The sequence below is a fragment of the Oryza brachyantha genome, chromosome 2 (genome assembly GCF_000231095.2).
Source record: "Oryza brachyantha chromosome 2, ObraRS2, whole genome shotgun sequence".
NCBI classification, from domain to species: Eukaryota; Viridiplantae; Streptophyta; class Magnoliopsida; order Poales; family Poaceae; genus Oryza; species Oryza brachyantha.
In genome coordinates, this window is record NC_023164.2 from 26,051,514 (window position 1) to 26,121,018 (window position 69,505).

Consider the following 69,505-nt stretch of genomic DNA (forward strand, 5'->3'; position numbering starts at 1 on the left):
ATTGCATAATTTAGAAGGAATTTGCGAGATAGAGCTTTTGAGCCTAATTAGTCCCTAATTAGCCATAACTGGTACGGTATGTAACAACAGATTAATTAGGTTTAAAAATTGTCTTGTATTTTTCTAACACCATATATAATCAGTTTCTTTAATCGGTCACCGGAATAATCTTTCGACGTACAACGTAACATTTGATCCAACAATTTTCAGCTAAAGAAACCCTAAATCTAAAAAAAACACATCTACAAAATCACGCGCCGCCGTTAAGAAACCAACAAAACAGCGCACATAAAGGACGCGACAACCACCTCCTCCTTCCCCTCAACCTCCAATTCCAATTCCAGTTGTCTCCTTCCCCCAGCCGCGGCCAGCTCGGAGCAGCCCAACCAGCGGGAGCCCCACCCCCTATTTCTCTCTCCTCCCCGTCCTCCTCCTCCGCTTCTCCTCCCGTCCCCTCCGACCCCTCGCCTCGCCTCGCACCTCCTCCTCCTCTTCTTCTTCTCTCTCCCTCTCGCTCTCTTGTCGGCAGCAAGAGGGAAGGGCGGAGGAGGGGGGCGCGCGATGGCGGCGTCGATGGCGTCGCCGCGGGGGCGGTCGATCCGGGAGACGGTGCTGGAGACGGTGGCGGCGTACCACCACCAGCAGAGGATGAGGCGCAAGTTCAGGAAGAGCCTCTCCTACGCCGGGGAGCTCTCCTCGGCGGGGGGCGCGCGCGGGGAGGGCGGGATGATGGGCCCCTCCTCGTCGGCGTCCACCACCTCGCTCTGCGGGCCCGACGAGGACGACGAGCCCTTCTGGGAGGAGGAGGAGGGCACCGTCGAGCTCGTGCAGCTCGGGGCCAACCGGGCTAAGAACGTGCTCATCCTCATGAGCGACACCGGCGGCGGCCACCGCGCCTCCGCGGAGGCCATCAAGGACGCCTTCCGCATCGAGTTCGGCGACGACTACCGGGTGCGCCCCCCTTCTTCTCCTCGCGATTTTTGTTGCTGCCGTCTCGTGTTGCGTGAAATCGACATGGTAGCGTAGCGTAGGCTGGAATCCGCCCATTGGCACACCGGGGTTTTGATTTGTGGTTGGGGATTGGTGCTGTGGCAGGTCTTTGTCAAGGATCTGTGCAAGGATCACGCGGGGTGGCCGCTGAACAACATGGAGAGCTCGTACAAGTTCATGGTGAAGCATGTGCAGCTCTGGAAGGTGGCCTTCCACACCACGTCGCCTAGATGGGTCCATTGCTTCTACCTCGCCGCCCTCGCCTCATTCTATGCCAAGTACGCCGGATCCTTCGCTCTATTTCACGGTTCCGAATTTATTTAGTTCTTACCACGTTTCTTTGTTTCCCTGAGCTTTGGGATCATAAACGATTCAGTGCCGATTTGTGGTTTTTCGTAGTTTCGATTTACTGTTTCTTTGCTGGTCCCTTGGTTTGGTAATCGCTAATCTAATTCTAGATTTTTGTAATGGACAGCCGTTTTGTCATTATCGACTAGGCTTATATTTATAATGATAGGTATTAGCCCGTGATGTTACAGCGTTAGTTTTTATAGTGCCAATTCTTGAGTGCAATCTTCAAATTGTGATGTTTTCTTTGACTAGGGATGCTAAAATATCTGTTCTGAACCCATCATCATCACATTGTGTGAGTAGCTTGCTTGAAATGCAAACATGGTAATAGTGAGCCGAGATATTCAGCCATGTGGATCTGTTGGACCCATAGAGGGTTAAAGACAGTACCAGAATGCATTTCGAGAATTAAATTTGTGCCCTGTGCATCTACCAAACATGCGAGTCGAGAACGACCTGTATGCTTTCAGAATTGCCCGTCTGTCCTTGCATAAATTTGTTTCCAGGTCATGATCCACATATTATATTATACACCATAATAGCACATGCAAACTGCTTATTTGTTGGATCGAGTCAGCTGTCTAATTTCATGCTTTAGCAATCATTGCCAACCAATTGACAGTATAATCAATTTAATATGCACGCTCAAGTTTTGGATATATTCTGAAGCTACTATTGATTATATATTTTAATTGTGTTCTATGATCTAAATTGCTTAGCAAGGCCTCAAACTAATGTAAAGCAGTTCGTTTATAGAACTAACCTGTGGATCCACAATTTTAGCTCACCAATCCATTCTGCGTTAGACATTTTCTTTACATCAAGAGGGTACACGTAACACCTTTCCTGAATGCTGAATAGCTTATTGTTTGTGGGTGAAGGAAGGTTGAGGCTGGACTCAAGAAGTACAAGCCAGATATTATAATTAGTGTCCACCCCCTCATGCAACACATTCCTCTATGGGTACTCAAATGGCAAGGGCTACAAAATAGAGTGGTCTTCGTCACTGTCATCACAGACCTCAACACTTGCCACCCTACATGGTACGTGGAGATTATCCATAAGAATAGACCTTGTTTATCTTCTTGTGGAAAACACTTTTCTATTGAAATCTCTGAATTAATCTTCCAAAAAAATATTACAGGTTCCATGCTGATGTCAATAGATGTTACTGCCCATCAGAAGAAGTTGCGAAGAGAGCAGCACTGGATGACCTACAACCTTCTCAAATCCGTGTGTTTGGTCTTCCGATTCGACCATCATTCTGCCGGGCAGTTCTTGTTAAGGTATGCACTCCTTATTTCACTTCAGGTCTGTTATTTCTATGCCCAGCTATTTTTTTAATTCTATATTTGATCTTTCAAATGGTAGATATTCAGTAAAGGTATTTTATCTGATTTTTCAGAATGTGTAGGTTCATTTGTAATATTTATCTTTTTTATTTCACATGCTTAATGAATGCACTTACCATGGATTGTGCTCTGATTAATTACAATCACATATACGAAGAATTGCTTTAGGTTTAGGACAGGCCTCGACTATATTTTCAAGGAGAAAGGATAAATCTATGACACTATCCATGGCTGTACAAGGATAAATTTGATGCAAATGTGTATTCCTCATTTCCACTTCCCTATCCACTCAAGTGTTTCATTTTTTTTAAAACCAACTCACCAGGATGATTTGAGGAAGGAACTTGAATTGGATCCTGAACTGCCAGCAGTATTGCTGATGGGAGGTGGAGAGGGCATGGGTCCTGTCAAGAAGACTGCAAGAGCTCTTGGGGAGTCGTTATTTGACAAGGAGCTTGGAAAACCAATTGGGCAGCTGATTGTCATTTGTGGTCGGAACAAAACATTGAGCGCCTCATTGCAAGCTCTTGAATGGAAAATACCAATAAAGGTATATAATCAAAACATGCATTTATAATAATTCTTGTATATGTGTTCTACAATGCTCTTTACTTGTAGTAGAACTAATCTAGACCGTTTATTTTTTCTAATCCAATGGATCGGATCTATTTATATTACCACATAAATTACTGGTGGTAGAATATTCTTTTTCTACTGGTAATACAATTCTAAATCAATGGCCGCAATGTTTGTACCAATGATAATACTGGTAGTAGAATACTATTAGTAGAGAGCACTGCAGCCAAGCTTATTCTTGTAAGATGCAGGCTGCTTATTCTCCTATGTTGAAACACTTGGTCCTTATCCATTGTATTTTTTAACAAAAGGTTAGGGGATTTGAGACCCAGATGGAGAAATGGATGGGGGCTTGTGACTGCATTATAACAAAGGTATATCCATGATGTTCTTTGATTGTTGGGCAAGTTGTTTCCTATGAAAATCTTGCATTATTTAACCTTTTTCTCCGTTTTTATTTGTTTCAACAGGCTGGACCAGGTACCATCGCTGAAGCCTTGATTAGGGGGTTGCCTATCATCCTTAATGACTTCATACCTGGACAGGTTAGGGTCTACTGACTTTCCACAGTTGTCAGTTATTATAAAAGAACAGATCAATATGACATGAGGGGCATACCTATGTTTTATATGGTTATTGTCTTATGGACCTTTTCCCCTATTCAAAAAGGGGAGACCTTATGAAATTTTGCTGGTTTTATGCGCAAAATAAAAAATGTGTGTGTCTGTGTGTTTAAAACTTATCTTTAGCTTCAGCAAAATTAATTCTATGCAGTGCACAGAATAAATGAATTTCAATCAAGTGCAATCTACGGCATGTAGCAGTTGTATCATTATACAAAGGTTAAGGGGTTGTGTCTACATCCGGAAACATCATCTAATGTAAGTTTGTTCTGCATGGCAGGAAGTTGGCAATGTCCCTTATGTTGTGGACAACGGTGCTGGTGTCTTCTCCAAAAGTTCCAGGGAAACTGCTAAACTTGTTGCCCGCTGGTTTGGTCCAGATTCTGATGAACTGAAGAGGATGTCAGAAAATGCATTGAAATTGGCTCAGCCAGAAGCGGTGTTTGATATTGTCAGAGACATCCATGAGCTATCTCGGGAGCAAGGGGTGATCTCACAGATATCCAGTTCCTTGACATCATCCTTTTTCATACCATCGCCAGAAACCACACCTATACAACTTATGTGAAAAATCTGTGAATAGCTAGAACTGCATTCTTTGACTTGTGAAATTTGCCTTTGTCCTAAAATGTCCTGAAAAGTGTAAAAATGGTGTCAAGCGATTTAGCAGGTCTGTTTCATCTCTCCCATGGCGTTGGGATTGGATAAGCAGGATTTCCACTGCTTTCAGTGGGTGGTTGCTCATGGTAGTTATGGGCTTGTTTGACTGACAGCTGCTCCTGTGTAATATGGTGCTCATATTCAGTTTGTTGTTAAAATCATTCGTTCACATGATTCTTTATCCCTGTCGCCCATTACTAGGCGGGGCTAGTGATGCCATCAAACTACAAACAGTTTTGTGGATTGAAAGTTTAAACCTCTTGAATCTTGACTAGTGGTTATGTTGTCTATTCATGTAAGGATCCGTCGTGACTGTAAAGTGTAAGATACAATCGTGACTGTCAATTGTGCTGGTGAAAATCTTGTGTCTGCTGGAGGACAGTGAGTGATCTATATACTGGCAATTCTTACTCCTTGGAGGAGCTAATTCTGGCCTGTAACAAGCAAGGGAGTGATTATTTGGAATTTTTCAACGTTCTGTGAATGATAAATGATTTGTAAATAGAACTTTTTATAAACGTATTTTAGTTATCTAGAAACCAATGCTGGAATATAAATTTCAGTGAAAAAAACTTAAAATCAACTCTAAATTTGAGACAAGATACCAGTGGCTGTTAGGTTGATTAGTTTAGCAGTGCTAAAAAATAATTTATGGTTAAAACTTCTATATATATATACTCTATCAACTTAAATGCTGATATAAGAAATAAACTACGATAAAAATCCATATATTTAACTTTAAAGTTATATTTAAAAATTTATAAAACGATGGGGACGAGTGAGTTTTTTCAGTATATCGCTCCTGCTCAGCCGTAGGGGGCAAAAACAAAGCCAGATCCTGCGAACCAAACGGACGGGTCGTGCATCTCCATCTCCAACTCGGAGCCGAGAAACAACGACCGAGAGAGACCAAGACAAGTGCGAGGGGCCGGGACGTTGTCATTTGTCAATCACAATGATGGCGAGCCACCCTTTTTACGACAAAAAGGCCATGGTGCACGACACCTACACAAATAACACAAAGGAAAAAACCCTTTTCCTGGCACCTGATGATGACGAATGAATCATCATCGGTGATGCATTCCTCTTCTCTGCCATCTTTGTTACTGTACTAAACACTCTGCCAAGTCGCCATTCTCTTCGCCTAAATCCAAACAAAAACTACCAAAGTTGTGTTCTTTCCCATTTAAGGATGAAAGAATGATTATATGATTTTTTATATTTATTTAATGATATAAATAATGAAATGAGATACTATGGTAACATTTTATATATAAACTTAAAGCACGCACTGTCTTTATGATAAAGGATACGTGTCAAATAGTTTGAAATCATACGCGTAAAAAACAAAGAAAAGACTAAAAACATATCTTTTCGCTTCTTGCTTATACAACAAAATTTAAATTTTCAATAAGTTGATTTTAGGGTAATTTTTTTTATCAAAGTTTATTTTTCAATCCCGATTTTTAAATTACTATGAATATATATATATATATAATTTTTATTTACAAATTATTTTTTGTTTGCTAATACGCCGTTTTATTTTTTCACGCAATCACCCCAAGAAAAACTACGGAGAAGAAAACGGAAAAAAACGACCGAGCTGCTAGGAGAACACCAGATCCAGATGTTGCTGTCAGAAAAAAAACCGTGTGGGCTGCTGACTGTTTTACAGTATACAGTATGACAGCATCAGGCACCGGAAAAAATAAATTCGATTTAAGATTCGGATCTGGGGGCCAAGAGGGGGAAGCGTATCAAACACGGGATCACGTGATCAATTTGCTAGTGGCCGTAATTTCGTGCAGCTCTCTCGCATCTGACATTTGGACAATTTTTACGTGGCCCCAGCGCGCATCTGGAAACTGCCAGGCCATCACGCCAGACGACGGTGCAGCAAACTGGACCGTGCCAGATTAGTTTCGCCCTATCGCACGATTACAACTACGACCGACCGCTCTACCAATCATTAATCAGGCTACAACTAGTAATTACTTGCTCCGATAAAATTTATTTGTTGTTTAGAATAAAATTTGATTAATTTATAAAATCCTGAATATTAATAATATTTTTAATACTTAGGTTAAATACAAAGACAAGTCATATACATAAATTCTTCTCTAAAAATACTTTTATAAAATCGTAAACTTGTTATATAATAAAATTTATTTTAACATAAAATCATTTGTCAAAATTTTAAAAGTTTAATTAAATTTTGTTCTAAGTGATATTTTTTTGTGACCAGAGGGATAGTAAGTAATTAGGTGGTTTTTGAGATGGTTAGGATCGAATGATTATCTGAATTTGTGATACTACTATTTGAGGCTGTAGATGAATAGTTGTACTACTAATAAATTGACAATTTTCTTGAGAGATCACAGGAGCAACTTGTGTATATAATTCATCTAAGAAAAAGTAGGGAGCCTTACTAAGCTAAGATGTTTTTTTTGTCATTTTTGAAAAATATTTTGAGATAAGAAAAATTTTAGTGTAACATTCTGGTACTCTAAGATACGTTATATCTCAAATTACTAAATGATGATAAATAAATAACCCAAAAAGTTCAAAACCAGTTTAATTTTCGCAGGTTTGATTGCTAAACTGCACTTTGAATCATGTACCATCTTCCCCTATCGTTGTCATTGCATCATTTCCTACCGAATTTTTACATGCTAAATTTTGCTACAACATCATCCACACTTGGGTTGGAGACTTGGAGTCATCGTCGTCTCTAACTACTCTACACAATAAGCTCCCTCTGCAGCTCTACTATTTACAAGGAAAAAATAAGAGAAAAAATATTAAGGCAAAAAAAAAAAATGTCGCAGCCACCAAACCACGCGTAGGCTGCAAGTGGGGCCCGCGCGTCAGAGAGAGAGAGGGAGGGGGGGAGGGGGGGGGGGGGAGCTACGGCGTGGCGCCCCAGAGCACCTCGGCGAGCACGGTGGCCTCCTCCGCCGGCGACACGGCCGCCTCCCGCACGCGCCGCAGGATCTCCAGCTTGGCCGCGCGCTTCTCCCGTTGGCTCAGCCCCTCGCCGACCTCCACCTGCACGGCGAACCGCGCCACTGCGCTGACGAACGGGCGGGGCGACGAGAGCGCCGCGTCGTCGTCGTCCTCCCGCCGCCACCCGAGGATCCCGGCGAAGAAGATGGCGCCTTTGATGATCCCCTCTGATTTCTCCTGCTGGGAGGAGTAGGAGTCGTAGGTCTCCGGGAATGAGCCGCCGCTGAGGTCGGAGCGCTGGAGGCAGAGGAGGCGCTTGACGAGGCCCTCGGCGAGCAGCGCGTCGACGATCTCCTTGCGGCCGTAGTAGCCGACGCGGAGGGCGAACTCCAGCGCGAGCGCGCGGATGCGTGGGTCGGGAGAGCAGAGCAGCGCGACGAGCCTGGGGAGCTCGCCGCGCGCGTGGAGCTCGTCCACGAGCGGGCTGCGGATGGCGGCCACGAGCCCGTTCAGCGCGCGCAGCGGCGCCGGCGAGCCGGACGCGGAGGCGACGAGGGCGCCGATGGCGCGGCCCATCAGCACCGGCCCGACGAACACGTCCTTGTTGAATCGCACCAGCGCGAGCACCGCCGCCGCGCAGCCGTCGCCCACGGCCGGGTCCCCGAGCCTCGCCTCCACGGCGGCGAACACGCCGTGCTGCAGCAGCGCGCGCTGGAGCCTAGGTTCGAACCGCCCGACGGACATCAGCCGCGCCTCGAGCGCCCTGAGCCGCGCGCGCGGGCCATCCGCGGCACCGTCGGACCGCAGCGCGGCGACGAGCCGCGCCACGTTCTCCCGGTCGATCCACGCCTGGATCTCGCCGGCGACGCCGCCAGCCGCGCGCGCGATCCCTCTCCTCGCCTTGCACCGGCGACACCTCGCCCGCAAGAACCCAACAACCCCACCGCCCCCACCCTCCCCACCCCCCCTAGCAAACCGAACCGACCACGCGAGCGCTCCAACCCGAGCGAGCAGCCGCCGCAGCGTCCCAAGATCGGGGTCGCCGGCGAGGAGATCGTCGGCGCTGGCCTCCAGCGCAAGAAGCGCGTGCAGGGCGGGGCCTTCTTCGTCGTCGCCGCCGCCGCCGGCGGCCTCCACCCTCCGCGCGGCGTCGCGCAGCGCTCGAAGCACCCTGAGGAAGTCGTCCTCCTCCTCCATGGGGACGGAGGAGAAGGGAGGGAGCAGGAGACGGGGAGAGGCTTCGTTTTATCTCGTCGCTCGCGGTAAAAAAAAAAAAAAAGCGCGAAGGCGAAGAAATCACCGGGAGAGATTTTTTTACGGCGACCAGAGCAGCGGTAGAACTGCGGATCGGATCGGATCGATCGATCGGATGGTACTGTAGTGTACTTTCGACTGGGTGACGACTCGCCCACCATCACTGACCGGTCGCCGCCGCCGCCTCGGCCAGCGCGGCTAGGTACTCGCCGCAGGCCGAATGATTTCAGTTGACTCGCACCTCGGACGCGGCACGTTTCACGTTCAGGATTCAGCTAATCATAGTAGTAATGTTTTTGTTGGTGCTTAAAATTTAAACATTTTAATCTTAATTTGAAGTTAATTTTAAAGTTTTTTTTATCAAAGTTTATTTTTAAACCTTTGACTTTTAGATCGTTAAAAATACATATATAAAATTTTTATTCATAATTTGTTGTTTGTAAATATGTTAGTTAAGATTTTTTTTTCATAAAATATCTAAACAATCACCCTTGCGGACGGAGTAATGGATTGATTTTTTTCGCAAAGTTGATTTTTAGAGGTATGATTGACTATTTTATTTAAAAATTAAAGAATTTATTAATTATTTTGTTATGGCGTATTATAACATTACACAAACTTTTAGTTGGATTTACAAATTTTCTTATCTATAAAAAATTAGATAAAACAAACCATCAAACATAATAGCATAAAAAAACCGGAGTTAAACGTGTATGATACCAACTTCGTTCGTCTTAAACTAACAAACTTGTTATTGGATTAGATATAGATAAGGAGATATATCACCATAGTAGTATATATGACCTTTGACTTGTGAATTTCTGTTTCGAAAATTACGGTTTCTGTTTTAAAGTTGACTTCACGCAATGTTTATCGCGTGCCTCTCTCTACCTGCAGTGTTAAACTGTTTTATTAATGCCGGGCGTACAATTAAAATCACAGTACACCCTGGGCATTGTCCTGTCACGAGATTAAAACAAAAGATCAAGCGAACACATCAAACACATTCACTGGCGACGGCATATACGGATCTCGACGGAGGAATATTTGAATATGTCGCTCGTTTTATGCCGTTTTTTTCGCATATGCGCCGCAGCTGCTCCCCGAAAACGACGCACCGTTTATCAGAGCACGAGCCCTTGCGGAATCGTTTACCTGAGCTCATTGGCTACCGTGGTTAACTCATTTCGTGCTACGACCATGTATGCGAATCCAGTTGACCATGCTCGACTGACAAAATATAGTTTTTTGTTTTATTTTTTTAATACTTCAAAACATATTTTTATTTTGTATATTTACATATCTATAACCAACGGCCTTTATGACGGTTTTCTTTTAAATAAAGAGACACCCCTTGTTAGACATTCGCTGGGAGAGTTATAAAAGCGATGATGAATTTCGCAGATGATTCCTTTGTCACCCTCTGCTAGGATGTTTTCTGTTTAGCAAAGGGGCTGACTACAAAACTATTATAGCATGAATTTTTGCAGCTATGTCTATTTCCGTCCTTACATACAGATGCAAGGAAGCTGCCAACAAAATTAGGATGGTACAAATTTCAGAACGAATACCCTTGCCACATTTATAGAGGGTTAAGGGGACCGTGTGCAAAATTAACACCATATCATCTATCCCTGTTAAGTTACCTGAACAGACTATGAAACGTTAAAAGAACACCATCTGGGAGTTTTTTTTTTCTTTCAAAAAATGCCTTCTCAGAAGGTGTTGGTATATACCCGTACATTCATGAAATGAAAATATATTTTTGTAAATATTGAAAAAAGAAAAATACATGTCAACCAAGATGGGCTGGAAGCCAACGGGCTGCCAATAGATCATGGGGTGGGATGGGCCGCGAATGTTATTCGGGCCAATATTGGGCTGGGCTGGGCTGGTCCGGCCCAGCACGCTCTCACACTCCACCACTCGTCATCCGCTACGCTTCTCCCCCAAAACCCTATGCAGTGGAGGAGGTGATCCCCCAGTTCCCGCCGCCGCCGCCGCCGCCATGGCGCTCCGCCGCATCAACCTCAGGAAGAAGCCGCTGCTCCTCCCTTCACGCCCCTTCTCTTCCTCATCCAACCCTCCCTTCCCTCCTCCCCCGCCACCGCCCAACGACGGCGTCGACGGCGCCCCCCATCCCCGCTCCTCTCCCGCCGCCCCCAAGCCCGGGGAGGGGCACAGCAGCCCCACGGCCTCTCTCTTCCAGGACATCCGCGAGCGGCTCCGGTCCACCCCCTCGCAGCCGTCGTCGCGATGGATCCCGACCAGCCCGCCGCCCCGCCCCTCCGGGCACGCCCCGCCGACGACCTCCTTCGACGACATCCGCCGCAGGCTCGAGTCCTACCGCGACTCCATCGACACGAGGGGCGCCGCTCCTTGGGCCTCTCCCGACGGCGGCGCCCCCTCCTTGCACGACCTGATGAGGGGCAGGTCCGCCCCGACCTCTCCTCAGGCCCCCGCCGCCGGGGGGAAGACTACCAACTTCGAATCCATCGTAGAGAGCTTGAAAAATTTCACCCCTACACGGCAGCCGCAACAGCGGAGGCAGCCTCATTCGCCAACGCCGTTCATGTCCCCCGTTCCTAACAGCATCTTCGGGAAGGAGCTTGGGGAGAGAGGGAGAAAGGCGGAAGGCGAGGAGGGCTCTGTCATTGAGCTTAAGAGGGAATACAGCTACGAAGAGCTCGGGAAGAAGCTCGGCCAACTGCGACCGTCCGGCGGAGTGAAGGAATTCTCGCTTCAGGAGCTGCAGGGAAGAATCTCCAAGCTGTCGGAGTTGGACATGGAAAATGACACGCTGTTCGGCGGGGAATACGGGGAATTCCGGCAGACCCTCCGCAACCTGCAGAAGAGAACAGAGGAGCAAAATAGGAAGATGAGATCAAGTAATCTCGTTGGCATATGCCTGCTTGGTTAACCTTAACCTCTTCGCTTGTTGTGTTATGATCAAACTGATATGTGCATCTGTTGGCGTCTTATTGGTTGGGAGCAGTGCAGGGACTGCCATTTATTGCAAACATTGGTGGGGAGACAACGCCGCAATACTTGCAGCATCCTCCACAGGAGGAGTTACTGGAGAGGGTGAGATTGGCAATTTGCCGTTCCGCTTCTTTCTTTTGGTTACCGGTTTGACTGGCTGCCGCTTTATCTTCAGTATTTCCATCCGGACCACATGTCATCAGAGGAGAAGATGAAGTTGGAGCTCCAGAGGGTGAGGGACGAGTTTAAGATGTCAGAAAATGACTGCGGTTCTGCGCGAGTTCAAAGTGAATATGACCCCTCCCTTCCTGAATTAACTGCAATTTGATAACTGTCTGTTGCTAAATATGTGCTCAGAAGTTAGTGACAATATCCATTGCTTTTACACAAATAAGATATGATACAGCACCCACAATGTCATCCTTACTTTATCGTGTCCCTTACCACCATATCATCCTCTTCATTTCTTTTCATGCCTTTTGTTCAAGGGTGCACAAAACACAGGGAAAAATGAGTTGTTTGTACGGAAGTAGAACGCATGGACTTGTCAACATCACACGCTAGCATAATAAACTAACGTTGTTGACATGGTTGGTTTGGTTGATTGTTTGCATGTCATTCCCTCTTTCGTAATTATTCTTTTGATGGGAGAGGAACGTTACCATTGTTTTGATATCAATATTGGTGTTTTAGGAGATACCGAAAGATGAACTTTGCTTGAGTAGAATAATCAGAAAAAGAAGTCATGCTGCTGATGGATTATTTTTTCTTGAAGTATCGAGTCATTTTGGTTTGATTATTGTCAGCACAAGTTTTTGGCCTTATTAACTGAATTCACTATACCATTTGCTCAGAAGGTTGTGCAGTTTTTCGTATACAAAGTCGGGTGATCTTTTTTGATGTTTAGAGCTGTAGGAGGATTCATACTACATGCATACATGAAAATAAATGCCTTGTAGCTCTGTGGAGCTCTTCTTGGAAGTTTTGATCACCACAATAAGCTTTTACTTTTAACATGAGAGCTGTCATTTATCTACTTTATATGAATCTTGAGGCAGTTTCAATATAATTTTTCCATGTTGGCGTGGTATATTGGCTTTTCAGCCTTTAGCATATGTTATGCATGTCACTGATATGCCCATCTTCATTTTGCAGTTGCGCAATTGACTGTAAAAATCAAGCATTTGTCAGCTGTTCTACACAAAAAGGTGAAGACAACCTTGAATTATTCTTCTACATCATGATGATGTACCTTGAATTATACAGTGTTGATACTTTTGGAATTTTGTAAACATGTCTATGAAGTAACACGCCGGGTTTGTGATGGCAGGATAAACATTCCAGAAAGGGACTTCAGGATATGGTCCAAAGGAGGAAGAAGTACCTCAAGTACTTGCGTAGAACTGACTGGGACTCGTACTGTCTTGTCCTGTCGAAGCTGGGGCTTCGCGATGTACCAGAGTACAAAGCTCCTGATTATAAGAGCAAGTCCACCAGTAAAGCAAAATCTAAGAAGAGCAAGAGCAAGAACAAGAGAAAGACGAAAGCATAAAACTGTAACCAAGATCTTCCCCTCTCCCTCCCTGTGGGCCTTGAACTGCATGGGCAGACTATCGATCGAAAATACTCGAAATGACTCGATCTAGCCTCTCTGTGTTGTATTTTTAATCTTTTGGTAATAACCACAGACTGTTAATCTTTTTTTTGGTAGCAACATTTTCTTATTTTTTTCATGCGGAAGGTGCAGCCATCCTGTAATAGCAACATGTTTTCTTTTATAGATTTTGCTTCTGACCTCACATTCTACTTCCAGGGAGATGGTATTTTGGAACATGCAGGATGCCAATACCTTATTTTATTCATTTGTGTTCAATGTCTTGTGTGAACAGCATTCTGCCATTCTGGGTGACATCACACAAGTAAATAAATATGATGACAGTTGGACCTGCAAAAACCATGAGGTAAGAGCAAGTTGAACAGTATAGCTAATTGCTAGCTCCAATTTATCTATAGTTAATCTAATAATCAATTCATACAATAGTTATCTATAAAATATTAATACATGGTCTTACATGTTATACACACACTGTGTCTTGGAGCACGTGCTGTAGCTAGCTACAAATTAGTAGATCTCCTATCTTCTCTCTTATCTCTTTAAAATATGTTTATAGTTAGCTTATAGCCTCCTATTGTACCTGCTCTAGAGCAGAGTGAATCGATATCATCACATTTAGACCAAAAACCATGAGATAAATCAAGATAAATCAATACCGTTACATTGGGAACCCAAAGAACATGAGATGGATTACCTCAATTCCCAAGAAAATATTCCAAAATCCCACCATCCCAAAGGAGCTATAAATCAAAGAAAATGCCAGAAAATTCACAGCTTTATTCCATATAATTCCATAAGAGAGCAGTTTATCCATCTCAAAAACGAAGGGGAAAAAAAGGAAAAAAAGAGAGGAAAAAAAGAGAGAGGTTTATGGGCCGTAAAAGAGAAAAAGGCCTAAAGCGAGAGCGAGCACGAGAACCCATCATCGCTTTGCCTCCCCCGACGAGACGACGCACACGCACTCCCCCCCTCCTCCTCCTCCGCCGCCGCCGCCGCCGCCGTCGCGGGGAAGTGGCGCAAGGGAGCGGCGGGCTGCCCCCCGCCTGCGCCCCTCTCCCTCTCACACGAGCTCCAGATCTCGCGTCGCGTTGCCTGCATCCGCACGGGGGGTCTGTCTATCTGTGCTATGGAGACGAGCTCATCTTCCTCCGCGCCGCCGCCGCCGCCGCACTCCATACCGGCCTCCGGAGTCTGGGAGGACGCCTCGCCGCTCCTCGCCGCCGCGTGCCGTGGTATGCTTGAAACTTAACCAGTCAAGTCAACCTGCTCCCTTGCTTTCTCCGAAGTTATATGCTGGGTGTCCGTAGCGTGCTGGATCATGCATGTGGATTTCGATATGTTTGGTTGCTGGCGTGATTGAATTCACACATTTTGATCCCAGTGCGATTTGCATTATTCCAAACATCTCTTTGTCAGAATGCCAGCTCAGCCGTTCAAGCCTTCTATACGGCTCTATTTGGCAACCTTGTTCTGCTAAATCCCTCGTGGAGCTCAAATAAATGATGTTTTTTGGGTATATTGCAGATTAACTGAGGCTTAGCCAAGGTTCTAGTGTCTTCTATGATGTTTTCCTATAATTTTCTCGAGTTTATAATAAAATACTACAACAAGTTTCTCGGATATGTACATTGGCATCAATGGCATTACAAATTACATCCTGGAAAAGGTTATTGAGCTGAAGATGAGATTAGTTCTCTATTTTTTTAATTGCATGCAGTTTCTTAAATGTGCATTGCTGCACACAGTTTTTTTTTTCCTTTCCCCGACCAATATATAAAGTTTAGTAGCTTGTTGTTACAAAAATCTGCAATGCAAGATGTTACTGTTGGAATGTTGATATAAATGTATATAAGGCTGTCATGTTTGTAGAGCATATAGCTGACAATTCACGTAGTTTTTTTTCCTTTGACTTTCTCCTTCTGACTTTTTCATGCTTGTAGATCTCCAGGATGGGGAACTTGTACATGGAGAGAACTTTAGTCTCTTTGGTGCAATGTCTGCATTGGAAGTAAGCACCACATCATTTCCTGTGTTATATTGATTCTGTCTCACTTCTCTTCTGTCTACTGTGTATAGTGAGTATTGGGGCCCATAATGCACTATTTTTTAAACAATTATTTTGTGCAACGAGTTGTTATTATGATGATATGATCTATGCTTGGAATCTGGTTAGCACTTTTTTGTGAGAACTTGAGAAGCAGTCTCTGGACAGTTTTTCTTCTTGATGCGGTTGCATACTAAGTGCTTGGATCGGAGACTGGCGGGTATATGTAAACCAAGAAGACCTTCTGACTGATCATAGTTTTATTGGAAACTACAGCACTTGTGGCATTCATTTTGATCTCGTTGCATCTATGCTAGTGAGCACACTTGCCAAAACGGAAAAAACCTGAAGCATGTTTCTAACAAGTAACTTCATGTTTCGAAACTCTATAAGGATCACAGGTACAGTTATATTCGTGGCAATACTAGAGAAATTAAGATAAAGATGGTTTGCCTGGAATTACCCTTGAACCTCAGCTATAGCTGTCCATTGTTCTATAAGAACTTTGCAAGTTTGTAACAGCAAAGGCAACTATTTTCTATTTATGGAATTTTATGTTCATTTCTCTAGTGCATCTTGGGTTGAGAATTTAGCAAGTTGATTTATGGATCAGTTATTTTTAGCTATTTTTTAATATGTTGCTTACTTTTAGTTCTCAGTGTCTATTCCGTCCTAATATAGATAATGGATCCTAAAATGGATTCTGGAATTGAGAAAAGTGGATACTACTCCATTGAGGAAGCCATAGAAGATGGTATTGCCCCAGTTCCACTTAGTTTGGACAGAACAATTGATGTTCAGCGCACTCTTGATGTCATGGATCATCTTTTCTCATGCGAGGTACTTCAGTGCTACCATCGATCTAATATTTTTGGTTATCTCATTTGCTTATCTCAATGTGAAGTATTTGCTTACCATGGATCTTTTTTCAGGCAACATGGCACAAGGGTCACACTCTAGCACAGACTGTCTTTACATGTATTTACCTTATGAGGATGGAGAGAACTTCATCACATGCTATACTAAATAGCTTTTGCAGAATTTTGCGTGCTACCTGTTATGCTGTGGTTTCTGTTGTTTCTACTGCCCGAACTCATGAGGTATTTGCCAGTTGGAACTTCTTCCCTACAGCTGATTCTGTTGATCTTGTTTGTCAAGTACTCAGACACAATTTGTCCTTACGTTAACATAGGAATCAGGTCAGGCATGTGGGTTTATTCCCATTTTTTTTTACAAGGGATGTTATGTCTTTTGACAAAAGTCCTCCACCATAAACATATTATATCAAGTTGGACCACCTCATATGAATGAATAAGAAGATGCACCATTTTTCATCCTTTTGCTTTTGGAAATGTCTATAGAGTTATATGTCTGCATTCCTTATGTACCTTCACAGGAAAAATATGATCTGTGAGTTGCAGTACTGGTCATTACTCTGCACTGGTGTTCACTATATCAACCAAATCTTTTGTGAAATTCCAAAGATATATCTTTTGTATATTGATGTAACTGCGCAAGGCAACTGATGAATTTTGCATGTGAATTGTGCTAATCTGGGGCCTCTAAATCTTTCGATAAGGTGCATACGAGAATGAGGATAGCTATAGTAATTTAGACTATTGCACAACTATATGCTTCTTACTGGTTTTATCTGGTTGATAAATCTGGTAATTTAGGGTGCTTGGTCGATCAAGATCTGCTCACATAACTCATATGAGGGCATGAACATGGTATTCTTGAAAGTACCAAATTGGAGTGCTATTTAGTTCTGTTGACATGAGATACAGTCCTCTTTTCTTTAATCTTTACAATTCTACTTGTTGTATAATATCCAATTTACATGTCTTTATAGGAGGAGGACCTCTTTACTATGTCTTTTGGGCTGCCTTTAAGAGATGAAGGTGATGAAAAGTGCCTGTCAATTCTTAACTCAGTTGAAGAGACAATATCTCGTCAATTACGCGCTTGTAAAGCCCAAGCGTTGTCCAAGAAAAAGACACTAGAAGGTACTTGCATGCCATGGCAAAAATCTTTAGACAACATAAATTGTGTATGGTTTCACACTTATGCAATCATGTTCCTGTTACTATCCATTAATATCATTGTCCTCAATCCTAGCTTCAGTGATATTGTAGAAGACTGAAACAGACACATTATGTCAATAGCTAATAATACATATTAAATTTGGGGTAAGATGAAAATTAGTAGACCAAACATAAATATACCTTGTTTACTTCCTCCATTAATTTGTCATGGGCAGCTGTGAAACTGAACTTTGATTATTATTTTCTTTCACAAAGCTAAGAAGTGTGCACACCTTATAAGAAATGAAGGAGCTCATGTGTGTATTTTAAGCCTCTGAACTGTTAGGCACTTGCATCTTAAAATACATGTTGATTAGTTTTGCAGCATGTCGGTTTTACTCTGTTACTATGTATTTCATAAAATTTATTGCTGCAGGTCTTGAATCCCTGCAGGACAATCCTGATCTGGAAGAGGATTACTGCAGAGCATTGTTATGTAGATTACGTTTTCGTAAGGTCTCGACCCATATTCCTATTCAATTAATTGTAAAAATGGCTTATTGATTCCCACATGGCAGATACTTGAAAAATGTATATATAGAAGCAGGTTATTTTATATGTTTATGGATGCTCTGTCCACTTTTATATCTATTGTTATAAAACCAGCATATGTAGGCTGACCAGATAACCAACCTATGACCACATCAAACCAATTTTGCTTGGTTTATAACAATGATGTATATCCTTTTGCATGGTAAGAGCAGTTGGTTAGTTGTGCTTAAAACAGTAGGTTCTGATTAGTTGAGAACGGCTCCAGAATAGAAACATATGCTATTTGAAATGTCTATAAAATATGTTTGGATGTTTATCTTCAAATGACTTCAATTATTGTTTGTTGATAATACTTATCTAATAGAGAAGTTTTTTTTCTCTACTGAAGATAGCGTTGCATGAGTTTATACGTAAAAGGTCGAGTAGAGGAAGAAAATAACCGTTCAGAGTTTCAGTTGTTGATGATGATGCCCACAAATTATTCAGAGCAGGTTATTGAATATTGCTTTCCCAATGTCTTCACTGTATTATGTGTTTGTGTTTGTGCAGCATTTCTACCATGTTGTTACATGCTTGAGGAAACCTCATGGAAAAGGGTTGGAGTTGGCACGGAAGCATGTTGCGTCATGCTTGACTGAGCTCAGTTTGATGCTCAAGTCTCGAGATTTCCTCAAGTCACAGTCCAACCATACATTGCAACAAGATGATGAAATCTGCACAACTGCATCAGGTGTTCGCCCTGTCGGCTTTGATGCTAGCTTAAACAGCAGACTTCTGAGTCCAGCACCGCCTCGTGCAGTCAAAATACTTAGCTGGAGCGATGTAAGTAAATTTCCATAATTTACTGTTTAGATTTCAGATTCCATTTCTATTGCTGAATTGCTTCTGGATATGCCCTTTCCAACTTCAAAATAATGTTTTCACTGTAACATTCAGGCAATCAGGTACTTTGAGAAGCTTCTGTGTGATCTAGATATCATTTGCTCTTCACCACTTGATCCGGTGCTTGAGAATGTACTTCACTTTGTTGTACAGTTCCAAAAATCAGTACCAGATTTGGTTCCTAGAGCATTTCTTCAGGTGGGCCATACTTATGATTGCAGACATTAACTTGGTCGAGTGTAACTAATATGTTCTTCAGTGTTTCACTATCTGCTTACTTTGCACTATTGCTATGATATCTCACTGATAAATACACCTGTTGTAAGGAAACTTGTGCCTGATATCTTAGATTTAGAAATACTATGCAGCCTATAATTTCCTGTAGCTAATTTTGTGAATTCACCCCTCTTTCTTTCTACACTAATGGTGGCTTCAAGCTGAACTCATATTTTTTTTGGATGATTCTCCTTTTCTTTAGTTCTCTGTTTTCTTATGAAGCACAATCCGATCCTGTCCACACAGATTTTGAGAGTTCCTCTCTGTACGCTGTTGTCTATACACCATAACACAATTACTGTCTCTTAATGCAAGAATTTCTTTGAAACAGACTTTATTGGTTCAAGATGGCAAGCTTTATGGTCGGGACTTGTCTTGTGATGTGATTTCAAGGGCTTTATCATTACCGGATATTATAGGTGATAAGGAATTCCAGATGAATGAGTTTGTGGTGCAGCTAGGTCAGGTCAGCCACCAGAACTATGCAATTTGCTTCATGATTGTTGTATGTCATGCAGTCATATAAAACTTTGCCTAAACATGTCTTTGATTAAGTGCATTAATGACCTTGTAGTTGGTTATCAATTTGCTTAAAATTCTTTGCACGAACACTGCATGGCAACGGCGCAAGCTTGGGAAGAGCTTGCAGGATTGGAGTACCATTTCCATACAGGTTTGTGAAACAAATGCTGATATTACCAATTACTTTTTCCCTTGATGGCATTCATAAGTAAAGAATGATTGTATCTAGCGATGCAAGTAGACTGTTTGGTGTCCCATTAGCCTTCTACAATATTGATATCTTGATTTAGAAAATTATTAATGTTTCAACAACCACATCAAACATACTTTAGATCATTCATTGTTGCAAATATGCTTGTGGTATCAATGTTGACTTGTAGGGATTGTTGTTCCTTTTTGGTTTTGGGACTGAGCATCCCTTGTTTCTGACAACATGATTTCTTCTTTGATTTTTTGATAATATTGTATGCATGTGTGATGTGTAGCTCTTGCACTTTGTAATGTTGTGCACCTACAGTTTTTCTTGATCAAGACATCAAGTGTATAAATTATAATGTTTTGCCCCACACATGTTGCAGTTGGAACTTGCGTTGAAAAGAGAGTTTGGTGAAACTAGAAATGTCTTACCCCATGAGGTATTCCTGTTGTACGACATTTGTTAATTGCCTCTTTTTCTTGGCATGGCTTAACATATATCTGCTGGTGGTACAGAACATGTGCATGAGAGTATCAAAGCAACTTCTGGTTTGGACTCAGGAACATACCTATTGGGTTGCTTATCGGTTTCTCATATTGGGTTTTGAACTTGACCTGTATTCTCCGAGTGAATATTGTATGGTGTACTGGTACATGTACGTGGTCCTCATGAAGCTGATAGAGCAGATGCAGTTACGAATCCTTGCTAGTAATGAAAACTGTAAGTCATGATATCTCGTGTAGTCTTGTGACTATTTTAGACTTAGATTTTGATTTGTAGCTGCACGAGGTACTTGTAGAGTTGAAATTTGGCAGGTTGTCATCACCTTGAAAATGATCATATAGTAAGTATCCTGCCCTGCAGTGTTAATATGTATACCAGATATACCAACATATTTAAAGTTTTTCATGCAGTATGTCATTGATTCATGCGAGTCTGCTAGCTGTCTTTTAGAATGCTTTTGAAAAATGAGCAAAATTTTTAGGAACGAGTCTAGGAAATGGAGAACATGTTCAGCGAAATATGCACATCCATTCCTCCTATCTCAGATATTGTGATGGCTAGCTGTTAGAAACAGCACCCAATAGCCTGCATGGATGAATTGATTCAGAGGGCGATGCTGGAGAAGAGATAAATTAGAACAAATTATGGAAATACATTGACAGAAAACATCATGTTGTTGGGACTCCGAAACTCTGAATTACGAAGAACCTATTTATGTAGTCTCTCGTTCCAAATTCACGAAATGCAATGCAATCAATATTAATTGGCTGATTTTTAGCAAACTATTGTTTACTTTGTATGTTCAGCGCGAAGAAAAGGGAAAAAGAAGAAGGATCATTCAAAAGACTCCTCACGGGACATGGCGTTTCCATCCTCTTGTCTATTGCTTCAGTGTTATGTTTTACTTTCAGAAGGACTTTCAATGGTACTTGCACACTCTCTCTGTTCTCTTTTATGTCATTTTTGGGCAGCCCCTATTATAAGTCACTGTAACTTGAAGCTGGAGTTTATACCATTGAAGAGGGATAAACATGCCAAACAAGAAAAAAATGTTAGCCTTTAGTCTTTGTATTGAATGCCAAAACAACTCATAACAAAGAGTTTGTACAAAAAAAAAACATGATGGCACAAAAAATGTATTTTAGATTTTTAGTACTGCCATACCTTTTTACAACTAAACTTTACTTGTTTGAATTGCAGATGTTGGCTGCCCTGAGGATCAAAAGCAATTTATTCCAATTACCAAGCATCTTCAATAGTGAGCAAGAGGTGGGTTGGGTTTATCATCCTAAATTCTGATACCCTTTTAAATATGGATAAACTTGACTGAAATTGTTTATCACTCTTTCCAGAGATTCATCCAGCATTTCGATCTTCTCCAGAAAGCACGGCTTCCAGAGCACATTACCTACTACAGTTTTAGGGAGTCGGCTTCCCATGCAACAATAGCAGTGAGTTTTCGGTCCTAACATTGTCTTTTACCAGTTTTGTCCCGTTGTTATTTTAACCTAACCTTAATTTTTCTTCTTGTTTCAGGATCTGATGAAATATAATTTCTTTAAAGAAATTCATAAGATAACCCCGTCCTTGAGGGGAAGTTTTGCAAGTGAACCAGAAAAACTTGCAGAAATCCGCCAGATAGAGCAGGTGGCTGAGCACAACAGAATAGCCCTAAACATCATCAGCCAAGTCAGAGCTGGTGATCCGTCCTTGAGAGTTTCATTTGAGTTTACACACCACCCACATTTCGCTGTGGCAGTTGTAAAGAGATCATAGTTTCCTCTTGAAGAAGAGCATTTTTTTTTCCAACTTCATCTTCGTATACCAATGGCAGACGAGTCAGCTCCAAAAGCAAATTGCTGCTGTCTTGTTCATTGGTTCGTCCATCTCCTTTGTGGCCTTATGTGCTTTAGGTTGTACAATGTACACCATGTAACAATTTTGTAGACAAAAAGAAAAAAACTAAATGATTAGTTACTAAATTTGTTCTGTTAAAACAATTTTTGAGATGTTTATTATGCTAGACACGATTATACGAATCCTATGTAATTCCAGCGAGAAACAGTTGCTGACAAATTGAGTTCAATTCACGAGCTTTTGTTACCTTGCAATATATTTTTTTGGGGGGAAATTTTCTTTTCACCATTTGTTAAACGCGTATTCTCTTTTCCACCATTAAAATTTTGCGCTTCTCTCTTTTACCACCGTTTTGTTGGCACTCATTTCTCTTTAACCACTATGACCAGTCAACTCAAGTTGACCATAAGGTTTGTTCCCAAAAGGCGGTTTGCCCCTATGGGACTAAAAAGAGTTAGAAATAAAAAATAATATTTAATATTTTTATTATTACATATTGTATAATCTCTTCATGCTTTATACATGGCGCCGTTTAACTTTTATATTTACGTTTAAACATTCATTTTATTAAAAAATATATAATTAGTAATTATTTTGTTATAATTCTATTTATTATTATAGGAATTTCAAGTGATGGGCCGTGTGGTGTTGACTGCGGCTCATGCAAGTGTAGAGGAACACAGACGGTCCACTGGTACAAGCATGCCGCACGGGCGTTGGCCTGGCGCTGGCACGGGCCCACTACGGACGAAAATTTGACAAAAATGTTGTTTCTTTATATAATATAATAGTATAGATATATATTTATAACATTTTACATGTGTTTTTGTCGATCTAAAAATAAAATACTAAAAATAAATTACGATAAAAAAATTTTAACATCTACCGTAAATTTAAGGTCGAAAAACGAAAAGACTTCCGAGTAACTCCTCAGCCGGGGGTTCCGCCCGAAGAAGCAGGGGCTGCAGTAGCTGCCGAATCTTCTACTGGTACGTGGACAATAAAAGACAATGGATTTATGCCTAATCCGTATAATTGTAAACTCCAGGTCTAAACAGCATTATTATCTATGGATCCCTTTTATGTGCATATCTCTGTGGAGAATCCTTCTGTGACCGAACCAGTAAAAGTCAATGTCGGAGAATCAGGAACGCCTTGGTCAATCTATTCGTTGCCTAAACTGTCTGTTGAACTTAAAACGGAATATATCTGCAGGGTAGGAGAAGTTCAGAACTTTCACAACTATAAACCTAACTCTTCTGGACACTTTTGACTGGGTAATACTCCCTCCCGTTTTAACAAAACATCGCGTCTCTTCAAGATTAAAAAGTATTTCAGTGTTGTTTAATATAAGCTAAGTAGATGTTTTCAGCCATTTCAGTAATTAATTTTTAAAAATTTAAATTAATTATCTTTTCTTTGTAAGCATCTGATTGGCATTGGAATTATTAAAATAATTAAAATCATGGAATCTGTATAGAAATGGTTATATTATGGCATATAATTTGAATTATATAAATACTTATAATTTAAAATGGAGAGAATACTGTCATAAATTTTTTAATACATTTGATGATGCATCTTATTGAATATTTTACAAATATATAAACATATAAATTATCCTTAAAGTATATTCAATACTGAATCAAAACATAATAAAATAACTGCGTAGGTTTCTAATAGGAATAGGACGAGTGGTTATACATATGTTTCAAAAATATTGGTGTCATACGGGTCCGACAGCCTGAATATATTACGACGCACACCTTCTTTGACTCGTGGAATTATCGTGAGTTTTCTGACCTTCTTGTATTCTCTTTTGGTTCATGTATAACAGTAGCCAGTAGGTGCGAAGACGTCATGTACTACTTTATTATATCTTCGTTTAATTCTCTCCCGTGCATTCTACTACAACCTCTACTCCATATAATCATTTGTAAATTGTTTAGTTGTTTACTGAATATTAAGGTTAGAAAAAAAGATTTTAGTATCCATTTATTAAATTTATTTTTTTATCATCTTTGGAAAAAAAGTGCACCATATTTTTCAGTGTAAAAAATTAATTATCTTAAGTTATAATGTACTTTTAAGGTACTTTTTAAGGATATAAAAAAGCCCATGATGAATACATGAGATTGACACGTAGGCAGGAATAAAATGTAATAATTTTGAACTAAAAGTGGTTAATGGAACAAATAGCGCTATAAAATTATAAATGTTTATATTTAAACAGAGGGAGTACGATTGGGATGAAATGTTAGAAAACCCGTAATGTTCATTTGTATTTAAATAAATATCTCGTTATAAACACTCGTAGGCTCTATTCTAAAGTGTTGGTAGGAACTGATCTAATTGTAGCAATTGCAGTGAAATGAGACTAGTCGGTAGCGCATAATTAATTAAATTCTAGCTACTGTAAAACTAATATATATATATATATATAATTATATATATATAATTTTAAAATAATATCTATATAAAACCACTTTTTGAAAAAGGATATAACCTCCTTCTCAAAATGTAAGAATTTTAACCTTCGTACTACAATGTAAATTTATTAAATTATTTAGTAAGAATTATGATTGAGAAAAAAGCTATAATAATCCTTAATAAATGAGGGTGGAGGGGTAAATGAAGATAAAATGAGAAAAATTAAAGAGAAAGTGATTGATGGAACAAGTAGCATTGTAAATACCGTTAAAACTGTTTATATTTGAGTATTAGATACAAACTTTAGAAATAAATTCAAACAATATGTAAATCAGGAGCAGGTTTATAAAAATAATAAAGTAGCTCATCCAATAATCTAAAAAACGAACGGAGATCAATATTAAAAATCTAACAAGGGATTATAACTTTCACCGATGTACTTTCTAAACTTATAAATAAAACTTTTTATGTAAAAAAATTCTATAGATAATGTTGTTGTCTATTTTTCCCGCTTCACAACTAGAGAGTTTGGATAATCTATCGATACTACTCCCTCCGTTTCTCAATGCATATATACATTCACCAATTAATGGATTTAGACAAGTCTATAAAAATCTTACAGTAGAGTAGTATAATTTTAGCAAACTCAAACAGGAGAGTAGATGGCTCCAAATTGCCAACGAATAGAAGTTTCGTATAACGCGCGAGAGCATGGATGGTGAATTGAATTGACCACGTGAGAACATGCACCGCCCCGATGGGACTTTCCAACCGTACTCAACTCTCAAACCCTCACCAATTTGCGGAGGAGGGATCGGCGTCGCCATCACCAACACGACGAACAAAAGATTCGCGTATTCGATCGATCGATCGACCGGAGAGAGCGTCAGATGCAGGTCACCCGACCACTAATCCCGGCCTTTTTTTTTTGCCAGGGGCGGCAAAGCCGGCGACCCTTTGCTCATCTTCGCCGTCGTCGTCGTGCGATCGAAGTGGTAAAAATGGCGGCAAGCAAAAGCAGGCCATGGAACTTCACTCGCACCCTGATCTTTCCTTCCGCTGCTGATGATTGTAAGTTAAAATCTGAATTTTTAGTTTTAAATTTAAATTTTTTTCTCCGTTGTAGGGTATGTTTTAGTTTTTGCTTCTAATAAATTAATAAAAACACACATATAAAGATTTTATTTATAAATTACTTTCATTTAGCGAAAAACTGAAATCTTGGTGACCGAGAAAGAGGTCGAAAAGATTGGGCGAGAAAGCGATGTGTTCATGTCCTATCATTAAAGAAGGAAGGAAAAGGAGGAGTTTTGGTCAGAGGGGAGGAAGCTGACGCGCGGGAACACGTGTGCAACAGCACGTGACCACGCGGCGAATTCGCCGCTTTCCTTCCGCCTCCGCCTACCTCGCCTCGCTCACACGACCTCTTCTCTTCTCTTCAATTCTGAGCAAGAAGAACACCAAGCTGCATACTGCTGGCTTGCTTGCAGCTCCGGCGACTCTGCAAGAACGGCCGGCCGGCCGGCCATCTCTCCTCTTCCCTGCGGCGGCCATCTTTTTTTCCTTTCCGTCGTCAGGTTTGTTCATCTCCTCTGAACATGTTTGGCAGGATCAGTTCGATACATTTGGGATAAAGTTCTTTCGCTTTTCGTACTTTTCTTTCCTGGATGATGAAACTCGCTTTGTTATTGCGACTAATGGCTAGTACATGGTGCTGCCAGATTGATTCTAAGCTCTGGCGAAATTCAGTGCGTTTCTGGTTTTGCTTGTTTCTTTGTGCAGCTTCGTAACGAGATTTTGGTTCAGAGCAGCTCCAAAAACTGTTCTTGTTCTTGTTCTTGTTCTTGTTTTGTTTTGCAGCCCTTCTTTTTTGGGGTTGTTTGTTCAATCCGTTGGTGAACCCAGCTAATTTGAATCGTTTTGAGTTTAGTGTTGGTGCCGTTTTTTAGGATGCTGTTGGAGAGACGTTTCTCTCTGTTCTGAACGTTGGCTGATTCCGTGAATTTTGGTGGAAATCTGTTGTCTTTTGCTCCGTTTATTTATGGTTCTTTCTGATCGCCCTGTTTCTTCTCAGATCACTTTCTCCTAGTCTCTCGGTTGTTCCTATGCTTTCTTGCCTAGGTTGCTGCAGAGAAGCTTGTTCTTGGTGAGGAGCCTTCCTTGGTTTATTAGCCCTATTTTTGTTGAATTTTTTTCATCTAATCTTCTCTCTGAACCTTTGAATATATGCTTATAACCATTTGGATATCTTCTTCTTCATACAAATCATTCTGTATAAGTTCGAAAATTGATGATATCGACAGGGATTTATGTAATTGTTGCGTTGATCCCTTGTAGCTAGGAGCCATCCGTGACAGAAATGGCCGGAGGTGGCACGAGCATCAGGAAGTATGTTGGAGCCCTCAAGGACTCGACAACCGTTAGCATAGCAAAAGTAAACAGTGATTATAAGGTAGCAATGATAATGATTCTCAAACTTCTCATTTCAACAGCAAAAAAAAAAGAGTTTTACTATTATCCTTCCTTTTATACCTCGAGATACCGGTACCTCGAGGTACCAAAATCGTTTCTCACCGTTAGATCTAACTAAGTATTATGTGCACTATTATATCCAACGATTAGAAATGATTTGGTACCGCGAGGTACCGGTACCTCGAAGTACAAAAGAATGGGCATGATTAAATATCTTTGTTTGTGCTCTTTGTAACAGGATTTGGATATTGCTATTGTGAAGGCCACAAACCATGTTGAGAATCCGGCAAAGGAGAAATACATAAGAGGTGGTGATTCAGTTCTTCTCTGAAGTCTGAACAACAGCACTGATTTTCTGCCCAAGGATGACAACACTAATTCTCATGGTTGTTTCGTGTACTTCTCCTGTTTACAGATATCTTTTACCATCTTTCTGCTGGAAGGCCCCGAGCAGATGTAGCATACTGCATTCGTGCCCTCGGTAGACGTCTTTCAAAAACGCGCAACTGGGCGGTATGCCTACATTTTCTGCTATTGCCTCCTTGAGTCTAGCATATCAGCATCTATATCTCAGGAGGAGTTATTGAAAACATTACATATTTATACCAATGCCTCTTCACCTTTCATTTCAGTATCTTTACAAATGGTTTTTGTTTATTTGCCCCTACTTATGTAATAACATTTTTCAGGGTTATACCCAAATACCCAAGTAACCAAAGTGACAGACATGGTACCTATGATCTATGGACTTCTCTTTTGAAATTTTGTTGTCAGGTTGCACTGAAGACTTTGATTGTCATACACCGTGCCCTTCGAGAAGTCGATTCCACTTTCCGTGATGAGCTTATTAGTTATGGAAAATCCAGTACACATATGCTTCATTTGTCCTACTTTAAGGATGATTCTAGTGCAGAAGGTACTAGCTGCTTATTTTAATTTCACCGTTTTCTGTAATCTTAGTATTGGAACTTATCGTAACTTGTTTGCTTGTGCAGCTTGGGATTATTCTGCATGGGTACGCAATTATGCATTGTACTTAGAAGAGAGACTAGAATGTTTCCGTGTACTGACATATGACGTTGAAACAGATCCACCGGTAAGTGATCTAATGCGAATCACATTCATTCTCTTCTCCTCTGCTGTGAACCATGGTGTGCAATGTTTGTTTGTTGCACATGTCAGTTTTAAGAAGGCTTAGGTCATGTTTGGAGAAGCTTAAGATTCTGAAAAGCAGTTATTTGGTAGCTACAGATTCTCACAGCCTGGGTGAGAACCTGCAATGTTTTGGGGAGCTGGAGTTCTTGGACGAAGTTGTGGGTTCTAGAAGTTCCCGCAAACAAGGCCTTTTTGGAAAGCAGAACTGCATGAACCACTGATATGAGGGTTTAGTTTGACACAAACAAAAGAAGATTTTCCATACTGTCTACATAGAGAATTTTTGTGCATTATACAACCAAATCTCTTCCAGTACTTCCAACCTAGTGTTGCATTATATTTGTATTCATGGAAGAATCAAAATTATAATCTGTAGGCTGTAGCACAGGATGTACATGGGCTACATTATAATTTAGTTTATGACAAATATGTTACAGAAAACTCGAGACCTCGACACGACTGGTTTACTTGAACAACTGCCAGCATTGCAGCAGCTTCTTTTGCGGCTACTTGGTTGCCAGGTGATTCATTATTTTTCGCTCTGTAAAAGAATGTTGCTATCTATATATTTCTGAGATGGCATGACATTTTAAAGGTGCCTTATTAACTTTTTTTTTTAGCCACAAGGGTCATCATCTTATAACATCATTATCCAGCATGCGCTTTCAATGGTGAGAACTCACAGATATCTCTGATTAGCACACTAGAGTGAATAATCTTGGTATTCCTTGACATTGTTTTCTGTGTAAATTGGTAGGTTGCTATAGAGAGTGTTAGAATCCATACAGCTATCAACGATGCGATACTCAATCTGGTTGACAAGGTACAGATAACTAGCTTGTTTATAAATATGAGCTTGTACACGTTTTTATCATTTCTCTTAATCCATTGACAACTTCTGCACAATGCAGTTCTTTGAGATGCAAAGGGATGACGCCATTAGATCCCTTGACTTGTTCAAAAGAGCAATTAACCAGGTCAATCTTCTTTTATCTACTGTTGGCCAAATAATTGTTTCTTTCATTTTATTAATCTTTAATAAAATAGTATATCTTCTACACTAGAAATTCTGCGTTGAGGACTACATAATATATGTGCATTCCTAAAATTGTTCCTTCATATTTGAACAGGCAGGACAACTCTCAGAATTTTACGAACTGTGTAAAACCATACATATTGGGCGTGGCGAGAGGTTCCTAAAAATTCAACAGGTATGGTTGGAAATGCCATGATTACTCGTTTGTTTTTATTTTTATTATAAGATTTTAACTCGTTGGTATCCTGTTGAACATATACAGCCCCCTACCTCATTCCTGCAAGCTATGGAGGAGTACGTGAGAGATGCACCCCTTGCTTCAATAAACCAAAGAAATCAGGTCTGGAACTACTATAATTAGTAGCACATGGCCCTTGGTAATTTCCTTGTAATTAAATGCTAAGAAATTATGCATGTATTTAGTGGAATTCTTTTGGGACATTTTATATGTGCTTAGGCTGTACTAGCAATAGAGTACAAGAGGCAACCAGAGGATGAAGAATCATCAAGTTCAGCTCCTCTACCGCGGCCTCCTCCAGTATCAACTTCAGAACCTGAACCTGAAGCAGAGCCGGCTAAAGAAGTTTCACCCACACCTGAGCCAACCGATTTGCTGGTAATATTCCGTGTTGCCGCATACTGTTGCAACTTGCAAGTTAGCTCATTTTGAATTGTCGTGATATTTTCTTCTTCACTTGGTAGGGGATGGATGAACCGACCCCTGACACATCAGAAATCGACAAAAAGAATGATTTGGCCTTAGCAATTGTTGAATCAGGTAAACATCTTACAGATGTCCTTCAGTTATTTTCTCACCAAGTTTTTTTAAAAAATAAGATCCAAGTATTAAAATGTATTTCCCTGATATAATATTTCTTTGTTTCAGAGAATGCACCTAAAGCCGCTCCTCCTAGTACCGAAAACGTGGCCACTAGCTGGGAGCTGGCACTCATCGATGCGCCCAGTTCAAATGGCAATGCTGTCACCTCTAGCAAACTGGTGAGTATAAATTCTGGAAAATTTATCTAAATTTGCTTCACTGCAATCCTCTGAAATCACACTAAACGTTTAACCTGCCACTTAACTTCAACAGGCGGGTGGGCTGGACTTGCTCACCCTTGACAGCCTATACAACGAGGCGCACCGACAAGCGCAGCAGAATGCAAGCTACAACCCATGGGAGGCAGCCCCAGGAACTGGCCCAATGATGCAGCAGCAGCCAACGCAGAACCCGTTCTACGCCTCGAACGCCATCGCGCCACCCATCAACGTGCAGATGGCCGCCATGGCGCAGCAGCAAGCCTTCATGCTCCAGCAGCAGCAGATGATGATGATGATGGCAAGGCAGCCATATGGTCAGCAGCAAGCAGCTTCTTCCAATCCGTTTGCAAGTCCACACATGCCTGCCAGTGTTCATCCGTATGGTCCGGGGATGCAGCTCCATGCCGGCAATGCCTACACATACTCAGGGACAGGGATGATGTAGAACGCAACAACATCTGCTGCTTTTTTGGCAGCTTTGTTTTCTACTTCTTTTTTTTTGTCATTTACTGAATGTGGTTTTAGGAGCATTAGATCAGTATAAAGGGCCCTGTATAGTATCAAGATGAGCATAGCCGTTGGAAGTTTTTTTCCGGCTCTTTGCCGACTGAGAGGGCTCTGTTTTTAATTTTTTATGTGCAGTTGTGCTTTGTAAAGGCTGGGACATTGGAATCAAGTGTGACAACTGCAACAGTTCGTGAAATATAGATGTAAACGAACATTTGTGGTGTTCGTGGTTTGCGATAATTGGTCGCGAGAACTGCCTGTTCCAGCAAACAAAATTCGGGGCTCTTTTGAATTCGAAGATTGGCGAATGTTTTTTTTTTTGGAAGATTCAATTTCCTAAGGATTTTTTTTGTATACACCCCCTTGATTCCTAGGAAGAGTTATACCGTGATTCAATTTTCTATGTCCAATTTTATAGGAAAATAAGCAAGATGCTAGACCTAAGGGTGTAGGTGGGTCCGTCCGCTAACCCGTTTATAGACTAATTGAGCGGGTAACCTATAAGTGGGCTCACGGGCTGGTCCACTTACACCCCTAGCTAGACCCCCTTGAAAACTATTTTTTGCTCCAAGTTATACCGTGGTGCAACCAAATGCTACTATTTCTATTTTCTGTGTTTTCAATTCCTGCAGGATTAGAAGAACATGTTACTTCGATTTCTACGTTTATCCTGTCCGTTGTTTCAAAAGAGGGCCTCGGTGCAGAACATGATAGGTTCGGTTCAGACATCAGAATGCGTCAGAACAGAACAGGATAGCTTCGTCTGGTTCATATCTCAGAATGACTGATCTCTCAACTTCTGAAGATAACTATTTTTCTTTTCGTTATATAAAATTGCAGGCGAACATAAGAAAACTTTTTTTTGGAGGAGCTCACCATCACAATCACATGTTACATTTTTTTTTCTTTTTTTCCTTTTTGTTTGTTCTTCAGTCTGTAACTATTTTTTTTCAGCCGGCATGGTCCGTGCACGGCACGCCGATTCGAGGGGGAGATCGAGACTTCCGTGCCGGAGCGGACAGGGAAGTGTCAAGCTACAGTAAATGGAGACTAGCTAATGTTTACCCAGCTTCCCATATTGACAATTTCACAGAACCAATTCATAATCCAACTCAAAATCAACGGGAGACCATAATCGCACAGCGAAGTTACAAATTTGTACATGTAAATCTGAACACGTAGGGTCACACTACTGAATGGGAATAGAGCCAGCACTTCGACAGTATCTGTACAGAAGTTTCGCAGCTGCTCGGTAAGGTAGTAGTACCAATCGCGAGCAAGGGGGACGTACCGATCAGAACACGCTGCTGTATTCATCCTCGCCGTTCATTTGAATGAGCCACAAGATCGCGACGCCAAAGACCAGGAAAGAAGATAGCTCCATCGTGAGTGCCCCCCATCCAATGACACCGGCATGCTTCAGGATCGACGGGATGGCGATGCTCCCCACTATTGATGCACCCGTCAAGAATTTTGTGAAATTCACCCAACTGCAGTGGAATCAGATCAGTGTGAAACAAGGAAGAGGATTTTTAAGTAGACCCCTCCCTTAACAATAAGATGTGCATGCTAAAGTCAATAGTCATATGGTTACTCATGCCTATAGTATTACTTAACCAATAGAGTAGATGGATCACACAGATTCCACAATATAACCGAGTCATTAAAGAATGCAGAATCTCTAAATTTAGAATGTTTCTTAATAATTTTATTAATAGATAACTACTAATAGCCTGAGTGAATAGCCTGAGTGAAGGTAGTAAGGAAAGACAAAAATGAAATAGCAAAGAAAACCAGTAAGGAGGGATTATCACTTACGCATCTCCATCATTAGACATCATCGAAGGGCTATTGGAACCCAGAAAAAATATGAGGGGCATTGGTAGTATGAGATACATGAGAACTGCAGAGAATGACATTGACACTTATAAATTCCATGAAAATATTTTTTTACAAAAAAGAACAAATGTTGTTGATGTAAATACAATTTTCTAACCTGTTAACATTGGCCACCAGTTGTTATACAGAGCACAGGCCTGAAGATGATAGTCATATAGATTTAGTTAATAATCAGAAAAGATAGAAATAATAATAAGTTGGTGCGGAGATAATAAACTTCTATGCTTACCAGAATCTGCAATACAATTCCACCCGAAACCAATACTGCAAGAAGCGCAAGTCTCCCACTGTGCAAACATGTTCTCATACTACGTGAGAGCGCCATCGTTTCGTTTCCTTCGCTTCAGTTCTAATTCAGTTTCTGTAATAGGAAAAAGTAAATAAGATATGTGCTGTTTTGAAGTGAAATAATAAATATACTATCAATAATACATGGAGTATTACTCAAACATTGCCACTGGAAACCACCTCGAATACAATGGGAAGCATTTCGTCAGAGAGAGAATTTATCACAAAAACAGTTGTGCAGAAGTATGCTCTTTTAACTAATGAATTGCTAGCTCCCCAACTAAAAGTACAAGCATGTGATTCTAATCGAACAAATTTCCCAGATAAAGAATCGAGTCAAATAAGATAGAAAATAGAGGCTGAATCACAACAATATGGTTGTAGTCTTGTAGAGTACAGCGCAATAATGTTCTCAGGTTGCCTAAGAACCAGTACCAGAAACCAGCCCCCATTTTCAGTTTGCCTTTAACATATGAATTGGCAACTCTTTTCGACCCACACATGATCGCAGGACTCGAATATAACTAAAACAGCATGTGAAGGAAAATGAACACACAGAGCAAACCGCAAACGCTCACAAGCGTGTGAGTTGTGATCGGCACGAATCTGGCCCGGCAAAGAGAACTTCTAGAAAAAAAATTGCTCATAAATGTGAGCTTCCTAGATAATTCACTCGCTAGATAAGTAACAGAACAGCTGATTTGCTAATGAACACACTGAACCATGCGGAAGCTACGATCGCGATTCCTCCTACGCAACCTAGGTGGCCATGATTCGTCAATCGTCACCCCGGCTATCCAATTTGGCGATTCGATCAGAGATTCAGATCTGATTACGAACCAGCCGGACCAATCATTGAAGTAATAGTAGCTAGACAAGGCAGAGAGGAAGAAGGGAGGGTTGGGTTTGGGCTGGAGGCGGATGCGTACAGTCGCCGCGTCCCGGGGAAGGGCCCGAGGCTGCCGCCGCCGCCGCGCGCGGAGACGAGAGACGGGAGGGCCGTCGAGTGGGCGCGGTGGAGGGCGAGGCGCGAGGAATTCCCGGCGCCGCAGGGGAGGGGCGAGTTGGATTGGAAGGGTTGGTGCCTTGGTGGTGGTGGTGCGGTGGACGGCCCAGCGGCAGCCAAAGGTAATTAATTGATTGATTACTCGAGAATAATTTGTGTGATTAGCTGGCTAATTACCCGAGTATGATACTGCTTCGATGAATCTGGTAAGTATACTTATAATTCGATTTGGATTTTAAGTATTTCTGCGTCCCAATCCAATCTAGCTGCTTAGAGGAGGAGGCATCTTGCGTCGTCTTCACCGGCTACACGTCAACTATCTTCACCGGAAGGGGTTAGCTAGCCCACGATCTTTTCGCTTATATTTAAGTTAAAAGTTAACTTTTTAACTTTAAATTTAAAATTAATTTTAGAGTTTTTTAATCAAAGATTAGTTTTTACTGTTAGCTTATAAATCACTAAGAATACTTATACATAAATTTTATTTAAATTATTTTTATTTGTAAATATGTTATTGGCTTTTTTATTAAAATCCAATTAATTACCCCTAAGGCTAAGTTTGCACGGCGGGGTAGGGAGAAAACTTTTCTCTAAATGCTTCTTTAAAAGTTATATCAATATTTTTCAATTTTATAATTAATTAATACTTGATTAATTATTACTAATAAGATATCTTGTTTTGCGTGATCCTCTTCTTCACTTTACGATACGACAAAATGAACTATAATTCAAAAACCTAAAATTAGCTTCGAGATAAAATTTTAATATTTAAGTTTTACTTACAATTATCTTTTAACGTAAAACAAAGTTGTCCATTGTTCCTCCCACGTAGCATGCTCTTATCTGAGAAAAAAAAAACATTGTTTGGCTTTTATATACATATTCCTAGGATCTAGCCAAGAGTGAAAAATAAAATACGATAAAAAATCATAAGATTAAAAATTTAAATTTTAGATGTAAACGAAAGCAATAGTAAAGGGTGATTATTTTCTAACTTAAAATCCCAACTCCCATCTATTCTCGATATACCCATAAAATAATACTCCCTTCGTTTTATAACGTAAGATATTTGATTTTTTTCTTGCAATGTACGATCATTTTTTTATTTAAAAATTATAGAAATATCATATATTTTGCTTGTGACTTACTTTATTATAAAAAACTTTAAGCACGACTTATTATTTTTGATATTTATGCTATAAATGATCAAGCATTACACTGAAAAATCAAATATCTTAGGGTATTCCGTGGTAAAAGAACGGACAACTCACCACGAGGGGGAGCCAGCCAATCACACACGCGGAACTTCACTTGCAGCTGGGCCCCAAAAGCAAGCGACTAAAGGCTGTACTCCAGTATGCAATTTTCATCCCTCGCATTTTCATTTATACGTATGCTTATAAACTGAACTTGAATTTTACTACTTAAATTTAAAGTTGCTTATAATTTTTTTATCGCGCTTATTTTTAGTATTACCATTTAGATTACAGTAAACACGTATAAAAAAGTTTTACGTTTTGCGTATGGGAAAAGCAGGCAGCTCTGTGTTCAGTTGTATGCGGCGGTGGCGCGTGGAGCGGAGGCGGTGGCTGAGCGCGGCGACCGCCTCCAACGCCGCGCGGCAGATCCTCGGCTAACTGTTTCAGCGTGTAACAAGCCAAACATCATACAAACGTGAAACTGTGAAAGGAGAGGCTAAGAGGCGAGGCAACTTGCATCGGTATATCTCGCAGAAAATGAACAAAAGCAGGGCATGACTCGTGCAATCACATCTTGAACCATACAAATATAAAAAAGGCAGTGTTACAAACAAAACAACATTTTTTTTTTGGACCGAGCGTTTCCTTAGGCCTAATAACTCTACCGGAGGTATTAAGCGTAATAATTTAAGCTGGACTTCTTTTTCGCTTGCACTTGTATGATACCTTCATTGAAATCTTCGTGTGTCACCTGCGTGAACAATGGCCAAGGATCAGTCAAAGCAATACATTATGACTGTCCATAAATACAGTTGCACGTGCTTCATGAGGAAATACTATGTCCGGAAGTCACAGCAGCAATTTGGTAGTCCACTAAGAAAAAATTTCTACGAAATACCAATAGACATTATGGTCTACAAATGCCACAGGTTTATTTATATCTGATTTTTATCATTCTATCCCAGGCAGGACAACTCATTATGTTTGCAGCATTCATATACAAATGGATTGATAAGGTCCAAACCGATCCCCAAGATTTCACTAAATCTATATCATAAGTTAGGGCCCGTTTAGTTCCCAAAGTTTTTTCCACAAAAACATCAAATCAGATCTTTGAACATCTAAATGTAGCATTAAACATAGATGAATAAAAAAACTAAATTGCACAACTAGGGGAGAAATTGTAAGATGAATCTTTTGAACCTAATTAGTCCACGATTAGTCATAAGTGCTACAGTAACCCATACGTGCTAATGACAGATTAATTAGGCTCAAAAATTCGTCTCGCGGTTTACAGGCGAGCTATAAAATTTGTTTTTTCATTCGTGTCTAAAAACCCCTTCCGACGTTCGGTCAAACGTCCGACATGACATCTAAAAATTTTCTTTTCGCAAACTAGCCAAGGCCTTAGTCAAACAAAGTCACAATGACAGAAAGCGAAACAAACCTCTGTAGCATCTCGGCGTAGGGCAAGCATGCCTGCTTCTACGCAAACGGCCTTCAGTTGTGCACCATTGAAGTCATCTGTAGATCGTGCCAACTCTTCAAAGTTGACATCTGGGTTAACATTCATTTTTCTTGAATGAATCTACAAACACACAAAACACAGGGGAAAAAAGGTCTTTTAGTTCTAGCAGGAAAAGGTTTTACTTTATTTCTAAGAAAGCTAAACATGCCAGCAATTTTTGGAACAAGTAGCCAACACAGATTTCAGAAGCCATACTTGCAAGATTCTAGCTCGTGCTTCTTCTGATGGATGAGGGAACTCGATTTTTCGGTCAAGACGACCAGACCTCATCAAAGCAGGATCAAGAATGTCCGCACGATTAGTTGCAGCTATCACCTGAAGTCACACAACATCCAAAAATTAGGTAGGAAAAAAGGTACCAATGAAGCATTGTAAAGTATATTCATTTACAAAATAATGGTCAGCTGAATCATGCCTAAGGCTTCTCATTTGTAATTAAACACATTCAATTTTACAAGATAAATGAGTTCAGAAAGATTTGTGCCAGACCATCATGACAATAGCTAATGGTGTACAATTTGCAAATATTTCAGACTGAGGACACAAGAAAACATCCTTACCTTTATCCTCTCATCACTACTGAATCCATCTAGCTGATTCAGCAACTCAAGCATTGTGCGTTGCACTTCTCTGTCACCACTAACTTCACTGTAACACAACAAAATTAACAGTTTATTATACCATAAACAATAGTTATCTAGTTGCAGGCTAACCGTTAAATGCAATATACATGCAACGTATGTTTCAAGGATTTCATCATTTATTGCTAAAGTGCAAAATCATGAACATAAGGTCAAACTATTTTATTTGCATGCATATCGATCTAATATTCTATAGATGGATAGCTTGAGAATCCCAGAAATTGTCGACATGATTTTACATAAAAAGGTGTTACTACTTCCACAACACAAGGAAATTTCTGCCACAGACCAGACCAAAATTGAGTCAATCACCAAGCCAAATAGTCTATTTCCTTACAGCAAAACTTTCCTAAGTAAATAGACCCAGCATTCATAGGATAGTCATCACGTCAACATATTGTTTATGAAATGAATAGGACAAGCAACAACATCAACGTATAGACTTCGCTTCAACAACAAATGTAAAGAAATGACCTTTTTGGTGAAAAGGAAAACACTAAAGGAGAGATTGCACCTTTTTTAACAACGTAAGAGAGTTGAAAGAGACACTACACTGAAATGACTGAAACATAACAAACTATGCCCATTAAGTTCAATGTAGAAAGCAATTAGACAATGCTAAATGTACCTATCAAAACGCTTTGTTCCAATTGCGTCAATTTCATCAATAAAAATAATGCAGGGGGCTTTCTCCTTTGCAAGCTGAAAGGCATCACGGACAAGCTTTGCACCATCACCAATGAACATCTGGACAAATTTGCATAGACATTAATATATATCTAGCAGCATGCAGAAGAACCAAACCAATAAAGGAAGAAAATAGACTGACAATGGACCAAGCAATACTCTACTTGACTGCAGTGGAAAAATCAAAGTTCCAACATTCCATATGATCCTTGTGCAAAGAGGTAAGACAATATAAGAGGAGCAATCATAGGCCCGTAGAGCATAGAAAATTTTCAACAGTTGCAACAAAAGACTTGTGGACCCTAGCATCATTGAGTGTTCATACATTTGAAATAGCAGGTGCAACACAGACATCACATAACTTTTGACAGCCTTATCTGAGAAAGTAAGCTACCTGGACAAGCTGTGGACCAGCTAGCTTCAGAAATGTGGCGTTAGTTTGAGCAGCACATGCACGAGCCATTAGGGTCTTTCCAGTCCCAGGCGGTCCATACAGAAGAACACCTTTTGGAGGGCGAATTCCCAACTTCTGAAACCGGTCCTTGTGAGTCATGGGCAACACTATTGCTTCAACAAGCTCTTGAATCTGCATCAGATAATAAAGTAGAACATAAGAGAGCGAATGCCAATGGACAAACAAGAACTGATGGATGTTTTTTAGATATAGAAATGAACATACGCTACTTACATATCAACAGAATGGCAAACATCCTAACTAATGTTTTCATTATTAGATGTTCAAAGTAAATAATACCTGTTTCTCAAGGCCACCAATGTCATTGTAATCCTCTGTAGGCTTTTCATCTACCTCCATTGCCTTCACCCGGGAATCATACTCTGATGGTAGTGTGTCTAGTATCAAGTAGCTGTCTTTGTTTACTCCAACCAAATCACCAGGCTTGAGCTTTTCAGGGTCGACTAGACCAATTACAGGAAGGAATATTGTCTGCAATTAAAGTAGTCAATAAACCCGAGCAGAATAAACCCATGCAGATATGAACACAAAGAAATTAATTGGGATGAGTAGTACTATGAAACTAAAATTTAGGTTAAGTTGATGTATTATGCTCTCTGTAATTGATAATATCAAATATGCAAGTCCAAGAACAGATTGAGGCGAAGGAAAATGGTAAATGAAATCCAAAGTGGTTACAATTATCAGGAGTTCCCAAAATATAAATCCAGTAATAACATGGCTACTTTGTATATTAACCATTCATGGAAAAGGTTAATGCAGGCTACTGGCCAAGCGAGTTGACTTACTTGTCTTGTGGATGTCTTCAAAACAACACATTTTCCTTTCCTTTGTGAATCCAGATCAATGTTTGCGCCATCCTCTTCAGCCTCATCCTCAGGGTTCATTTCCAATATCTGAAACAGATCAAGGAACTAGAAGTCAGAACATGTACATTTGTCCCACAATCTTGCAGAATTAGAACTATGAAGAATTCTGCTCTGATATTCAGAGGCATTCAAAAGGCCCAAAAGAGGTATATGTTTGCCAAGGAGATCATCAAAGTTCATGAACAAAAACATCAAAGAACCAACTCAGATAATTGCACAATATACTATCTTAGGTTCATAGATACCCTCTAGCAAGCAAAATAATTAATGTAAAGATGAACTGCATCCTAGGTACTTTCCAGAGACCGACAATTTGGCATGTTCATTATCTCAGGAAAAGGAGCATGGTAAGGCCATTAGTTTCTGAAATTAAGATCTACTATGTCATACTGTTCCTAACACACATGAATGAAGCTTAATCATGAACAGGGGTAAAGGACGATTGCAAGGTACTAAACAGAACTAATCCAAAATCATGAATATGGCATCAATGGAGTAGATAGGCAACGAAAGCAAGCTCCTACTTTCCAGATCGATACCCAGAACCGGGCTCCGCACAATGAAAATTATTTGAGCCTTAAATTGAACATGAAATTTCACTGGTAAACAAGTGATGAGCGCACAAACCTCGACAATGTTGCCGACGAGGTACGGCAGCTGCTTGTTGAGTTTGATCTTCTCCTGGTTCTCCTTGATCTTCTCCTTGTAGGATTCCAGCTCCAGGTTCGTCCGCTGCAGCTCATCCTGCGACACCCCCACGAAATAAACCCCGAATCAGACCAAATCCCATGGAGGAGATCGCGATGCGAGAGAGAGGATAGGGGGAGCGTGGGACTAGCTAGGGTTTCCCGCGGAGGTGGGTATGAGGGACCAACCTTGAGGACGCGGATCTCGTTGTCGAGTAGGCGGGATGCCCTGACGATGTCCTCCGTGGACATGGAGGCGAGCTGGTCGTCCTCCGCGTCGTCGACGGCCATCGCGGCGGGCGGCGGCGGCGACGACATCGCGCTAGGGATTGCGGGGAATGGAATTTGCTTCGCTGTGGACTGGCTTCTTCTTTTCCTTTTTTTTTCTTTTTTCTTTATTTTTGAAGGCTTTGCTGCGACTTGGGGAAGGAGTTGAACGATGCTGCTGCTGGTGGTGGTGGTTGTTGGGTTGGGTCCGGATCGGGTTCGAGGGCCATGGAAGCCGGTGGCTGAATGGCTTGTTTAAATGTTGGGCCGGGCCCAAAAAATGCGAGGCCCCGATACACTTCTTTCGTTTTTCTAAAATTTAAATTTTAAATTTTAATTTTTAGTGTTGATTTTACTATTTCCATAGTAGTTATTTATGGGTCCATCTAGTGATCAAATGTTTAAAAATTTTAATTCAATCAATCAAATTCGGTAACATTCGTTGGAGGATAACATGAAGACGTGCACGCAAGTAAAAAGTCCATACACGTCCTACTTTTATGTATTGCGTGTGTTTAATAAAAGACAAAGAAAAATCAAATGTTTGATCAATAGCAAAAGTGAGTATTTATTGTTCAAGTTCGACGTCCTAGCCGACCTCCTCCGGAAGCTCGCCGTCGCCGACCAAGGACCAACTTCGCCGACGAAGAAGGTGCCGCCGGCTGCTCCGAGGACTTGGCATGGCTCGACGGCTGGCCTCTCAAGTCTGCCATCTACATCGTGCTGGGAAGAGGCGCCACGCCACTGGCCGTGCGGAACCGTAGCCTGGCCTCCACAAGCTCGCGCTCGGGCTGGAGCTCGCCGGCCGGCCGGCGCGCGCTTCCTGTGTGGGCTCTCCGGAACCGGTCCACGGCTCCGACGCCGCCGTGATGCTCCCCCCTTCGTCGTCGAGCACGCCCAGGGCGTCACCGCGCACGCACGCCGGCCATGGCTGAGAGGGGCGTTGCGTGCGTGGTGGGGCGGCGGCGCGTCACGGTGGACGGCGTGACCAACGATTGCTCCGTCGCTCATACGTATGCATGAACTTTTTTTTAGTCAGTAAACGTTTAGGTTGTAATCTTGTAAAAGTTTTGATGATAAGATCACATCATTCCGTCTTAGGTTTTAACCAGAAATTTGTTAATTGGCTATTTCCGGGCTGTGAATCTTAGAGGGTTCTCTTTTTTTTTCACGATTACACCAGAGAACCAGACACACACCACGTTATGCATACCCACGAATATGTCGAGAGCAAAGTACAATGAGTGGTTTTTGTGTTCTCAAAAAAAAAAGTACAATAAGTGAGATAAGTATTTATGCTTACACGAAGTAATAGAAAAGGAGAGAAAAAAAAGCTGTAACATTTACAATCAGTTACAACATAACCTCTACAACACACTGTACGTACATGAGGTGGATCATATATTGATGATATAATATATGTTTGTATGTAATTAATATATAAGTTAGTTCTATGTTAATTTTTAATGACTTAAAAAGATTTTAGAGCTAGCAGGTAGCTCTTCTATTAATCTTGCTCTAAACACATGTTCAAAAGATCTTTGGGTTTTCCTTCTACTAATACGAGGGCACTGGATTCATCATTCGTCCAGTTGGTCCTTGGTGGATGGCCCGATCAAGCATGCTGTTCCAGATTCATTTCAACCTTTTTAAGCTGCCCTGACCTGGCCACCAAAAAACGCTGCCATAAAGCTGCCGTCACCGTGCTGGCTGTGAAAACTGGAGCTCGATTAGCAACATGCATATGATCTGGCGATCAGCTTTAGAAAGACTGGCATTGCCCACTAGAGATTTACACCGGGATATGCACAGTATCGTCGTTCCTTGTCAGTTGTTACCATGTCCTTTTGTTGTTAGCAGAAGGATGAAAAATAAGATTTTCTCCGGTCCAATAAAAAGTATATTTTTCTCACTATTAGATTTAGTTAAGTAGGACGTGTACTGTTAGATTTAACGATCAGAAACGATTAGCTACCGCGAGAGGTACTTTTTATTGGACGAAAACAAATCTCATGAAAAGTTGATGGATGCACCTCGAGCTGTTCTAGTGCTACGGTAGGGTAATTTGAAAAGTACTACCTTCGTTTCATAATGTAAGATTTTCTAGCGTATCCTAAATTCATATAAAAATCGATGAATCTAAGCATAGCGAAGAGGTGGATCTTTTATGTCCCTCACATAAAGTCTTCTAATTATACTCCTTCAGTGTTGCTTTGATTCGCACTATTCTTATCACATCAATAAATCGTCAATCAGTCATAAACTTCAAAATGGAATCGAAACTATTCAAATTTCAAAAAATGGCCATTATATTGAGTAAAAGGATATCTTTTCACTCAACATTAATATTTGATAAATAACTTAGGAATACATATGGTTTGGAATAATACATGTTCCCCATAATGGCATAAAAGTTATTTTATTCAATTTGTACAGGTTGAATTTAAGTTTCATGTGTGTGAAGTGATTTCATATCATATATTGATCGCAGGGATGTACCTAAGTTAAACATAAATCCCACGAACTATAACTGTCCAGATCGAATATTTGGTATTGTAATTTAGGGGATATATTGAGCGATCATATAGAACTTTTCCTTCATAATAACCCTGTTGTAGTGTACGTGTACTCCTGTTTGGCCGGGCTAGCTAGTCAAAATGATTTCATGAACGGTGGATCTAAACAGGTGGCGCGTCGCGTCGCGTCGACCGACCAGTACTATATATATAGTTCGTTCTTGTGACTACTTTTTGTGTCGTGTGCACAACAGTGCCATCGTCTGCCGTTCCACGCCCGCTCGCGCCGCGCTCGATCCGTCGATCGATCGGCTCATCCTCACGCGGGCTCACGCTCGATCAAGTCGCGCGCGCGTACTGTTCACCGCTCGCCTCCACGCGCCACAGAAAGTCATGGATCACCACGCGTTGGCGCGCGCACGCTTGCACCCACCCACCGATCGATCGCACGACGCGCGACGATCATGGCTGCCCCGATCATATCGATCGACCGGTCGTGGTCAAAACTCGCAGCGGCAGGGTCTCATGTACACGCGCCTAACTCCTGCCGGCCCGGCGATGTGTGTGCACTGTAACGCAAGCAGCGACATAGCTACAGCGGCTAGTTTGAAAAACAAGCTCGCTCGACTCTGAACTGCCCTGCCCTGCAAAAAGAATCGAATCGATCGATCGATCGGCCGGCCACACTGCAGCTGCAGGCACCGGGGGAGCTAGCAACCTGCCTACCTACCTAGTTAGGCTTTGGATTGAAGAACAAACAGTACGTACGTACGTACGTCGTGTGTGCTACTGTGCTGCTCGATCTCGTGGCATTTGATTCTCACTGTGCCACTACTGCAGAGTGCATGCATGCATCCATGGTACATTACAACTCTTACCTTCTTCATGGCCTCCGCGCGTGGTCGCTCTGCCCGTCCGTCCGGTCCGTCTGATATACGGAGAACTAGTGTGCAATTGCAAACACCAAATGCAGTGCTAGCTAGCTTAATACTGAATTACTGATCACTGTTTTTACACGCTAGACAAAAAAAGAATTGCTGCATGCCGCTTAAATGCAGCAATTTGGTCCAAAGGTTAACATGCATGCCGATCACGATCGATGTCATGCGGTGCAGTGGCCGGCCACCGGTGATGATTCTGCCGGGGGGGAGACAGGCATGTGCCTTGCTGCATTTGCAACATTGCAAGCGACCACGACGACGACGAAGACCATGCAACGATGGCCACTCGATCGATCGCTGCTAGCTCAGCACAGCACAGCATAGCATAGCAGCATGCAATCAGCAGCAGTGCGCGATATGGCAGATAACAAGGACTAGCTAGCTAGTTGCATACTCCCTCCGTCCTAAATTTAGACAAACTTTTAATCATCCATGTCTAACGTTTGATCATCCGTCTTATTTAAAATTTTTTAAAAAATTAAAAAAAAATAGTCACATGTAAAACACTATTTATGATTTATCATATAATAAAAACAAAATATTAGTCATAAAATTTTTCTAAATAAGACAAAGCTTCAAACTTTATAGCTAAAAAGTAAAATATTGATTTATTTTGGGACAGAGAGAGTATGCATGATCGTCAGATCTGAATTTGCCCATCATATCCGTCCGGAGATCCCTCTCTGTAGATCTTGGCCGTTGCGTTTGCGTACGTACGTATTATTGGAACATCTGTGATCGATCTACAGCTACAGGCTGGACAGGCTTGCAGAGATGCATGCAGGGTGCTTCACTGTGCTAGCCAATCACCTTAATTCAGATTTATTCAGACTTCAGATCGACCAAGCTGATAGCTGCCACTTCCTGGGTGCTGACAAACAGCTCAAAGACAAGGAGTACGTAACTACGTACGCAAAACACCCAGTACTGGGTGGACGTATATATAGCTATGGCAGCAGGTTGTATAACCCTGCAGTGCATTTGCAGTAAGTAATTATGCACAATATATCTTCAGATTCTACTGCTGTACTAATCACCTAGTAATAGCTTATTAATCTGCCTTTCTGATCATCTACCCACCATCAGCTTTGGCCCATGCTGAATTGCTGCTCTTCTGCCTTACATCTCATCCTCCTGCAGCTAGCTAGCTAGCTCCATTGCTCCAATATATACGAGCTGTGCGTAGTAGCTAAATTCTGGCCCACTGAGAATGAAGAGGGGTTCAGACTTCTCTTAATTTTACACACACACTCTCTGCACGGGCGCTATGGCTAGTGGTAAATTCAAAGCATTCAAGACAGAGGAAAAAAACACACACAATTCAAGCAGTTAAGCCCCTTCTAGAATGGAACAGACAAAGGTGGTCCAAGGAAGAGGTAGCAATCAAGCTGTGCATGCATGAGAAGGTTATAACCTCTGCACTCACCATGCATGTCCTTTTTAACCCCTCCAATGGCCTTGTCATTGTAACCTCATTTAGATCTCATGCTTCAGTGAAACTAACTCCTCTCTCTCTCTCTCTCTCTCTCTCTCTCTCTTCATGTCCACTACTTCCAGCCATAAAGCTAGCTTCGTCCTCTCTCTCTCTACAGATGCAGAGCTGGAGCATGGCCTAGCTAGCTCGCTGAGGCTGAGCTAGCAGCTGGTTCTTGGTTGTATATAAAGAGAGCTAGGATCAAAGAGAGGCTATGGCATGGAGATTTTGCAATGTGCAGTGCAGTGTATGCATGTAGCATGAGGATCTCTCTTCCAAGTCCATGCCATGCCTTTCCACAGCTTTCTTGAACTTCTCTTGTGGCTCACTCACTTCATCACCGGAGAAGTACATATCATCATTGGAAAGCTTATAGGGAGAGCAAGAAGAGGGTCAAGAAAGCTGTGGGAAGAAATGGCATAACAAGGACTTTGAATTCAGTTAGCCATTGAGAGAAAGAAAGAGATGTTATTTTTCCATTGATTTCATGTGTAAGTTAGCTTTCTTCGACTTCGGTTCCGGTTTTGCTTGCTTAATTCTTTCAGCTAATCCAGCAAGCTACTCTATATACTACTTGCCTCCGTCCCTAAATGTTCGACGCCGTTGACTTTTTAATATACGTTTGACCATTCGTTTTATTCAAAATATTTACACAATTACTAATTATTTTTGTATCATTTGATTTATTGTTATTTTCTAAAAAAAATCAATAAGACGAATAGTCAAACATGTATAAAAAAATCAACGACGTCAAATATTTAGGGACATTTAGGGACGGAGGGAGTATAATTTTCTATCTGCCAACTCCAATCATTTGTCGTTTATTTTGCAAGCAACAGTCTGCGTTTTGGCATCAATAGAAGTCCATCACTGTGTAGCTTATGAAATTTCAATAAAGGCGTTTTCACCTTTCTCTTACCACTGATGCGCCAGGACTAAAAGGGAATTCAACATTTTCCATTTTGCTTTGTTAAGTACTCCATGTAGGACTCCTCGCATTACAAGAAAATGCAACAAGTTTGCATTAATTGAATTTCCTTGATAAATTTAGCATCAATGAATGTGTACCCTTGTACAAGTAGACTCTATTTTTGTTTAAAAGAAGTTCATGTTAAGTGTTTTCAGGTATTTACATTTTTTAGATTAGTCTGATGATATTTTGAGGTTGCATACCCTCCCAATGCATAGTGAACAAACATACATACCCTGTCTAGGTTAATTTCCTCGTGACAAAAAAATATAAATGCTTTTCTCATCGATCTCTATGGCATGACACTGTCTTGATATCTCTGACATGTGAGTCATAGGTCCACGTATCATTCGTAGCAGAATAAGAAAATGTTATAAAAATAATAGCATCATTTTCTCAAAATACTAAAATCTAGTATTAAATTTGATACAATCTAGTACCATGCATCTTGACACATTTTGTAATAGGTTATGTCAAATCCCAGTATGAGTTTCCGTGAGATGGAGATAGTATAGATTTTGTAGAAGAAAGAAATGTTTTTAACTCTAAAACTCTTGCTACAATATGTAGGAGTATTAATATTTATATTTATTGATGGATGTATTACTTCACATAATAATATTTGGAGCACATGCAAATCCATATTTTTTATATGTACTACTCCCTCCGTCGAGAATATAATGAGTTTTAGACCAAGATGTTTGTATTAAGAAAATTAATCGGATTAAATGAAAAGGTTTGTGGATGACTGAGTGAACATTGGAAGAGAATGTAAAGTATATAAATTATATTTCAGGATAAAGTTTAATTGATACTAATATTATATATGTTACTTAATTCTAAGACAGAGAAATTACTCCAGTACACCAAAATTAAGGGGGAAAGTTTACTGGGCCCAAGATTCTGTAAGGCTGATAGCAGGGATTGGGTAGTTCCATATCCTGTCAAGCTAAGCTGGAGGAGTCGAGGGAGGAGTAAGCTTTTGCTTTATCCCACAGGCAGTGAGGCAGTGACAGAAGGCAGCTTTCCCTCCTGCTCCCTCCACCTCTCTTTCCTTCCTCACCTCACCTCACTTGTCTTCACCCTAGCAAAATACTCTAGGTTTGCTATTTCAATATATTACAAAGTATTATAGCATTTTTTTCTCAATTATATTAATATCATTTGTTTGAATCAAATATGAACTATTGCATAATATCAGAAAATATTATAGACTAATTTGTAAAAGAACTATATATTTAAAGTAGTATAGATAAATCTGTACCGCTAGTACTTCGCATTGTAAGATATACTCTCTCCGTCATAAAGATAACTTTATTTTTCACTCATTGCATATCTTAAAAGACTAAAATACATTTTACTTTATTAAATCTCAATATAGATATCCTCTACTTTATATATTATCAATACATTTATTCTTTGCTTTCACAAAATCCAATGCAATGATATTCTAAAATAAATTTGTTTTGAAACAAAGTAAAATGACAAGAATGATATTATTTTGGGGACGACATAGTAAATATCTACTGAATGATTTGATTCATCTTAAAACTATGAATCAGTAAATTAAATTTAGCTAACTAGCTATAATATAATTTCACACTATCTTTCCACTTCTATTTATGATTGAAAGCCAAATTGGTGAAGTTGATTTTATGGCTTTTTACTTGACTTTCAACATTGACTTTTAAATTACTAATATACATATATAAAAGTTTTATTTATAATTTATTTTTTATTTGCAAAATATTATTTGATTTTTTATAAAAAAAAGACAAACAATCATGCCTTTAATTCATCCTATATCCAGGTTTGTACTCCAAAAATAAATCAAAGTGCTGGGACTGGGAGTACATCCATCGCAACAAACAAAAAGGCCTTGGGCTCCAGCAACAGAGGGACGGCACATGGTACCAGCGGAAGGGCGCTGACGCCTGGGCCCCACCTCTGGTCCAGGCCCACATGTAGTGTCAGCAGCTCTCGTGCTGTGACAGGTAGGCTGCTCAGACAGATCGACCGGACGATGTGATTTTACCCCCTCAGATCTCACTCACCCAATCTCGATCCACTTGCTCATGTCACGGAGATAATTTTTTGGTATCATATTATATGTTTGATCAAATGGCGAAAGGATTTTCGGATACGAATAAAAAAAATAAATTTTACAGCTCAACTAAACCACGAGATGAATCATTTGAGCCTAATTAATCTGTCATTAGCGTATGCGGGTTATCGTAGTACTTATGACTAATCATAAGTTAATTAGGCTAAAAAATTCGTCTCACGATTTCTCACATAACTATTTTATATGTCCAAAGATTCGATGCGATATTTTTAGGAGAAAATTTTTAGAAACTAAAAGGGCCAAAAGATTCAGACAGAGATCTAGAGAGATCCGAGTAGAACAAGAATGGACGAATTCCACTGCAAGCAACGAAGCAGGATGGCTGCTTCAAGAAGGAATCCCAGTGAAAATTCTCCCTGGAACCTGGCCGGCTGCAACCCCAGCACGGGACAGAGAGAACAACTATGCATGGCTTCTCTAATACAGAGAGGACAAACCAACAAAAAAAACAAGAAAGAAAAACACGGGAGGAGAAACACATGCACCTCAGCTGAACTCTAAAACATGCACCTCAGCATTGACTTTGTAGTTCAACTTTGGTAGTAATCGAGGCTTGCTTACCTTGCTGATAGTATTTACGTCTCAAATACTATTTTATCCTTAATAAATAAGAATCGATGGTGCGGAACAGTAGGCGAGGAGAAAGTAGAAAAGAATTGAAGAAAAGTGTTTAACGAGACAATTAATATTGTCAATAGGGATATAAATACTTATATTATTGTACAATATTGAAATCTTGAAAATGCTTACGTTTTAAAATGCAGGGAGTACTAATGAAGCATTACCATCTACTGATAAAGACAAAGACAATATTGTCAATACAGATATAAATACTTATTCCATCCTCCCACGAAAACTAACTTTTCGGCTTTTGTGTCTGTCTTATTCGAAAAATCTTCAAAAAATTAAAAAATTAGTCACACATAAGAGCAAGGCTAATAATATAGCCAACAAGCTGACTATAAGACTCCTTATAGTCTTCTTATAGCCCACTCATATAATGGTTAGCTCTTCATTTTTTAATAAAGGACCTACATGTCTCTCTCACATGGTGTCTTGGTTCTTGTGCCTGAGCTGGCTTTAAGCTTATAGCCAGCTTCTTCTCTCTCCTCCCTTCTCTCTTCCACATCAGTATTTAGCTGGCTTATAGCCAGCTATTATACTTGCTCTAAAGTACTATTTATGTTTTATCATCTAATAAAAATAAAATTATTAATCGTAATTTTTTTAAATAAGACGAAGAGTCAAATATTGTATCTAAAAACTAAAAAATTGATTTGTTTTGGGACGGATGGAGTATATTATATTTTGGTAAAATATAGAACTCTTGAAAGTGCTTGCGTTTTAAAATGCAGGAAGTACTAATGAAGCGTTACCATCTATCGATAAAGACAAAGATTCGGCATTAACAAATTATGGTAGGTGAAAAATATAAAAAAAATCGTTTCCTTTGATACCTATAATTATGAAATTTTGATGAACTTGGTAAGGTTGAAATAGAAAATATTATGTTTAGTTTGTTACTCTATCAAAATTTGGCAATGCACATATTTGGTAACGACTATTTTGGCACTAATATGAACAAGCCCAGAGACTAACAGGTAATTATGATGCACAACACCAGTCATCATTTTTATATCTGCACATCATAAGGGAACTCGTATTTGACAATACTATTCCATTACAAACAATGACAATTTACATTTGAATTTAATTCTATCACCTCTCATTATATATTATATGTCTTGTGGAAACGGTAACATACTCCCTCCCATGTGATAATTCATGTTATTTTGAACAAGGTTAAACTAAAAATTTTAAAACTTTAAATATTTAGTTTAAAGGCACTAGCACAACATGTGCATATGACTATAACATAGTAGTTTACTAAGACTAAACGTTTTATTTATTTTTTGCACTTATTATAACAGAGAATTAAAGTCAAATATAGGTTACGAAGACTGTGTCGCTCCCCAAAAGATATGAAATATCAAATCAGAGGAGGATGTCTTTTGTTTCCTTATATTTTATCACTTTATGATATATTAATAAAATAATAGTTGGTTAAACCTTTATTTTAAGAAACAAAATACCCAATGTATGTTCAAACGGAGCGAGTAGAATTCCTGTCGGTTGGACCGTTGACGACCGACCAGACAATATGTTAGACAAACGGAGTAGGCAAATGAAGCAACAGCGCATGTATCCTGTTCTCGCGTCAGCCGTACAACCCATACTAGTGGATTTTTTTCGCCAGCATAGATGGAACAAGGTTGCTAGAGCAACTCTAGCGCTATCTCACTTGTTATAGTTAAATTTAGTAATATTATATAAAAATTGTGCTCCAAGAGAATGGCTATATGACTTATCATGTCATTTGAATGGCTAAATTTGAGTACTCAATGGCTAAATCTAACAACAAATTCCCTCACTAGCACAATTCCTATCAATGGGTCCCACATGGGTGGGATCCACTTATCATCCTCTCCCTGCCAGGATTTAGAGAGTGGAGATAGGTAGTCTCTTGGAGATGCTATGGCAGTGTTCGAATCCGACCAAGGGGGACACTTCTCTTTCTTTTTCCGTGCGCATATTTCTCAATCCGTTAAACGGTGTATTTTGAAAAAAAATTTATATGAGTTGTTTAAAAAATTAGATTAATTCATTTCCTAAGTTTGTAAAAGCTAATACTCAATTAATCATGTGCTAATGACTTTTTTCGTTTTACGTGCGGCTGATTTGACTAATGGACAATGTCATTTGCGAACGCTGACTATATGAATTCAAGTTGCCAAAACTAAAATGAATGGCTAAATTTTGATTTGGAGAGTCAAAATTTAGCCATTCTCTTGGAGATGCTCTTAGGATTCGTGAATAATATATATATATATATATATATATATATATATATATATATATATATATATATATATATATATATAGCGATCTACTGAACAATAAACTATGATGAATATTACCTAAACTCAACACCAATTTAAGAAAAAAAATTAATTTTAGCTTATAAGCATAAGACATATTTTTTTAATTTTATAGTAGTTAAAAAATAATTAATTATGTGTGAATGAGACCATATTTTTAGTGCCCTTATCATCGTGTTTTCATATATATATATATATATATATTATATAATTATATTTTTTTAGTTTATAACCATAAATCATGATTATTTTGTGCTAGTTACCCATCTTGTTTTATGTATGGACGACCGGCTTCAGCTTTACGCTGAAGCGAACGTAGGCTAAATAAATCAATTCTTATGATATCACTTAAATATTCTTGATCTGCCCATCGACTTATATTAACTAAATTTCTATTAGTGAGTGATTGTGTAGCATTTCAATCTCGTTGTTTAGCTTATGGAACGACTTATTAACGATTAAAATAATTTATAGATAAAAATGCTATAGTGTTCTTAACGATTTTCAGACTAAAAAATAAATAGCAAGAAAAACCTTCAAAATTAACTGCAAAATTAACTTTTAGAATACAAATTTTGACTTATAAACGTAGGGCATATGCGTAAAGATAAGAGAGTGATTGTTTGATTTTTTTATAAAATGGTAATTACAAATAAAATAATTTATAAATAAAATGTTAGATATGTGTTCTTAATTCTTTGCAAAGCTGAAAAAAATACTATTAAAAATCTCAGAATCAACTTGAAAGTGAAGATTGAAAATTTAAAATTTAGCTTATAAGCAGATGCGACGAGGGCTTCCTAATCTACACTAAAGTTACATCCAAGAATTTACCACGGTAATTCTCGAACTGTTGAAAATACAGCGTGATTCTGCACATGATCGACGTAGTATTATGCCTATATGCATGCAAACACTGTTAATTATCGGCATGTGAAAAGTATACGCTTACTGCCATAGTGCCATTTCACTAGAGAAAGCAAATAGTACTATAATCACATTGCTTGATATCTTGTGCATTATGAATAGATATGGGTCACGCACTCACGCTATGAGTAATTTATAATTGGCTCTAAATACATTAAATTTTACTTTTAATTTATTTATTTGAACTAAACAACCCTAATTTACCTATAGATCAATGCACGTTCATCCCTGCTACTAAATATTTCTAGATTTTTTTTAGCATAGATTAAGCTTGAGAAGAAAACTATAGCTCAGTTTAATAATGAGAAATAGATAGATGTGCAAGCGTTGGTATGGGTAAAATAAAGAGAATATTGAATAAGAGTGATGGATATGACAATTAATATTTTGAATAGCATTAGAAATGATTATATTCTTGGACAAAATTCAAATCCTATCCATACATCCATTTTAGGACCGATGGAGTACTCAAATTGAGCATAGTGCATTCATGCATGTTGTAAGTAGGACAGTACTAGTAATTGATCACGCATAACTTGCTTCTCTTTGTATATATCGGCAGGAAATCGAATCGGTTTCCTGAACTCCAACACCGTTCAAAACCTTTTCAGATCATAACCACGATTCATCTTTTTATAGTTGCAATCTGACGCGAAAGGGAAACATGCCACAATCCCGCACTACTCTCTCCCATCAGTTTGCAGTCTGGACAGAATCGCCTGATCCGTTGCTGTACTTCCGCGAGTGACAAGATGCATCTTCCAGACCACACATATAAGACCATGGAGGAGTACATACGTTGTCCTGATCGATCGATCCAGAGGGAGAGAGTACCTTTGTCTAAAAAGGTCTTATTTTTTTGTTTGTATATGTCGCGTTTCATCATCTATCTTATTTTCTAAAATAGCAATCCATAAAATAATATTTATATTTTATCATCTAATAACAGTAAAAATAGTAATCGTAAAAAAAATTTAAATACAACGAAAAGTCAAGCATTATATTAAAAATTAAAAAATTAAACTGATTTTAGGACGAGAAACAGATGATGGATAGACACATCGGGGGTGTTTAGTTGCCTATATGCATTCAGGATGTCTCGCATGAGTAGATGCAACGAAATAGTGTCCGGTAGACTGCATGCTTTTCTCAGCCAGGTTGAACTCGGAATAATTAACTTTTTGTCACTCTTAAAAATGACACTAACATATTTGCCACTGGGCTCACATGTCATAGACACATAAGGCCCCACGTGTCATAGAAAACGGATGACAAATATATTAGATGTCATTTCTAAAAATGACAAAAAGTTAAATGCCCCTTGAACTCATGCAAAATTGGTCCCGCAGCCAGGCCCGCGAGAAACGCAGCAACCGAGCTTCGCTCTCGGGCCTGGCTCGGCGGATGCAAGCGCGTGTGCGCAGGTGTGAGAAACGGTCGTCCACGAGCTCGAGCACCTGCCTCCTCCCCACCGTCCATCGCCGCCCCGTCCGCCACCTCCCCCACAGTTGCTCGGTCGACGCCGTCCGCTGCCGCCCCGTTCGCACGGTCGATGCCGTCCACCGCCGACCCGTCCGTCGCCGCGCCGTTCGCCCAGTCGACGCCGTCCGCCGCCGACCCGTCGACACACTCCGCCGTGCGGCTCCCCAGATCTGTCATCGCCGCCCCTATCCGCCCGGTCACCGCACTCCGCCGCCGCCCCAGTCCGTCCATTGCTGCCCTCGTTGGTGTCTGCTGCGGCCGTGCTGCTCCCAGATCTGCCGCCGCCCCCCTCCGCCACTGACGCCATCCTCCCGCTAGACGCCGTCCGCGATGTTGGTCGTCGTCCTCCAACAAGCAGCCGTGGACCCTGCCTCCTCTCCTCATTTTTTTCCTTTTCCACTTTTTTCTATTTTCAATGATTTTATTTCGGGTGTGGATAGTTATACAAGATGCTATACAGGCAAAAAAAACATACGTATAGTATATGTAAAATTCTTTCCTCTACCGAATCTCTTATACGAAAAACCAAACACGATCTCTTGTTAACCAGGCTAACCGGATACCAACAACCAAACAAGTACACGAGTATCTACACAGCAAGTATAGTCTGAATAGGAGAGATGAGTCAGACTAAAATAATATAAGCAACCAAGCACACCCATCGTCTCTGCATCCATCAGATCGATTTGTGTCGTGTGATCATATCCCGGCAGGGACAACAAAATGAGACAAGGAGGAGAACTGTTGAGAGGTAAGAAGCCATGTCAGGCAGTAGTGTGTCTGTGTGTGGTGTTGTTGTTGTTGCCCAACATCACACACAAAGCTGATGAGCTACTAGTAGTAGAAGAGTAGCCCAGCCCAGCACCACCGGGAGGGGATGCAACGGAAAGCAATGGCAAACGCAAGTACTGCATCAGTAGTAGAAGTGTGGCGTGCAACTGTTCGTGGAGAGCCAGCAGCTCAGTAACCAGCTCGCACCCAGCCTCCCGCCTCCTGCTGACTTTTCCTTCGTTCCACAATACTTACCGTATTATAATCTTTATTGTACTCCCAGCATCATAGATTATAAGAGATTTTGATTTTCTCTTTTGTAATGTTTAACTACTCGTCTTATTAAAAAAATTAAAAATATTATTTATTTTGTTTATTATTTTCTTTATTATTAGAAGTAGTTTAATCATTACTTAAAAATTTTTATATTTACACTAAATTTTTAAATAAGACGGATGTTTAAAAATTATAAGTGAATAGTCAAAATCCCATATATTATGGGACAAGGGTAGTAGGTCGTTTAGGATATAAAAAGTTCTGAGAAGTAAAAAAACTACCATTTTATTATTAACTATTATATGGTTTAGAGTGATAGGGTAATTAGTGGTATAATAGGAGGAAATTTGAATAAAGCATGATTAATGTGATAAGTAGCACCATAGGATGATAACTAGTTTGGGGTAAATGTTGAATTCGAGGAAAAAAAACTCCCCTCGTATCAAAGTGAAGCTATTTGTACCACCCAACGTTTGTTCTAAAATAAATGTATTTTCCATCTAACTTATCATTTCAACCGATCACAATTATTTCCACTTAATTTTAGCATCTATCACAATCAAGAAACCAACTATAACATTTCTCTAATCATTACCACATACTTTTTTAATCCTTATAACCACCTCTAGAAATAATTTTTTTGTAAAGTTTAACGAAGGAGTAGCTAATTTTTTCGTAAATTTTGGAAAGTTTAACAAAGAAGTAGCTAATCTTATTAGACAGTTTAGGCCGGAAAGACCATGGCTACCTATAAGCTTAGAAAGGCTTGTAGGATGAGGTTGTGGTCTGATTGGGAGAGAGGCTGGTTATTTGACTTTTTAATGAAAAAACAAAACAATGTATTTATAAATAATAAATAAAAAATTATATATGTATTCTCAGCTATCTAAATAATACAATCTAAAAGTTATAAATAATACTACCCCCGTTTCATAATGCAAGATGTTTGACTTTTTGTTAGACCATTCGTCTTATTCAAAAATTTAGTATAAATATATAAAATGACAATTCGTGCTTAAAGTTTTTTTAATAATAAATTAAGTCACATGCAAAATAAATAATATTTTCATAATTTTTTGCATAAGACAAATGGTCAGACATTGCAATAAAAAAGTCAAATATCTAAAAGTTAAAGCTAAAAAATAAACCTTGAAAAAAATCAAAATAAATTTCAAATTTAAGATTAAACATTTAAATTTTAACTATATACCCGTAGACATAAGCGAAAAGGAGCGGGGGAGAGTTGGAGGAGCACGCTTGCAGACGGGGGCAGGCAATCGACCTCCAGGAATAAAAGTCACATCGTGTAGTGGCATAGTACTAGTATAATTGGACGCATCCTACCTGCAGCTGCAAGTACTGAATGATTTGAGGTTTCATGTATACAACTCCTCTGCAGGGCCACAATCCTTTTCCCACTTTTTCAAAACAAAAGATCTCCCTTCTCCCACTGATGGATGTGTCGATTGCACCCTTCAAGCAATGTAGACCACACGTCAATCGTACTACTGCCATTTTATTCTGAATTTTTGCGTTTCTGTCTTTTTTTTACAGTAATAATGCAATTTGTAATACTGTCAAGCACTCCTAATTGATCATTAGGGTCTATCCAAATATTTTTTGGTGTTTGGCAAGGGTTCCAAGAAATTAGTTTATAAATGATTGAAGGAATGTTGTGATTAGCTGAAAAGAGAATGTAGTTGAAAAAAATTAAATCAGAGTGATATATTTTAAAACAAAGTTTAAGTAGTGGAAATAGATTTATTTTGGAACAAAGTGAGTACACTATTTAGCACCACAAAGACTATTTTTTTGTTTGTCCCTTTTTGTTTCACAAATTACGTATCTTGGAGCAATTAATGCATTGAAATTCAAATGCATTTAAGTGAAAGCACGAGACAATACATTAGAATTTAAAAAGGTAAAGGTCATGATTTTCTTTAAAAAAAATGGTATTGGTATGTGTGCTAAATAAAATCTTATTAGGAGAGAGTACATTAAACAAGTTTAAGAACTTGATGACCACAATAGAACACGCAAATTAACCATCGGTCATATACACATATGGAGTGTTCGGTGAATACTGTCATTTTTAAAGTTGTAACAACAGATATAATATATACAACAAGGAAAACAACAAATTGAATACTTTACAAACAGTTAGATCTCGCAGCAGTGCACAGCGGATTCTGAATGGTAGAAATTCTAGGGGAACACACAAACAAAACGCGAATTCGATCGAGAGATCGATGAACAGAAATACACGGGCGAAATTAGTATAGCCTAATTTAAACATACCTTGCTGGATCCATCCATCACGAGAGGCAGAAATTATTGAGAATTCCGCTGTCTGAATCCCATTGCCACGCATGATCAGATCTTGAACATCATCATCCTGCTGGATCCATGAGTGATGATTCCACTGCACCAACCAAATATGAGATGATCCCACAGCGATGACGAAATTTGGTCTCTCTCTGCAATTTCCCACAGCTTTATTGAACTGCTCGATCCCCGACGAAACTAGGGCAAAGGCGCTGGGATCTCTGATCACGATTAAACCGCACGAATTCAGGCAGTTCAAGAAAGCTGTGGAAGATCACAAAGAGGGCCAGATAATGCATCGATCGATCACGTAGGCGTCACCATGGAAGGGAATAGATGGAGATGAAATCCATGGAGGAGTGGACAACGCGAGGATTCGGGGGAGATGGTAGAGAGTTGTGGGAGAGGTTGGAGAGAATACGAGTGGTTATTTATAGAACTACAAGAAGAGAGAGAGAGTAGAGAAAGGGGGAGAAACAGGTTCTCATCGTTTCATAATTGTAACTAAAATTTAATTTTAAATTTATTTTGGGATTTTTAAATTATAAAATATTTTATAGCTTTTATTTTTGAGTCGCTATGAATATATATATATATATATATATATGAAGTTTTTATCCTATTAGCAGGTGTAGTTACTCCCTTCACGTCTAAGGTACAGAAACAGCTCTATACATATTTCTTCTCTCTTTTAACAAAAAGTACAGACTCTTGCTTGTAAATTATTATTACTTGTTTACAAAAACAGATTTGAACGCAACGATGAGAGCCCTGAAGAACGGAATGGTTGGTCCTAGTCCTTTTAAAACACAAAAGATCTTCCTTCTCCCGCTGATGGATGGATCGATTGCACCTTTCAAGCAACATGTACAGCAGTAGACCGGCGGGTTTACACGTCAAGCAATATTTTTTTTCTCCCTTTTCTAATTGACCATTGCGGGTAGGGATGAAGACAGTCGGTATACAGATAAATTATTTTCACATCCGTATTTTTTTTGGAACAAAATCAAAAACAATAAGCCAGAAATGAAAATAGCATCGAAAATATTGGTATATCGGAAATGAAATTATTCGACGTCAATAAAGGTCGAAAGACTCCAAACCGGTAATTCATTTCGAAAAATAAACACGTGTATATTAAATTGATAATAAGTTTGAGAATTCAACGATACTTAAGTGATACATAGGTCTATAAATCGAAAAAAAAGTTTCCTACTTGTTGAGAGAAAACATAAGACAATTTTCATCTACTCAAATATTTTGAAAAAAATCTTATAAATTGAATAGGCCGAGAATGTTGGTTGAATAGTAATTGCTTTTATATATAATGTCATTTAAATACTACATCCGTTTCATAATGCAAGATGTTTGACTTTTTTGGTTACAACATTTGATCATTCGTCTTATTTAAAAAATTAATAGAAATATAAAAATGACAAGTCATGCTTAAAGTTCTTTTGATAATAAAATAAGTCACAAGTAAAATAAATAAAATTTTCATAATTTTTTGAATGAGACGAATGGTCAAACGTTACAACCAAAGAAGTTAAACATCTTTATATTATGAAACGGAGAGAGTACACGGAGAGAGTAGTAACAACACATATGATACAACTAGGAAATTAATAAATTGAATACTCTGTAAACAGTTAGATCCCACAACAGTGCACGGCGGATTTTGATTGGTAGGGAAACACAGAAACAAACGGGCGCTCGATCGAGAGATTGATGATTGATGAACAGAATTTACCACACATACATACCGTATCATAGTTTCATATGAAATGCACTTAAAACTATCCTACATCAATGTACACTATACGAAAACGGAGAAAAAATATTTGAAAAACAAATGAATTTTGCATATTTAATATCCGTTAGAATTTTAGCACTCAGATATAACTATGGACATATACAATGTTTTCACGTTATTACGCCAATACAAAGCTAAATTAGCAGTGAGCACCAATTACATAATTAGCGTGGCAAATAATTACGATGCGAGTATCAAATATATTCTTTTTTATCTGTTATGGTATATATGTAAGATTAAAATAGATTCATCTTTATATAGACTCCTATAACAAATTTTTTAATAAAATTAAACATCATTCAGCAGTATGCTCAAGAAAATTAGAGTAGCTCAGTCGATAATCCGAATCAAATGGTGTCTAAGAAGATAGTGTGTGATAGATTGTAAAGGAATGGTTAGGCAATATAAAAGATCAGGACTAAATTGATCTCAGGGAACTGTACTTTTTGTTCCTCCATTTTTGTTTTTGTGATGTGCTGGTATATTGGATTATTGGGAGAGATGCATGTATAGCAAGGTGGTACAAGCATGCAACGTGTGGTTGAGGCGACGGCACACTGCATCTGCATGCTATGCTTGCTAGCGATGCTTTTCCGTTTGTGGTGATCTGATCTGTGAACCAGTGGCAAGCTACAGTTCATTTGTGACCTGTCATTTTAGACTAAAAGTACAATGGTCAGGCATGTAACGGGGCTTTTTGCTGATCTCCTGCCTGCCTGCCTCATTGGCTGATTGGATTGGATGGGAAATTGGATGAAATTTAGACCATCTTATAATGAGGGAGTGTAGTAATCCACGTCTTTTTAAAATATAGCTACTTATAAATTTCAAATATGTTTCAAAATACAGCTATTTCTCGTGGTCTGAGCCGCAGCGGCCAGCTACGGTAGAAGCATCACAAATGTGTATTTTAGGATGGTTTAACCAATCATAATCCTCTTCTAATTAATTGTTTGCCTCTGTATTTTGAGTCAGAGGGAGTGTTAATTTCTAATGTAAATTAGCAGTGTCCTTTATACAGAATAAACTCACCAAAAGTTGGAAGCGGGAAGAATCAACGGTGGCATTGCATTATTGCGTACCAACAGTGCATGCGTTAGTGCTATCTCGCGGCAATTGAATAGTCATGAACTGTTCCAAGATGTACTACTCCATTTCAAATTAATACAGAGAAAATGCAAGCACCAACACGTGCATGCAAGGGTCAAATTAAGAAATGCACGAACAGAATTAAACCTACCATATCGGAACCCTAAGCATGTGCATGAAAACACAGAAACAAATAGTAGAGCGCTAACGTTAGGGCAATATTTTATTGTACGGTTTATAATACTTTTAATATAAAACTTTACTTCACAGCTGAATATGCTAACATATCGAATGTTCATACAAGTGATCAATGAAAGTTGATTAAATGCGTAGAGATAAAAGGAATTGCTTAGTGGAGATTTTAATCTATTTTCATGATCGATGTAAGTGTGTACACCATGTTTTATTCCATAAAACTTAACTTATCTCTCTCATTTATAATATATGTCACATCATCATTGTGACATGTCTAACATATTATTTAATAAGATTAAAACTCTCGTGCAACCCTGCTGGCATGATATTTACTTACAATACCCAATGCATTATTGTGAGATACTACCACTAAACTAAGACCATGGTTGTTTCAGTTTAGGATTATTGTAATCTAGATTATAATAATAAACTAAAAAAATAATTAGATTATTGTGTTAGCTTATTATAATCTATAGCCTGAATTATTGTAATCTGATAGGCTTATCAAAGATGCTCTTTTTAAAAAAATATTAAGTGGCTAAAGACCCACTATTCTAAGATAGTTTAAATTAATTACACATCTTAACATACATCACCTACTTCAGTTTATCCCTTATTGCTTTTCACAAATAAATAATTTATACATCAAACATTTCTAGCTTTTAGCAATGTATACCCAGGACAATAAAATCATTTCTACACCAACTATCGGTCAACAAGCAGATGGGCAGTTAAGAGACCTAAATTAAAATTCAGAAGCATGTAAGAGACCAAACAAATCTCAGTAACGTAGAAAGGATCAAATAAAATTATAGCGGCTTGCAGTGCTGCAATTGAGGTGAGTGAATCCAACGAGCACAAAAGACGGTGCATATTTTGGGATTAAATTTTAAGATGGTTTATTTTAAAAGTAAGTATTAAAATATGCTTTTGATAAAAAAAATCATGTGTGGACAGTCAAATCCTATTGTTTTTCTTATATTTATTATAAGCAAAACGGTTTATTAGCCATCAAAAAATAATGTATATATGGAACTTTTGTATATGAATTTTCAATAATCTAAAAGTAAAAAGTGAAACATAAATTACGATTAAAAACACAAAATATCAAATCTAAAAGCAAAATGTATATATGGAACTTTTGTACATGTATTAACCAGTTGTGGCCTCGGGAAGGAGCGGCCGCGATTTTCTCCAATGCAAAAACAGCTTCCGAAGGATAGCAATAGCTAGTATACTTTATTCTGGGACAGAACGGTCTCGAGTTCTCTTGGTCTCCTGTCTTTTTTTTCATTTGTTCTCGAGTTCTCTTGGTCTCCTGCCTTGTTGTCCATTTGTTTTGCTGTGTTTGACTGTCAAATTCAATGTATATATTTAGAAAACATTAAATTTCTGTCAAATTTCGATTAATCGTCAGTATTCCCGTTAATTATTTGATGGTAACCTCTCCGTCCGACTTCCGTATTCCGTCTTCCACAGTACCAAAGTTTGAGTTTGACATGGTTTTGGAGTAGAACTGTTCGACGTATCGTCGTACCTGGACGCGCCCCTACGGGCTACGGGCCGCCGCCTCAACGCGGCAATGGGCCACGCGTAAACCCAGTGCGGCCCACTAGCCGCTCCATGGACCAAAAGACGCAGCGACCAAAAACGCATGCAATGCAAGCAGAATGTCACACCAGATTTCCACCGGAGATAGCATCAGGTTTTCACTCAAGCTTTATATATTTCAGACCATATTCGGACACACTCCAGTCCAGTTAAATTAGCACTAAGCACTGTTTGGAGACCTTAAGCACAAGCTCCAAAAAATGTTTTCTAGCTTCCAATTTATTTTCTGAAGTATATAACAGGCTTATCTTTTCACTTATACTTATAAGCTAAAATATAAATTTCAAACATGAAATTTAGAGTTAATTTTTAGGTTTTTTTATCGTAGCTTATTTTGCAGTCTTGGTTTTTAGTTCGCTTATATAAAAGTTTTATTCATATATTATTTTCTATTTGCAAATATCTTTTGGCTTTTAAAAGTCAAACGATCACCCCTGAATCTGAGTACTGCACTGTACATTCTGGATTCTATAACTAAATGAGTACTATTCAGGAGTCTATTCTATGAGAAGCTGCTCAAAAGGGCCTAATTCCAGATAGACTCTACTACGCAAACATCAAACAATAGACCAGCATCAGAAACACAACGAAGCGCCTAGGAGGAAGATAATCCCTCCAGTCACTTTTATATGACGTTTAGGACATAAATCCAGTGGATGATTTAGTGCAACTTTATTGTCTGAAACATCAAATAATATTGACGAGGGAGTACAAACTAATTATAAAACAATCCTGGTGTGTAAGGAACACGCTAACATTGCTGTTTCAAGGTTGTACACTATATGTTATCCGTCAAGTAACCGGTGCATACAAACCCGCAAAGGAATACATACAAACACTGCAAATAAACCTACCCAAAGACAATTCCTACGAACAGGCTTCTCTGGATATAAAATGCTCTACTACTTGCATAGACAATATGCAGACATCACACTTTGATAGGTAAAAGAAAAATCCAGACTATAATCTATTTTCGTAGAGATAAAAACAGGCCTGAACACATAATCATGAGCATCATTGCAAAACTAACAGGCAACCAACATGGTAGCAAATGTCCACTCTATGCTGCTTTTGATATGAAACACTAGAAGGGATGCTAAATCCCTATTCTTACTACACAAAGATTCAGTCAGATTTCATCACTATATACTTGTGATCTCCACCCATCAGTTATGAACACATTCTCTGATGGGAATAAACATGAACATGTATAGGCAACTGACACAAAACCATAAGCAACATAATAATAATCATAATTATCAGGCCAACAGCATTGTATAATCAAGAAAAAGACGCAGACTTGATAACATCTTAATTAACAAAATCCATAGAGATCCTTGCTAGGGTATTACAGTGCCATCAGTTCAATTCCAAAAAAAAACTGCATACTGGAACAGAATTACTAATAATAAGGAAGAACACAAAGGAGATCATGAAGAAGCCATGATGAGAGTGAGAGGCGGGGGCGGGGGGCGACCTAGATCTACTTCTCGGAGGAGTTGGGCCCGCGCTTCTTGCCGAAGCCGACGACGGCGGTGACGAAGCGGCGGTTGTACTGCATCCGCTTGTGGGCGCGGCCGCGGGGCTTCTTCTTCTTGTCCTGCTTCGCCACCTTGGGCGTCTGCCCCCTCACCTTCCCCGCGCGGGCCAGCGAGCCGTGAACCTTACCTGCGCCACCGAGGAGGCAGCCACACCACGTCAATTATGAAGCAAGGGAATCACGAGAGGGAGAGAGAGGGCTAGGAGGAGATGGTTACCCATGGCGGCGGCGGCGACGAGGCGGCGTCGTTCAGACGATTCGGCGGCGGCGGCGGCGGCGGCGGCGGCTGGTGTAACAAAGACGAAGCCCTAGACGCGTGGGGGGATTTATAGGGGATGCGGTGCTGGGCCGGGATATTCTTTTGGGCCTTTAGCCCATTTCATTTATGACACGTGTCTCGTAAAGCTGGAGGCCCATGAAAAGCCCATTAAAAGGCGTAGTGTAGTTGGAAACCCTCTGGGAGGCGCGGCGCGACTGACCTCTCTGCGGCGGCGGCGGGAGCGGAGGAGGAGGAGAGGAGAGGATGCCGCGGCCGGAGGTGCAGGCGCCGCCGGAGATATTCTACAACGAGTCGGAGGCCCGCAAGTACACCACCTCCTCCCGGATCATCGAAATCCAGGTGAGCCTCGCCGGTTGGCGGCGCTGGAGCGGAGGAATTCTGGGTTGGGTCTCATGCTTAGTCTTACGTATTGCAGTCGAGGATTACCGAGAGGGCGCTCGAGTTGCTTGCGTTGCCCAACGATGGCGTCCCCAAGCTGCTTCTCGACATCGGTCTGCTTCCTCTCTTCTTGCTCATACATGGGATGGAACGCTCGGAGATGTGTTGCTTTGATTAAAAAAAGAGAAGTTTTTTGTGTAATTATTATGCTTAATTTTTATGCTGTGAATGGCAGGTTGCGGTTCTGGACTTAGTGGCGAGACATTGACAGAGCAGGGCCATCACTGGATTGGTTATGATATTTCAAAGTCGATGCTTGGTGAGCAACTCGTTTTGTTTCCTTACTCTTAAGGAAATCTAGGTTTAATGCTTGCTGTTCTTTTTTTATCCTGAGTGAAATTCTTTCCACAGATGTTGCTCAGGAGCGTGAAGCAGAGGGTGACCTCCTCCTTGCAGACATGGGCCAGGTATAATATCAACCTGCATCCTATTAATGGATGGTGCAAGAAATTTCGGTTTCATATGCTATGTTATGCTATGGTGTATGCCAATACCCGTAGGGAAATTCTTGTTTTGTTTAACTCATAGTATCACAATTTGCATTATTGTGATAAGTCATAGGTGGCAGGACATACTTAATAACACTAATATTGCTCTTGACTTTTACTATTGGCATGAAGTCCACGATTGTACTCAAAATCTATTCTGATGAACACTCAAGTAACTGTGAATCTAGGAATGCAAACCTTTCTGGAGAGAAAAAGAGAGAGAATTAACCCAAACAATTGGCTTTTACCATAATGCCATGTTTTCTGAATAGCTTTTTTTTCCTGCACAAGGCCTGGTGAATATATTTATTCGGCATAATCTTGCCAACCTTTGCTTAACACAAATACACCAACTTCTTCACAGTTGCTTCACCGCAGCTCATCTAGCTTTAAGGTATTGTATTTATATTTATATTCAATCCTGTTCCAGGGCTTAGGTTTGCGGCCAGGAGTTATTGATGGTGCAATCAGTATTTCTGCCGTTCAGGTAATTTTTAAGCTGTATATTACTGCAACAAACTGATCATGTTCATTTCAAGTTTGCCATTTTATTTTATATTCTCAACTGTGTGTTTTGTTCGACTGTGTGCAGTGGTTATGCAATGCTGACAAGTCATGTCACAACCCAAGATTGCGGTTGAAGTATGTATTTTGTTGTTTTTCTTAGCCTCTTAGGTTGCCTGCAACTAGTTTGAAACTTTGGTATGTGCATGATTTTCAGGGCTTTCTTTGGATCATTATATAGATGCCTAGCAAGGGGAGCAAGAGCCGTTCTACAGTTTTATGCTGATAATGTGAAGCAGAGTGAAATGATTGTGACTGCTGCCATGCGTGCTGGATTTGCAGGTGGAGTGGTTGTTGACTGGCCTCACAGGTGAGGGTTTTTTACGTCACAAAAATGGTGTATTAGTGTATGAGCAATACTATAAATTTCGTTACTGATATACAATTATGGGCATGCCTTCTGTCTTACAGTTCAAAAGCAAAGAAATCCTACCTTGTCCTCACTTGTGGACCAGCTTCTCTAAATTCATCCCTTCCAAAGGGTAAAGGTCAAGATGGTGCCATGTGTAGCGATGATGATGAGAGTGATGATGGAAGTGGTGATGAAGATGAAGCCCAAACAGTAAGCTCATGCTTTACAAGCTTGTCCGTACATTGCATTGTGCTATGTTTCTTTTTTTTAATGGAGTAAGCTTCAAATGGTGACAGTATCTCACTTTCATTTTATAGAGCTTCCCCTTGATATTGTTATATAGCGCCCTAAGCATCATATAAGTTGTGATACCTTCTTTTTTTGCAATAATCTTTTCACCAACCTCTGCTTGCATTGTTCCTGTGGAACTTTACTAATTTATTCAGATTTACCAAAGATGTTTAGTAATTATAGAAATGGTGTTATCTTGGATGTACTAGCAAAATGGTTGTGTTACTGCTTAGTCAAGGATCATCTAATTCATAGTCTGGTTCTTTGTCTATTCTATAGGACCTGATATTTTTTTCTTTTCTCCCGTTGGATGTTTGATCACCTTAGATAAATGCCAATCCTTTTTGTACCCAGGTCGGAATATATGAAAGAAATAGGCCAAAGAAGAGGCAGAAGACGAAGAAGAATGGCAAGGGCAAGAGCTGGCTCTTGAACAAAAAGGAGCAGATGAGAAGGCGAGGACGTGAAGTGCCTGCAGACACAAAATACACAGGACGGAAGCGGAAAAGCTACTTCTAAGTTCCGAGTGATCTTGGAATGCCTGTGTACCAATGTTTGCCGTCTATCGTAGTTCATTATTAGTACTAGTACGAGAACTTTTCTGTTCGAGAGTTGGATGATACACCAGAGAACCGTTCTTTATTTTTTATTTGTAACCAAGTGGTGGCATTTTGAGCTTTTTTGGTAATGCTGTGACAATCTATGCCCTCCTTTTGAAGGATCCAGTATTTGTATGTTTGTTGTTTGCGATTCCGCATGGGTTTTGGCAAAATTTGTCCAATCTGGCTACACATTGTTTCAATGAAATTAAGCATAAGTAAAGCCATTTATTAATGATTAAAAAATTATAAGTAAAACCTTTATATTTGTGTGCTTAGTGATTTAAAAATAAATACGAAAAAATAAACTATAATAGAAAAATTAGACTTTAAAATTTAAATTTTAGCTCAAGGTATAACCATATGCGAAAGCAGAAAATTTTGCATGGCTTGATTGGACGAAAGGTAGTTCTTCCGGTGCTTCTTTTTGGTAACAGACGCGCGGTCACGCAGCTTGGCTCGTCTCTGGATAACTTGCGCCAGAACACGAGCCCGGGCGCGTCGGCTTCCCCGGTGCCTTCCCAAGATGGCGATGGCGATTGCCTGCGGCTGCGGGGTCTCGGTGGCCGCGCCGTCCCTAACCGGCGGCAAGAGCAACCGCAACTCGCCCCAACGCCGCAGCCTCCGCTTCCATCCCCGTGGCCGTGGCGTGGCCGCTCGCTTCTCCGGCAAATCCGCCGACGCCGACACCAAGGCGGAGGCAGACTCAGGGCGGCGCGTCGAGGTCAGTCAGTGGTAGACTGCTCGCCAGCGCTCTCCGGCCTTCTCTTCCTGTGCTTAGCTTGATTGCCTCGCGTACGCCCGGTGCCAGTGGCCCGTTTTGCGTGAAGGCGGTGTTATCGTAATCCACAGCAAACAACCGCCATGGCGCTTCACAGTTCACAGCTTCAGCCTTCACCAGTGTTGTTTTCCCAAAAAACAAGATTATTTTTCAAATTACTCCATTCAGTCAAAAACATTTATAGGTTAAGACAATATTTGGTTAAATTTATAAAACTTCAACAAGCAATTCTGAGTTATAGTACATTTATAAATTCTAATATGTTTACTTTTCAAGTAAAATCTATCTATTTATATCATTTGTAGTGTATTTAAGTTGAAATTATTGATCGTCGAAATTTTAGAACGAAATTTTAGAAGTTTAACCAAATCTTATTCTATATGATAGATATTTGTGAACGGAGTGACTAATAGCTAGATTGTTCTACAGACTAATCCGCAAATCTTGCTATGCTTTCTAGCCTAAAATTCTCTTCTAAGTTGAATCAAAATAATTTTGCATTACAGGATGACCCAAGTTACCTGTTGAAACTTGGGCTCGGATCCGTTGCCGGCGCGGCGGCTATCAAGTATGGAAGCATCCTGTTACCTGACATCACAAGGCCAAACATCGTGGTGGCGTTGTCGATGGTGTGCATCCCTGTGGCCGTTGCCGTCGTGCTCCTGCTCAAAGCCGGCGGCTCGAGAGAGGACTAGCATGAACGACAAGCTCCAGATGATCATGGAGTTCATTTGATCCAACTTTTTTTCCCGGCAAATCTCGCGAGGAAAAGAAAATTGCAACCGTGGCTGAGTACTCTTGTATGGAATTAATCGATGATCAACCTCTGATTGTTCTGATTAGGTTTGATCTGATTCAGGTGTGGTACATGCCACTAGTTTTCACTTCGGTTCTTGGTGATTTTAAGGCAAAGTTCACGCGTCTGGAGTTGAGGAACACTGCTGGTACAACTCGTCTCAACTCTAGACAAGCTTCTGAATATGAATGCCCCTATTCTGAACAAACCTTACGGTTTCACCTACAGGCCTGAGATTTTAAGATGCTCTATTGCAGCAAATATATATATTTACAGTGCATTTAGCTCTACTGATTTCGGTATCAGCAGCGTGTGACGTAAAACCATCACATATGCTCTTAGGAATAATAACTGCAACTACATAAAAAATCATGCCACTTTACAAGGATACCAAAACATTACGGTGCCGATGAAATTAGCAAACAAATTCAGCCTCTCCGTTGCCAATTCACAGCCTGAGAAGTGAGAGCTCTGAACCTCTTCAAAACAAATGCAACAGCTCATGGGATCCAATGAATTGAAGAATAGCAGATTGGGCTACACCATAACAGTCAATAAGATAATGCATTCTGCGGTAACTATTTACAGGCTTACAGGTTGTCCTTTAGCCACTTGGCAGCCCCATTAGCAATGGACCTGAAAGAATCCAGTGAGCAACTTGGTCAACAAAGAATACAGGATTGCATAGGATAGAAGACGCAGAAATCTACAATCTGTATATTCAAACTTCAATGAAATGTATGCAAATATGTATGTTCAGACAGTCCGTTAGTGTTTTTACTTCTATTCATTTTTGGAACAAACGGTTGCATTAATCAGTATTATAAGTATAAATGAATGCAACCAACCTGCTCTAAAAGAGGTGCTATAAAAACGATTTTACCCCCATTATGGATCATTATGGAAAGAGCACATTTAAAAAAAAATGTCTGTCACAAACAGCAAAAGAGGTAAAGTAAATCGCCTGTATGTCCAGTATAACAGGAAAAAAGAACATTTTTTGTCAACATGGATGCACTAGTTCATTAACAAATATTTAGAAAAATGTGTAACAGAAGATCAATGGAACTGTATAAAAATTGATTTTCACCCTAGCTTTTAAAGTCTAATATACAGCCCACTTTCTGTCTCACTGTAACCCTCCATGTCTTGGTTTTGTTGCATTTCCTTTTTGGAAAAAGAGCAGGGTCTCAACAATTGCAATATTTACATGAAAATAGCTAAATCCTTGCATGAGTAATTGCATTGTAATAAGAAACGGTTAAAATTTACCCTGCAAAATCTTGAAGTTTCTTCAACCAGTCACCCTCTCCTTCATCAGGCTGATCGGAATTTTCTTGCGGAACAGTAGTTTCATTTTCTTGGCGCGTGGCTGCAGCACAAACACAAGTCCTTAAGGATATTGCCTTTATTTTACTGAACTTCTGGTAATAATGTTACAAGATGATTCTTTGCTGGAGTGAGGGGGTGCAGGAAGATATATCTATGTATATAACGAGCATGCTTACGTTTTGGCTTCACAGGTGCACG

The 69,505-nt window shown here is 39.9% G+C and overlaps 9 protein-coding genes across 10 annotated transcripts in view; 6 read left to right on the forward strand and 3 right to left on the reverse strand.

Annotated features, from left to right (window-relative positions):
- Positions 1–376: 376 nt before the first annotated feature.
- LOC102704776 (probable monogalactosyldiacylglycerol synthase 3, chloroplastic) lies at positions 377–4,710 on the forward strand. The gene is made up of 8 exons (XM_006648003.3): positions 377–951; positions 1,096–1,268; positions 2,223–2,384; positions 2,486–2,627; positions 3,019–3,243; positions 3,581–3,643; positions 3,740–3,814; positions 4,173–4,710. Exons 1-8 carry the CDS (start codon positions 562–564, stop codon positions 4,458–4,460), a joined length of 1,518 nt encoding a protein of 505 aa, XP_006648066.3. The 5' UTR covers positions 377–561; the 3' UTR covers positions 4,461–4,710.
- A 6,011-nt stretch (positions 4,711–10,721) lies between these two features.
- On the forward strand, positions 10,722–13,607 carry LOC102709254. The gene is made up of 5 exons (XM_006649074.3): positions 10,722–11,640; positions 11,748–11,836; positions 11,910–12,021; positions 12,890–12,942; positions 13,065–13,607. Exons 1-5 carry the CDS (start codon positions 10,761–10,763, stop codon positions 13,284–13,286), a joined length of 1,356 nt encoding a protein of 451 aa, XP_006649137.2. The 5' UTR covers positions 10,722–10,760; the 3' UTR covers positions 13,287–13,607.
- A 633-nt stretch (positions 13,608–14,240) lies between these two features.
- Positions 14,241–22,470, forward strand: LOC102709540 (N-alpha-acetyltransferase 35, NatC auxiliary subunit). The gene is made up of 16 exons (XM_006649075.3): positions 14,241–14,581; positions 15,290–15,357; positions 16,075–16,233; positions 16,326–16,493; positions 17,246–17,399; positions 17,854–17,933; positions 18,519–18,791; positions 18,906–19,049; positions 19,459–19,593; positions 19,702–19,800; positions 20,228–20,284; positions 20,361–20,565; positions 21,156–21,274; positions 21,550–21,618; positions 21,702–21,800; positions 21,886–22,470. Exons 1-16 carry the CDS (start codon positions 14,476–14,478, stop codon positions 22,123–22,125), a joined length of 2,175 nt encoding a protein of 724 aa, XP_006649138.1. The 5' UTR covers positions 14,241–14,475; the 3' UTR covers positions 22,126–22,470.
- Positions 22,471–25,949: 3,479 nt separating this feature from the next.
- Positions 25,950–31,171, forward strand: LOC102705047 (putative clathrin assembly protein At5g35200). Of its 2 annotated transcripts, none has more exons than XM_006648004.3 (16): positions 25,950–26,213; positions 26,974–27,088; positions 27,347–27,416; positions 27,524–27,621; positions 27,883–28,024; positions 28,104–28,204; positions 28,701–28,784; positions 28,884–28,934; positions 29,021–29,086; positions 29,175–29,240; positions 29,394–29,474; positions 29,562–29,639; positions 29,757–29,915; positions 30,002–30,077; positions 30,186–30,298; positions 30,393–31,171. In XM_006648004.3, the coding sequence occupies exons 2-16, from the start codon at positions 26,996–26,998 to the stop codon at positions 30,783–30,785; spliced, it is 1,671 nt and encodes a 556-aa protein (XP_006648067.1). In that variant the 5' UTR covers positions 25,950–26,213; positions 26,974–26,995; the 3' UTR covers positions 30,786–31,171. The 2 variants fall into 2 exon arrangements, with proteins under 2 accessions (XP_006648067.1, XP_015688907.1); XM_015833421.2 differs by lacking the exon at positions 25,950–26,213 and adding an exon at positions 26,722–26,782.
- A 736-nt stretch (positions 31,172–31,907) lies between these two features.
- On the reverse strand, positions 31,908–34,142 carry LOC102705318 (vacuolar protein sorting-associated protein 55 homolog). The gene is made up of 5 exons (XM_006648005.3): positions 33,964–34,142; positions 32,976–33,107; positions 32,844–32,883; positions 32,666–32,750; positions 31,908–32,337 (listed from the first exon to the last, which is right to left on the reverse strand). The coding sequence occupies exons 2-5, from the start codon at positions 33,069–33,071 to the stop codon at positions 32,142–32,144; spliced, it is 417 nt and encodes a 138-aa protein (XP_006648068.1). The 5' UTR covers positions 33,072–33,107; positions 33,964–34,142; the 3' UTR covers positions 31,908–32,141.
- Positions 34,143–35,737: 1,595 nt separating this feature from the next.
- Positions 35,738–40,548, reverse strand: LOC102705599 (26S proteasome regulatory subunit 6A homolog). Its single transcript, XM_006648006.3, has 10 exons — positions 40,315–40,548; positions 40,067–40,183; positions 39,359–39,466; positions 38,850–39,041; positions 38,490–38,681; positions 38,037–38,155; positions 37,328–37,415; positions 36,963–37,082; positions 36,687–36,827; positions 35,738–35,990 (listed from the first exon to the last, which is right to left on the reverse strand). Exons 1-10 carry the CDS (start codon positions 40,441–40,443, stop codon positions 35,913–35,915), a joined length of 1,284 nt encoding a protein of 427 aa, XP_006648069.2. The 5' UTR covers positions 40,444–40,548; the 3' UTR covers positions 35,738–35,912.
- Positions 40,549–63,801: 23,253 nt separating this feature from the next.
- Positions 63,802–66,599, forward strand: LOC102709819 (18S rRNA (guanine-N(7))-methyltransferase RID2). Its single transcript, XM_006649076.3, is given in 9 exon segments — positions 63,802–64,005; positions 64,082–64,157; positions 64,280–64,363; positions 64,456–64,511; positions 65,023–65,079; positions 65,185–65,234; positions 65,314–65,466; positions 65,568–65,718; positions 66,154–66,599. Coding segments are annotated over 9 exon segments (996 nt in total). The 3' UTR covers positions 66,319–66,599.
- Positions 66,600–66,792: 193 nt separating this feature from the next.
- Positions 66,793–68,021, forward strand: LOC102710100. Its single transcript, XM_040521014.1, has 2 exons — positions 66,793–67,122; positions 67,686–68,021. Exons 1-2 carry the CDS (start codon positions 66,925–66,927, stop codon positions 67,872–67,874), a joined length of 387 nt encoding a protein of 128 aa, XP_040376948.1. The 5' UTR covers positions 66,793–66,924; the 3' UTR covers positions 67,875–68,021.
- Positions 67,919–69,505, reverse strand: part of LOC102710382 (chaperone protein DnaJ) — a 6,849-nt gene continuing 5,262 nt past the window's right edge. Inside the window, exons 9-11 of the mRNA XM_040521013.1 lie at positions 69,484–69,505; positions 69,248–69,347; positions 67,919–68,611 (exon numbers count right to left, since the gene is read on the reverse strand). The exon at positions 69,484–69,505 is cut by the window's right edge and continues 58 nt beyond it. Coding sequence (XP_040376947.1) covers positions 68,566–68,611; positions 69,248–69,347; positions 69,484–69,505 — 168 coding nt within the window. The 3' untranslated portion in view covers positions 67,919–68,565. The remainder of the gene's footprint in view (positions 68,612–69,247; positions 69,348–69,483) is intronic.

Bases quoted from the DNA above. Each gene is read 5' to 3' on its own strand.
- LOC102704776 (XM_006648003.3), top strand. From the start codon at position 562: ATGGCGGCGTCGATGGCGTCGCCGCGGGGGCGGTCGATCCGGGAGACG. The intron at 952-1,095 runs GTGCGCCCCCCT...GTGCTGTGGCAG, and splicing joins AGTTCGGCGACGACTACCGG to GTCTTTGTCAAGGATCTGTG. The intron at 2,385-2,485 runs GTACGTGGAGAT...AAAATATTACAG, and splicing joins AACACTTGCCACCCTACATG to GTTCCATGCTGATGTCAATA.
- LOC102709254 (XM_006649074.3), top strand. From the start codon at position 10,761: ATGGCGCTCCGCCGCATCAACCTCAGGAAGAAGCCGCTGCTCCTCCCT. The intron at 11,641-11,747 runs GTAATCTCGTTG...GGTTGGGAGCAG, and splicing joins AAATAGGAAGATGAGATCAA to TGCAGGGACTGCCATTTATT. The intron at 12,943-13,064 runs GTGAAGACAACC...TTGTGATGGCAG, and splicing joins CAGCTGTTCTACACAAAAAG to GATAAACATTCCAGAAAGGG.
- LOC102709540 (XM_006649075.3), top strand. From the start codon at position 14,476: ATGGAGACGAGCTCATCTTCCTCCGCGCCGCCGCCGCCGCCGCACTCC. The intron at 14,582-15,289 runs GTATGCTTGAAA...TCATGCTTGTAG, and splicing joins CCTCGCCGCCGCGTGCCGTG to ATCTCCAGGATGGGGAACTT. The intron at 20,285-20,360 runs GTATTCCTGTTG...CTGGTGGTACAG, and splicing joins GAAATGTCTTACCCCATGAG to AACATGTGCATGAGAGTATC.
- LOC102705047 (XM_006648004.3), top strand. From the start codon at position 26,996: ATGGCCGGAGGTGGCACGAGCATCAGGAAGTATGTTGGAGCCCTCAAG. The intron at 28,935-29,020 runs GTGAGAACTCAC...GTAAATTGGTAG, and splicing joins TCCAGCATGCGCTTTCAATG to GTTGCTATAGAGAGTGTTAG. The intron at 29,916-30,001 runs GTAATATTCCGT...TTCACTTGGTAG, and splicing joins CTGAGCCAACCGATTTGCTG to GGGATGGATGAACCGACCCC.
- LOC102705318 (XM_006648005.3), bottom strand. From the start codon at position 33,071: ATGGCGCTCTCACGTAGTATGAGAACATGTTTGCACAGTGGGAGACTT. The intron at 32,884-32,975 runs GTAAGCATAGAA...TATCATCTTCAG, and splicing joins GAATTGTATTGCAGATTCTG to GCCTGTGCTCTGTATAACAA. The intron at 32,751-32,843 runs GTTAGAAAATTG...CATTCTCTGCAG, and splicing joins CTGGTGGCCAATGTTAACAG to TTCTCATGTATCTCATACTA.
- LOC102705599 (XM_006648006.3), bottom strand. From the start codon at position 40,443: ATGTCGTCGCCGCCGCCGCCCGCCGCGATGGCCGTCGACGACGCGGAG. The intron at 38,156-38,489 runs GTAGCTTACTTT...AAATTTGTCCAG, and splicing joins CTGGTCCACAGCTTGTCCAG to ATGTTCATTGGTGATGGTGC. The intron at 37,416-38,036 runs GTACATTTAGCA...GTTGTGTTACAG, and splicing joins GGAACAAAGCGTTTTGATAG to TGAAGTTAGTGGTGACAGAG.
- LOC102710100 (XM_040521014.1), top strand. From the start codon at position 66,925: ATGGCGATGGCGATTGCCTGCGGCTGCGGGGTCTCGGTGGCCGCGCCG. The intron at 67,123-67,685 runs GTCAGTCAGTGG...TTTGCATTACAG, and splicing joins ACTCAGGGCGGCGCGTCGAG to GATGACCCAAGTTACCTGTT.